Source organism: Helianthus annuus, chromosome 3 (assembly GCF_002127325.2).
Source record: "Helianthus annuus cultivar XRQ/B chromosome 3, HanXRQr2.0-SUNRISE, whole genome shotgun sequence".
NCBI classification, from domain to species: domain Eukaryota; kingdom Viridiplantae; phylum Streptophyta; class Magnoliopsida; order Asterales; family Asteraceae; genus Helianthus; species Helianthus annuus.
In genome coordinates, this window is record NC_035435.2 from 132,348,786 (window position 1) to 132,420,874 (window position 72,089).

General features: G+C 37.6%; 2 protein-coding genes across 4 annotated transcripts; both read right to left on the bottom strand.

Moving 5' to 3' along the window:
- Positions 1 to 34,916: 34,916 nt before the first annotated feature.
- On the bottom strand, positions 34,917 to 43,290 carry LOC110929653 (ubiquitin carboxyl-terminal hydrolase 14). Of its 2 annotated transcripts, none has more exons than XM_022172820.2 (20): positions 43,058 to 43,290; positions 42,086 to 42,257; positions 41,903 to 42,015; positions 41,472 to 41,808; positions 41,273 to 41,367; positions 39,483 to 39,616; positions 39,326 to 39,382; positions 39,164 to 39,241; positions 39,016 to 39,070; positions 38,897 to 38,926; positions 38,718 to 38,798; positions 38,426 to 38,624; positions 37,831 to 37,888; positions 37,619 to 37,741; positions 36,695 to 36,783; positions 36,525 to 36,614; positions 36,269 to 36,436; positions 36,039 to 36,154; positions 35,429 to 35,534; positions 34,917 to 35,353 (listed from the first exon to the last, which is right to left on the bottom strand). In XM_022172820.2, exons 1-20 carry the CDS (start codon positions 43,157 to 43,159, stop codon positions 35,175 to 35,177), a joined length of 2,382 nt encoding a protein of 793 aa, XP_022028512.1. In that variant the 5' UTR covers positions 43,160 to 43,290; the 3' UTR covers positions 34,917 to 35,174. The 2 variants fall into 2 exon arrangements, with proteins under 2 accessions (XP_022028512.1, XP_022028513.1); XM_022172821.2 differs by having other exon boundaries at positions 34,928 to 35,353; positions 36,269 to 36,433.
- Positions 43,291 to 44,139: 849 nt separating this feature from the next.
- LOC110929654 lies at positions 44,140 to 49,550 on the bottom strand. 2 transcript variants are annotated; one of them, XM_022172822.2, is made up of 7 exons: positions 49,242 to 49,550; positions 47,953 to 48,151; positions 47,333 to 47,429; positions 47,031 to 47,109; positions 46,880 to 46,925; positions 46,216 to 46,302; positions 44,140 to 44,693 (listed from the first exon to the last, which is right to left on the bottom strand). In XM_022172822.2, exons 2-6 carry the CDS (start codon positions 48,013 to 48,015, stop codon positions 46,240 to 46,242), a joined length of 348 nt encoding a protein of 115 aa, XP_022028514.1. In that variant the 5' UTR covers positions 48,016 to 48,151; positions 49,242 to 49,550; the 3' UTR covers positions 44,140 to 44,693; positions 46,216 to 46,239. The 2 variants fall into 2 exon arrangements, with proteins under 2 accessions (XP_022028514.1, XP_035844365.1); XM_035988472.1 differs by having other exon boundaries at positions 47,031 to 47,120; positions 49,242 to 49,544.
- Positions 49,551 to 72,089: the final 22,539 nt, after the last annotated feature.

Here is a 72,089-nt window from a genome sequence, read left to right on the forward strand (position 1 = left end):
CGAGGTAGGTGAAAAGGTGCTACTAAAAGTATCACCCTGGAAGGGGGTGATGCGCTTCGGTAAGAAGGGCAAACTGAGCCCGAGATACATAGGACCTTTCGAGGTTATCAAACGTGTCGGATCAGTTGCCTATAAGCTAAACTTACCAGAAGGGCTCAATGGAATTCACAATGTGTTCCACATCTGCAATCTAAAGAAGTGCTTCGCTGATGAATCATTGGTGATCTCACACACAGATGTGCATATAGATGAGAGCTTAAAATTTTTGGAAAAACCTTTGTCGATTGAAGATCGACGGGTGAAGAAGCTTCGAAGGAAGCATGTACCGATAGTAAAGGTCAAATGGGATGCCCGTAGAGGTCCCGAATTCACGTGGGAAGTTGAAGCCACGGTGAAAGGAAAAATACCCTTATTTGTTTGAGTAAATCTCGGGTCGAGATTTATTTTAAGGGGGTGAGGATGTAACACCTCGAAATTTTGGGTCCAATAATGTGTTAACACGTGTCATAAGTTTACACGTGGCATTAAATATTAAATAAAGGACTAAAGTTGACAAACCTTGAAAGTATGTAAATTCGAGGGTTATAGATGTCAACGAAGGGTAAATATACGGTATGGTAACCCTAAACGATGCTCGTACCTTCAAACGAATAAATCATGGATCGTACGGAAGCGAAACGCGGAAGAAAGTGAGAGATTACAAGCTACAGGGGTTAACCGTGTCAACATGTTTAATTATACCTCTGAGTGGCCCTTTAACGCTCCCGAGGCTTTGTAACAGTATTATACACTCACTAGAATATATTGTATAAATTCTGCGAAGTTCCGCTTTAAAACGAGAAATTACGATCGAATTCGTATGAGAAGGGTTAAAAGCGTCAATAATGAAAGTTAAGGCTTTCAGAATAATTAAATAAACTAACCAGGGACTTAACTAAGCGAGTAAATAACACGAGGCCCTTAGTTGTAAATAATCAAGGGCCAAATCGCAAAGTTACCCCTTCAAAACCCGAAAGGTCAAGTTAATGATTACTAAAGATTTCATTATTAATTACTAAAGATTTTGTTACCCCTTCAAAACCCGAAAGGTCAAGTTAATGATTACTAAAGATTTCATTATTAATTACTAAAGATTTTGTTACCCCTTCAAAACCCGAAAGGTCAAGTTAATGATTACTAAAGATTTCATTAATAATTACTAAAGATTTTGTTATTTATTACAAAGATTTAGTCATCATTACAAAAGATTTAAAATCTTTGAAAAATAACCCTCTCGCGGGCCGCGTTGCGTTTTGGGTTAAGTTGAGGCGGGCCGCGAGCCTCCTAAATTGTACGCGTCTGATGTTGAACTCAGGCGACCCGCGTACAAAGTGCATGGATCTTCCATGCGGGCCGCGTCAGGCGCCCAGATGCAGAAACATGCTCAAATTGGCTGTTCAGCCTTCTAAACGCCATGAGATCCATTTAAACCCTGCCAATTGGTCCCTAAACAACCCCTAAGCATTAGGAACTCATGTTGGAAGGTTGTGGATAGTTGGGGGACTTGTGTGTCAAAAAGTTGTGGTGAAAACTACTATAAAAGGCCATATTAAGTTCACAACTTAATCATAACTCAAAACAACTTCTCTGATCATTTCTGAAGCTCCCAAGACTTCTTCTAGCCATCTAAATCGTGCTCAAACTTCTGTAAGTTGTTTAGAACATTTGGAGTTTAGTTTTTGCTTAGTATATAGCTAAAAATTCAACCGTCGTAACTACGGTTTGGCTTCGATATAACTCCTAAATAGCTCAGTCATATCTCGAATCAAAAGTAGTTATAAGTTGGTATTTATGTGGGTAATAAACCTCTGAAAGGGTTCCCCACGATCACCACTCTAACTATGTCAAAAATCGAGTCAAACGAATGCATAAAAAGTCAACAGAATTCCATTTTAACGATTCTTGCATAATCTATGATATAAATGATATGAAACCTGTTTTGATAATCATAAAACATGATAATAAGTATATAAACTTGTTTGCGCTCGTTTGAATCGACCATTTGCTATATTGAACCGGTTCGGAGCCGAATGTCGCAAAAGTTTGACTTTTGTTTTGACTTCAGTTCTGACCCGTTTTAGTGAGGTATAGATATGCCTTAGGACTCTCTTAGGACCAGGTCACATATTGGAATGAACCTCTGTGATCGGTTCATGAGTTATCGCGCATTCCCGTCATTCGCCTAAAAGTTGACCGTAACGGCCTTTTGAAATTAAAACGAGTATTTCGGATACGTGAACGGACCAGAACCTTGCTTAATAAATTATAAGCATGTCCTTAAAGTTTCACGTCAATCCGAGGTCTAGAATGAGAGTTATGCTAATTAGCGCAATTAAAATAAACTTTTGTAATAAACGGCGCAATTAGCATAACGCCCATCTAAACCAAGATTTCGTCACCAAAACTTTTACCCACTGTTATAAATTAATATTTTGGGAATTTTAAAGATTTTTAATAATTTTTACCTTGCTCATAACCTGCGGTTATGGCTACGGTTCGGTAAATACCGAATATGCCCTTTTCGGCCAAAACATGAGTTCTACAAGGTCTTTTGACCCGATTCCAGTTGCCACTGATTTTAAATAATAATTAAAGTATTTTAGACTTTATAAACTGTTCGGGAAACTCATATTTCCTGTAGAACTCGAAAAGCCCTTTTAAAAGTCTTTAAAATGACCGAAACACCCCTACGGGGCATAATATTAACTTAAACTCGTTACGGGCATCACGGAAGGTATCCTACTGATACCACAACCTCTTTAAGGCATATTGACTTAGGAAATAAGCGTAAGACTCTCACGGTTACCCGTTGCGCCTATTGCGCGCACGGTTCGGCTTATGTAACTGGTTTACATAATTTAGCCGAAACGGGTCAAACTATATTGTTTTAACCCCACAATCCAGAGTATGATTGTTATACCCATATGAAACAAGTCTTCAAACTTGTTGGGTCAAAATCACACTCCATTCACGGTTTTCGCCTTTCACGCGATTAAACCGTAACAATTCTTTAAGACTAACCGGTCTAAGCTTAGGCTTAATTAAAGACCCGTTAGCATTCTAATTGGTTATTTATACCATCGTTCCAGACTAGAGCCTTCCGGTAAATTGTACCTACGCTTACTTAAGTGAATACGGCTGAGTTATTATTCTTGCTATTTTAAGACAGGAGCTAGCTCAGGTAAATACTCTTAACTTATTTCCCTATACGGGCTTGGGATACGGTATAATAATACCGCTTGGTCGGGTATTGAATATTTAATCGGATTGTGATTAAGTTATTGAGGTAACCCGGTTTGATCTGTATTGTTTGAAATAAAAGCCTTTAGGGGTTAATGACCATGTCCCGGATATCCTTGACATCATTGTATTATAAAATGGTCACGTCTTATGCACGGGGTGTAGGCATACACCTGACAGCTGCATAAGGGAAACGATATCTCACGCTCAGTGGGCCTATACTTGTGACGTGTCTGTTAATCTTGACTCGGTTTCTATATCGGGCCCTGAACGTACAATGAACATGTAAATCTGTATACAGGATCATAATTATGATTGTCTCAAGTTATAAAAGATTAATTTTGCCTCTGTGCATTTTAATCAAAGTGTCAAAATAATTTGTGCCTGGTGCATCTAAATCAATTTTCCTACACTCTTTTCAAATGAGTCAGTTGAGTGTATTTACCAGTGAAAACTGACGTATTTTCAAAAGTCTAAGTGACAGGTACAAGTACGTAATAGGCTGGAAGCTGCTCAGGGCATTAATAAGGAATCTTGCAAGTTCTAGGCGTCTAAAGTCTGTTGAACAATTTCTTTGATTTGATTCACCTGTGGATCCTTTACTTTCCGTCGTAACACTTGATGTTATTTCATATTCGGAACGTAATATATTTATCTTTTGCTTCCGCTGTGCATTCATATAATTGTGTGGTTTGACTATATTGTTGCCAACTACGTCACAGAAATCCCCCCACCGGGCCCACCGGTGATATACGTGGAAATCGGGGTGTGACAGGTTGGTATCAGAGCCAACATTGAGTGAATTGAACACTAGTCTTTTGTGTTTAATCTCAATGACACAATTGCACATACTTGAGTCTAGACTTAACATAGGAATGTTCTAAATTCTGATCTGGAAATTTTGCTTCCAAATTTTTATACGTCGCCAAGCGAAGGAGCTGTAATAGGAAGTCTCCACATCCGGAGTCTTGAACTGCTGAGCTTCGTACCGCGACCAGGATGAAACGTGCAACCAAGGAGAAAGCATTCAGGAAATGAATGAAGAAGAAACTCCTCTTGCTGAAGATCGTTTCCTTAATAAGTCTTTATAAGAACATATTTACCTTTCAGTCCCTTCGAGGACAACATTATTATTTTCGAGTCCCGCTTAGGGCAACCTTATATTTTTATTTTCATATAGTGGAATGATTAAATTTAAACTTTCATTCTAAACAAGAATATTAAATAAATGGAAAATAATATTTCCTATTGTAGGATCTACCATTATAATAAAATGGCAAAATCTAAAAAGGGCAAGACCTAGCCACGTGTCATTGTAAAGATCGGGCGAAGATGGTAGTTCCATAATTAGATTCAGATCCATATTTAACACCTCAATTTAAAATTGATCTACGATAATTATTAATTAAGAATCTTAAGTGTGAAACCTAGCCTTCGGGTCAATTATAAGACCGGGCCAAGATGGTAAGACCTGATTAAAAGATTCAGAATTCCAGTTAACCTCTGTGATCATGTTAACATCCATGGCAGATGTGATTCGTTAAAAATCGCACGCGTCATTCCTATAAGAGAATCCTTCTATGGATTCCAAAACCCAAATTAGTGATTTATAAATCATGGGTTAAATCGTCAATAAAGATGATCATTTTTAAAACATCCATTAGTGATGTAGTGCCTACGGGCCAAACTTATTAAACATCCATTAGTGATGTAGTGCCTACGGGCCAAACTTATTAAACATCCATTAGTGATGTAGTGCCTACGGGCCAAACTTATTAAACATCCATTAGTGATGTAGTGCCTACGGGCCAAACTTATTAAACATCCATTAGTGATGTAGTGCCTACGGGCCAAACTTATTAAACATCCATTAGTGATGTAGTGCCTACGGGCCAAACTTATTAGACATCCAATAGTGATGTAGTGCCTACGGGCCATACTAATTGTCATATAAGACAAAAGGCAGTGGTAGTCTATGACTCCCTGTCAGAAAAAGGTAATGAACTAGGTTCAAACCTCAAGGCTTTGATTCTCTGAAATCCTAGCTTATAAATTATAAATGTCCTAGTGACTAGGCCTATTGTGCCAGAATACCTTCATGCTGTGATTCTCTGAAATCATAGCTTATAAATTTTATATGTCCTTATGACTAAGCCTGTTGTGCTAATAGATTTAAGGGCCTTGATTCTCTGAAATCATGGCTTATGATTTAAAAATTTGTCCTTGTGACTAGGCCCTCTGCGCCACCTTAATATCCTTGATGTTTTATAACTAGGATAAATTATAATAAAGATGATAATTAAATATAACTAACAAATTAACCGATATGGTTTATATTACCATGGTTAATAAATCGTTTAAGACGATAAAACTGTAAGAGCTTCCATATAAACCTTGCCCTTGTTTGATTTTATGTAGCATATAAAGCTACATGGCTAGGTCAAAGGAAGAGAACAGTCACTCTCTGGAAAACCGCGATGATGAAAGGATTAATATAACCAGAGGAGAGCTTCGTACATTGATTGATTCAGCGGTATCTAAAGCTGTAGAGGAGCGATTTAGGGAATATAGTGAGACTAATAGTAAAGCCTCATCTATACCTCACTCTAAATCTGTCCCTAAAACTCATTCAGAGCCTCATAACGAGCCGCCCTCTAAGAATGAAGGACCAAAGAAGGATGACGATCGTCATTCATATGAACACAGTGTTCCATCCAAGAAGCAAGTGTTCGATAATGAACAACGTACCAAGTCTTGTACCTATAAATACTTTGCTTCCTGTAAACCCCGAGATTTCACGGGGGAAAAGGGAGCAGTAGATTGTATGACTTGGTTGGAAGAAATGGACACGGTGGTGGACATCAGCGGTTGTGCTGAAAGGGATGTAGTAAAGTATGTATCCCAATCGTTCAAAGGAGAGGCACTGGCATGGTGGAGGTCTCTCATTCAAGCTACTGGGAAGATCCCGCTCTATAACATGACATGGGAACAGTTTGTTACTCTCATTAGGGAGAACTACTGCCCTCAACATGAGGTCGAAAGAATCGAATCGGATTTCTTATCGTTGGTTATGACAAACTTAGATTGTCAAGCTTACCTTACCAATTTCAATACCCTGTCCAGACTGGTTCCTTACCTAGTAACACCAGAACCCAAGAGGATTGCTCGCTTCATTGGGGGTTTAGCCCCAGAAATCAAAGCCAGTGTTAAGGCTTCGAGACCTACTACATTCAGGTCAACAGCAGATCTGTCGCTATCTCTCACACTCGATGTGGTTAGAGACAAGGCTGCCAAGGCCTCTGTAGATGGAAAGAGAAAAAGGGAGGATGAGAATTCTCATCGCTCCGATAGGAAGAGTACCAGGTTTAAAGAGACAGCCAGCAGTCGGTTGAGAAGACCAAGTGCGAAACCTGTAGGAAATACCACCTCGGGAATGCAGATTTGAATCTCAGCCTCTACCGTGTGGATTTTGCAAGTCTCAGAAACATAAAACCTTGGAATGCAAGGAGTTGACGGATGCAACCTGCTACGGTTGCAACGAAAAGGGGCATATCAAGACCAACTGCCCTAGGAATCAGAAGAAGCCCGAAGAAGCCAAGAGAACAAACGCCTGAGTCGTCAGGATGAACTCCCGGGAGATGGTGCAGTATGATAAATATATACCAGGTACCTTCCTTATCAAGCAGTTATGCAGAAATTAGTTATTACTGGCACATATAATTCTATAATGAATCATAGTTGCTGAGAACTGTTGTCTCCGCCTGTTTAGGACTCCGATCATTTAATACGAGATGGAAATTCGTCGTTGATACTTAAGAAAACACTCCAACAAATCCTAGATTGATGTTGATATCTATTAGGAATCACTCTTTTCTGATATCCTTATGGCAAGCTTTCGAGCTATCCAAAATTCATCAATGTAATAAAGACAGAGGTGATGTTTTGATCCCCTGTCAAAAAGATGATGAACTAGGCCCAAACCTTAAATGCCATTGATGGTCTTTCGTGACCTAGGCTAAACATAATGAATATATTAAATAACATTCATTGAGAATGTTAGTACTATATTAGCCCATATGGTCTATAAATACCATGGTTAGTATATGTTAAGGCCATCAGGATAAAGAATAGCGGTTGTTGGATTGCAGCTAAGAAGTTATTTTTATTGGTGTTAGGGACCAATATCGAAAATGGCAAACTCAGATGAGACAGCCGTCGATCGTGTTATGAATGATGTGACACATGCAGATGATGTTACGATTGTGAGCCTTAGAATTTCCGAAGATGTTCTTCAAACAATGATAAACGCAGCAGTTGGGAAGGCTGTGAAGGAGGCTGTGAAAAAGTTCAAGGAGCCCCATACTACTCCCTCCAAATATTATCTAGGACCACATTTCCCTACTCATAAGGAGGACCTTGTTCATACCTCAAATGCCAAAGATAATCTAAAAAGAAAAAGGGAGGAAAATAACTCCCAGAGCTCTATAAAGAAGAACAACAAAAGTCCAACAAGAAACCGGTATGCAAGACCTGCAAGAAGTGCCACTATGGGAAGTGCAGGTTCGAACCAAAATCCCGATCACAACCAAGGGTATGTGGGATCTGCAAATCGGGGGAACATACAACGTTGGACTGCGGGGACATGGAGAATGCAGTCTGCTACGGCTGTAATGAGAAGGGCCACATCAAGACCACGTGCCCTAAATATGTCAAAGGAAAAGCGGCTAAAGAAGGAAAGCCTAAGAATGAAAGCGCCTAAATACCTGAGCTAGTTCATAAATAATGGTCTCAGGTACTTTCCCTATCTTTTTATCAGAAATATAAATGCTAAGAGTTTTATTTTGGATTGGATACCAATAAACCCTAAGCTTAGCAAACTTTATTATTATTCGCAAAGTATAACTTACCAAGGAAACCAAATTAACCGATTCTTCTAGTATCGGCAAGAAATCCTTCTGAAAAATCTAAAAGTACTTTTTCCTCGCATAGAATACAACAACATATGTTATTTTCATATATTTTTCTCATTTGTTTTTCTATCGCCTGCGAATGCCAAACTATGTTTGATAAAAGTACCATATGAGGATTGGCGTATCCTAATGTGTCCCATAGATTATTTCCATGCCTGATCAGTATGGAGGTTTAATACATGGAACACCTGAGATATCCCAATGGTCATATTGTACTAAAATCGACTAGTAGTATTCAAAGAAGATATCCAGAATGGAATTGGTCCAAATAAATGCTCCCGAATTTGGAATTCGTGGACTAATATGTGTCACTTGTTTGGCACAAACAATAATGAATGAACTGGAGCCTGAGATATGAAAAAAAAAAATCTCGGTAGTCTCCCTGTATCTAGATTATCTTCTCATAAGTTTTCCCTACTTACCTCCTGGAAGGCAGGTAGAATTAATATTAACATCCCGCTGTGGGCTGGAGTATTGCGAAAACTCCATACTGCTTATAGAACAATCAAAACCTTGATTAAGTAAGTTTTAAGACATAGGCTCATATAGCCTGATTCAATATCCTGAAGGTTTTATGTTATTAAATAAGAAAGACGGTTCATATTGCTTATATATTAATGACCGCAACCCTAATTAAGCAACAACTAAGAATTGCCATAAGATGCCCAGGATCTAAAGGCAAATTGTTGGTGGATAGGCCTGAAAAAGTCTGTAGCCGCTTATGTAGCCAAATGCTTGACTTGTACGCAAGTCAAAGCTGAGCATCAAAAGCCGTCTGGCATGCCTACAACAGCTTAAACTTCCTGAATGGAAGTGGAAATGTGTAACAATGGATTTTATTACCAAGTTACCCAAAACGAGGAAAGGAAATGACACGATATGGGTTATAGTCGACAGACTGACTAGGTCAGCTCATTTCTTACCCATCAAGGAGACTTATAGCTCCGACATATTAAGCCCAGTTATACGTTGATAAGATTGTAGCCTTGCATGGTATACCTGTGTCCATTATCTTTGATCGGGACACTAGAAACACGTCGTATTTCTGGAAGAGTTTCCAGCAAATCTTTGGGCTCATGTTTGAATTTTAGTACGGCTTACCATCCTCAGGCAGACGGTTAGAGAGAGCGTACTATTCAAACGTTAGAAGACATGCTACGTACATGTGCTATCGATTTGGATGGTAGTTGGGATAAGAACCTACCACTAATCGAATTCTCCTACGACAATAGCTACCATACCAGCATTAAGGCTGCGCCTTTCGAGGCATTATACGGTAGAAAGTGTAGAGCGCCCGTCTGTTGGGCGGAAGTCGGAAATGTCCAATTATCCGGACCAGAGATAGTGTTCGAAACAATGAACAAGATTGTTCAGATTCGTGACCATCTCAAAGTTCCCGAAATAGGCAGAAGAATTACGCAGACCCAAAAGCGTAAAGCTTTTCACTTCGAGGTAGGTGAAAAGGTGCTACTAAAAGTATCACCCTGGAAGGGGGTGATGCGCTTCGGTAAGAAGGGCAAACTGAGCCCGAGATACATAGGACCTTTCGAGGTTATCAAACGTGTCGGATCAGTTGCCTATAAGCTAAACTTACCAGAAGGGCTCAATGGAATTCACAATGTGTTCCACATCTGCAATCTAAAGAAGTGCTTCGCTGATGAATCATTGGTGATCTCACACACAGATGTGCATATAGATGAGAGCTTAAAATTTTTGGAAAAACCTTTGTCGATTGAAGATCGACGGGTGAAGAAGCTTCGAAGGAAGCATGTACCGATAGTAAAGGTCAAATGGGATGCCCGTAGAGGTCCCGAATTCACGTGGGAAGTTGAAGCCACGGTGAAAGGAAAAATACCCTTATTTGTTTGAGTAAATCTCGGGTCGAGATTTATTTTAAGGGGGTGAGGATGTAACACCTCGAAATTTTGGGTCCAATAATGTGTTAACACGTGTCATAAGTTTACACGTGGCATTAAATATTAAATAAAGGACTAAAGTTGACAAACCTTGAAAGTATGTAAATTCGAGGGTTATAGATGTCAACGAAGGGTAAATATACGGTATGGTAACCCTAAACGATGCTCGTACCTTCAAACGAATAAATCATGGATCGTACGGAAGCGAAACGCGGAAGAAAGTGAGAGATTACAAGCTACAGGGGTTAACCGTGTCAACATGTTTAATTATACCTCTGAGTGGCCCTTTAACGCTCCCGAGGCTTTGTAACAGTATTATACACTCACTAGAATATATTGTATAAATTCTGCGAAGTTCCGCTTTAAAACGAGAAATTACGATCGAATTCGTATGAGAAGGGTTAAAAGCGTCAATAATGAAAGTTAAGGCTTTCAGAATAATTAAATAAACTAACCAGGGACTTAACTAAGCGAGTAAATAACACGAGGCCCTTAGTTGTAAATAATCAAGGGCCAAATCGCAAAGTTACCCCTTCAAAACCCGAAAGGTCAAGTTAATGATTACTAAAGATTTCATTATTAATTACTAAAGATTTTGTTACCCCTTCAAAACCCGAAAGGTCAAGTTAATGATTACTAAAGATTTCATTATTAATTACTAAAGATTTTGTTACCCCTTCAAAACCCGAAAGGTCAAGTTAATGATTACTAAAGATTTCATTAATAATTACTAAAGATTTTGTTATTTATTACAAAGATTTAGTCATCATTACAAAAGATTTAAAATCTTTGAAAAATAACCCTCTCGCGGGCCGCGTTGCGTTTTGGGTTAAGTTGAGGCGGGCCGCGAGCCTCCTAAATTGTACGCGTCTGATGTTGAACTCAGGCGACCCGCGTACAAAGTGCATGGATCTTCCATGCGGGCCGCGTCAGGCGCCCAGATGCAGAAACATGCTCAAATTGGCTGTTCAGCCTTCTAAACGCCATGAGATCCATTTAAACCCTGCCAATTGGTCCCTAAACAACCCTAAGCATTAGGAACTCATGTTGGAAGGTTGTGGATAGTTGGGGGACTTGTGTGTCAAAAAGTTGTGGTGAAAACTACTATAAAAGGCCATATTAAGTTCACAACTTAATCATAACTCAAAACAACTTCTCTGATCATTTCTGAAGCTCCCAAGACTTCTTCTAGCCATCTAAATCGTGCTCAAACTTCTGTAAGTTGTTTAGAACATTTGGAGTTTAGTTTTTGCTTAGTATATAGCTAAAATTCAACCGTCGTAACTACGGTTTGGCTTCGATATAACTCCTAAATAGCTCAGTCATATCTCGAATCAAAAGTAGTTATAAGTTGGTATTTATGTGGGTAATAAACCTCTGAAAGGGTTCCCCACGATCACCACTCTAACTATGTCAAAAATCGAGTCAAACGAATGCATAAAAAGTCAACAGAATTCCATTTTAACGATTCTTGCATAATCTATGATATAAATGATATGAAACCTGTTTTGATAATCATAAAACATGATAATAAGTATATAAACTTGTTTGCGCTCGTTTGAATCGACCATTTGCTATATTGAACCGGTTCGGAGCCGAATGTCGCAAAAGTTTGACTTTTGTTTTGACTTCAGTTCTGACCCGTTTTAGTGAGGTATAGATATGCCTTAGGACTCTCTTAGGACCAGGTCACATATTGGAATGAACCTCTGTGATCGGTTCATGAGTTATCGCGCATTCCCGTCATTCGCCTAAAAGTTGACCGTAACGGCCTTTTGAAATTAAAACGAGTATTTCGGATACGTGAACGGACCAGAACCTTGCTTAATAAATTATAAGCATGTCCTTAAAGTTTCACGTCAATCCGAGGTCTAGAATGAGAGTTATGCTAATTAGCGCAATTAAAATAAACTTTTGTAATAAACGGCGCAATTAGCATAACGCCCATCTAAACCAAGATTTCGTCACCAAAACTTTTACCCACTGTTATAAATTAATATTTTGGGAATTTTAAAGATTTTTAATAATTTTTACCTTGCTCATAACCTGCGGTTATGGCTACGGTTCGGTAAATACCGAATATGCCCTTTTCGGCCAAAACATGAGTTCTACAAGGTCTTTTGACCCGATTCCAGTTGCCACTGATTTTAAATAATAATTAAAGTATTTTAGACTTTATAAACTGTTCGGGAAACTCATATTTCCTGTAGAACTCGAAAAGCCCTTTTAAAAGTCTTTAAAATGACCGAAACACCCCTACGGGGCATAATATTAACTTAAACTCGTTACGGGCATCACGGAAGGTATCCTACTGATACCACAACCTCTTTAAGGCATATTGACTTAGGAAATAAGCGTAAGACTCTCACGGTTACCCGTTGCGCCTATTGCGCGCACGGTTCGGCTTATGTAACTGGTTTACATAATTTAGCCGAAACGGGTCAAACTATATTGTTTTAACCCCACAATCCAGAGTATGATTGTTATACCCATATGAAACAAGTCTTCAAACTTGTTGGGTCAAAATCACACTCCATTCACGGTTTTCGCCTTTCACGCGATTAAACCGTAACAATTCTTTAAGACTAACCGGTCTAAGCTTAGGCTTAATTAAAGACCCGTTAGCATTCTAATTGGTTATTTATACCATCGTTCCAGACTAGAGCCTTCCGGTAAATTGTACCTACGCTTACTTAAGTGAATACGGCTGAGTTATTATTCTTGCTATTTTAAGACAGGAGCTAGCTCAGGTAAATACTCTTAACTTATTTCCCTATACGGGCTTGGGATACGGTATAATAATACCGCTTGGTCGGGTATTGAATATTTAATCGGATTGTGATTAAGTTATTGAGGTAACCCGGTTTGATCTGTATTGTTTGAAATAAAAGCCTTTAGGGGTTAATGACCATGTCCCGGATATCCTTGACATCATTGTATTATAAAATGGTCACGTCTTATGCACGGGGTGTAGGCATACACCTGACAGCTGCATAAGGGAAACGATATCTCACGCTCAGTGGGCCTATACTTGTGACGTGTCTGTTAATCTTGACTCGGTTTCTATATCGGGCCCTGAACGTACAATGAACATGTAAATCTGTATACAGGATCATAATTATGATTGTCTCAAGTTATAAAAGATTAATTTTGCCTCTGTGCATTTTAATCAAAGTGTCAAAATAATTTGTGCCTGGTGCATCTAAATCAATTTTCCTACACTCTTTTCAAATGAGTCAGTTGAGTGTATTTACCAGTGAAAACTGACGTATTTTCAAAAGTCTAAGTGACAGGTACAAGTACGTAATAGGCTGGAAGCTGCTCAGGGCATTAATAAGGAATCTTGCAAGTTCTAGGCGTCTAAAGTCTGTTGAACAATTTCTTTGATTTGATTCACCTGTGGATCCTTTACTTTCCGTCGTAACACTTGATGTTATTTCATATTCGGAACGTAATATATTTATCTTTTGCTTCCGCTGTGCATTCATATAATTGTGTGGTTTGACTATATTGTTGCCAACTACGTCACAGAAATCCCCCCACCGGGCCCACCGGTGATATACGTGGAAATCGGGGTGTGACAGGTTGGTATCAGAGCCAACATTGAGTGAATTGAACACTAGTCTTTTGTGTTTAATCTCAATGACACAATTGCACATACTTGAGTCTAGACTTAACATAGGAATGTTCTAAATTCTGATCTGGAAATTTTGCTTCCAAATTTTTATACGTCGCCAAGCGAAGGAGCTGTAATAGGAAGTCTCCACATCCGGAGTCTTGAACTGCTGAGCTTCGTACCGCGACCAGGATGAAACGTGCAACCAAGGAGAAAGCATTCAGGAAATGAATGAAGAAGAAACTCCTCTTGCTGAAGATCGTTTCCTTAATAAGTCTTTATAAGAACATATTTACCTTTCAGTCCCTTCGAGGACAACATTATTATTTTCGAGTCCCGCTTAGGGCAACCTTATATTTTTATTTTCATATAGTGGAATGATTAAATTTAAACTTTCATTCTAAACAAGAATATTAAATAAATGGAAAATAATATTTCCTATTGTAGGATCTACCATTATAATAAAATGGCAAAATCTAAAAAGGGCAAGACCTAGCCACGTGTCATTGTAAAGATCGGGCGAAGATGGTAGTTCCATAATTAGATTCAGATCCATATTTAACACCTCAATTTAAAATTGATCTACGATAATTATTAATTAAGAATCTTAAGTGTGAAACCTAGCCTTCGGGTCAATTATAAGACCGGGCCAAGATGGTAAGACCTGATTAAAAGATTCAGAATTCCAGTTAACCTCTGTGATCATGTTAACATCCATGGCAGATGTGATTCGTTAAAAATCGCACGCGTCATTCCTATAAGAGAATCCTTCTATGGATTCCAAAACCCAAATTAGTGATTTATAAATCATGGGTTAAATCGTCAATAAAGATGATCATTTTTAAAACATCCATTAGTGATGTAGTGCCTACGGGCCAAACTTATTAAACATCCATTAGTGATGTAGTGCCTACGGGCCAAACTTATTAAACATCCATTAGTGATGTAGTGCCTACGGGCCAAACTTATTAAACATCCATTAGTGATGTAGTGCCTACGGGCCAAACTTATTAAACATCCATTAGTGATGTAGTGCCTACGGGCCAAACTTATTAAACATCCATTAGTGATGTAGTGCCTACGGGCCAAACTTATTAGACATCCAATAGTGATGTAGTGCCTACGGGCCATACTAATTGTCATATAAGACAAAAGGCAGTGGTAGTCTATGACTCCCTGTCAGAAAAAGGTAATGAACTAGGTTCAAACCTCAAGGCTTTGATTCTCTGAAATCCTAGCTTATAAATTATAAATGTCCTAGTGACTAGGCCTATTGTGCCAGAATACCTTCATGCTGTGATTCTCTGAAATCATAGCTTATAAATTTTATATGTCCTTATGACTAAGCCTGTTGTGCTAATAGATTTAAGGGCCTTGATTCTCTGAAATCATGGCTTATGATTTAAAAATTTGTCCTTGTGACTAGGCCCTCTGCGCCACCTTAATATCCTTGATGTTTTATAACTAGGATAAATTATAATAAAGATGATAATTAAATATAACTAACAAATTAACCGATATGGTTTATATTACCATGGTTAATAAATCGTTTAAGACGATAAAACTGTAAGAGCTTCCATATAAACCTTGCCCTTGTTTGATTTTATGTAGCATATAAAGCTACATGGCTAGGTCAAAGGAAGAGAACAGTCACTCTCTGGAAAACCGCGATGATGAAAGGATTAATATAACCAGAGGAGAGCTTCGTACATTGATTGATTCAGCGGTATCTAAAGCTGTAGAGGAGCGATTTAGGGAATATAGTGAGACTAATAGTAAAGCCTCATCTATACCTCACTCTAAATCTGTCCCTAAAACTCATTCAGAGCCTCATAACGAGCCGCCCTCTAAGAATGAAGGACCAAAGAAGGATGACGATCGTCATTCATATGAACACAGTGTTCCATCCAAGAAGCAAGTGTTCGATAATGAACAACGTACCAAGTCTTGTACCTATAAATACTTTGCTTCCTGTAAACCCCGAGATTTCACGGGGGAAAAGGGAGCAGTAGATTGTATGACTTGGTTGGAAGAAATGGACACGGTGGTGGACATCAGCGGTTGTGCTGAAAGGGATGTAGTAAAGTATGTATCCCAATCGTTCAAAGGAGAGGCACTGGCATGGTGGAGGTCTCTCATTCAAGCTACTGGGAAGATCCCGCTCTATAACATGACATGGGAACAGTTTGTTACTCTCATTAGGGAGAACTACTGCCCTCAACATGAGGTCGAAAGAATCGAATCGGATTTCTTATCGTTGGTTATGACAAACTTAGATTGTCAAGCTTACCTTACCAATTTCAATACCCTGTCCAGACTGGTTCCTTACCTAGTAACACCAGAACCCAAGAGGATTGCTCGCTTCATTGGGGGTTTAGCCCCAGAAATCAAAGCCAGTGTTAAGGCTTCGAGACCTACTACATTCAGGTCAACAGCAGATCTGTCGCTATCTCTCACACTCGATGTGGTTAGAGACAAGGCTGCCAAGGCCTCTGTAGATGGAAAGAGAAAAAGGGAGGATGAGAATTCTCATCGCTCCGATAGGAAGAGTACCAGGTTTAAAAGAGACAGCCAGCAGTCGGTTGAGAAGACCAAGTGCGAAACCTGTAGGAAATACCACCTCGGGAAATGCAGATTTGAATCTCAGCCTCTACCGTGTGGATTTTGCAAGTCTCAGAAACATAAAACCTTGGAATGCAAGGAGTTGACGGATGCAACCTGCTACGGTTGCAACGAAAAGGGGCATATCAAGACCAACTGCCCTAGGAATCAGAAGAAGCCCGAAGAAGCCAAGAGAACAAACGCCTGAGTCGTCAGGATGAACTCCCGGGAGATGGTGCAGTATGATAAATATATACCAGGTACCTTCCTTATCAAGCAGTTATGCAGAAATTAGTTATTACTGGCACATATAATTCTATAATGAATCATAGTTGCTGAGAACTGTTGTCTCCGCCTGTTTAGGACTCCGATCATTTAATACGAGATGGAAATTCGTCGTTGATACTTAAGAAAACACTCCAACAAATCCTAGATTGATGTTGATATCTATTAGGAATCACTCTTTTCTGATATCCTTATGGCAAGCTTTCGAGCTATCCAAAATTCATCAATGTAATAAAGACAGAGGTGATGTTTTGATCCCCTGTCAAAAAGATGATGAACTAGGCCCAAACCTTAAATGCCATTGATGGTCTTTCGTGACCTAGGCTAAACATAATGAATATATTAAATAACATTCATTGAGAATGTTAGTACTATATTAGCCCATATGGTCTATAAATACCATGGTTAGTATATGTTAAGGCCATCAGGATAAAGAATAGCGGTTGTTGGATTGCAGCTAAGAAGTTATTTTTATTGGTGTTAGGGACCAATATCGAAAATGGCAAACTCAGATGAGACAGCCGTCGATCGTGTTATGAATGATGTGACACATGCAGATGATGTTACGATTGTGAGCCTTAGAATTTCCGAAGATGTTCTTCAAACAATGATAAACGCAGCAGTTGGGAAGGCTGTGAAGGAGGCTGTGAAAAAGTTCAAGGAGCCCCATACTACTCCCTCCAAATATTATCTAGGACCACATTTCCCTACTCATAAGGAGGACCTTGTTCATACCTCAAATGCCAAAGATAATCTAAAAAGAAAAAGGGAGGAAAATAACTCCCAGAGCTCTATAAAGAAGAACAAACAAAAGTCCAACAAGAAACCGGTATGCAAGACCTGCAAGAAGTGCCACTATGGGAAGTGCAGGTTCGAACCAAAATCCCGATCACAACCAAGGGTATGTGGGATCTGCAAATCGGGGGAACATACAACGTTGGACTGCGGGGACATGGAGAATGCAGTCTGCTACGGCTGTAATGAGAAGGGCCACATCAAGACCACGTGCCCTAAATATGTCAAAGGAAAAGCGGCTAAAGAAGGAAAGCCTAAGAATGAAAGCGCCTAAATACCTGAGCTAGTTCATAAATAATGGTCTCAGGTACTTTCCCTATCTTTTTATCAGAAATATAAATGCTAAGAGTTTTATTTTGGATTGGATACCAATAAACCCTAAGCTTAGCAAACTTTATTATTATTCGCAAAGTATAACTTACCAAGGAAACCAAATTAACCGATTCTTCTAGTATCGGCAAGAAATCCTTCTGAAAAATCTAAAAGTACTTTTTCCTCGCATAGAATACAACAACATATGTTATTTTCATATATTTTTTCTCATTTGTTTTTCTATCGCCTGCGAATGCCAAACTATGTTTGATAAAAGTACCATATGAGGATTGGCGTATCCTAATGTGTCCCATAGATTATTTCCATGCCTGATCAGTATGGAGGTTTAATACATGGAACACCTGAGATATCCCAATGGTCATATTGTACTAAAATCGACTAGTAGTATTCAAAGAAGATATCCAGAATGGAATTGTCCAAATAAATGCTCCCGAATTTGGAATTCGTGGACTAATATGTGTCACTTGTTTGGCACAAACAATAATGAATGAACTGGAGCCTGAGATATGAAAAAAAAAAATCTCGGTAGTCTCCCTGTATCTAGATTATCTTCTCATAAGTTTTCCCTACTTACCTCCTGGAAGGCAGGTAGAATTAATATTAACATCCCGCTGTGGGCTGGAGTATTGCGAAAACTCCATACTGCTTATAGAACAATCAAAACCTTGATTAAGTAAGTTTTAAGACATAGGCTCATATAGCCTGATTCAATATCCTGAAGGTTTTATGTTATTAAATAAGAAAGACGGTTCATATTGCTTATATATTAATGACCGCAACCCTAATTAAGCAACAACTAAGAATTGCCATAAGATGCCCAGGATCTAAAGGCAAATTGTTGGTGGATAGGCCTGAAAAAGTCTGTAGCCGCTTATGTAGCCAAATGCTTGACTTGTACGCAAGTCAAAGCTGAGCATCAAAAGCCGTCTGGCATGCTACAACAGCTTAAACTTCCTGAATGGAAGTGGAAATGTGTAACAATGGATTTTATTACCAAGTTACCCAAAACGAGGAAAGGAAATGACACGATATGGGTTATAGTCGACAGACTGACTAGGTCAGCTCATTTCTTACCCATCAAGGAGACTTATAGCTCCGACATATTAAGCCCAGTTATACGTTGATAAGATTGTAGCCTTGCATGGTATACCTGTGTCCATTATCTTTGATCGGGACACTAGAAACACGTCGTATTTCTGGAAGAGTTTCCAGCAAATCTTTGGGCTCATGTTTGAATTTTAGTACGGCTTACCATCCTCAGGCAGACGGTTAGAGAGAGCGTACTATTCAAACGTTAGAAGACATGCTACGTACATGTGCTATCGATTTGGATGGTAGTTGGGATAAGAACCTACCACTAATCGAATTCTCCTACGACAATAGCTACCATACCAGCATTAAGGCTGCGCCTTTCGAGGCATTATACGGTAGAAAGTGTAGAGCGCCCGTCTGTTGGGCGGAAGTCGGAAATGTCCAATTATCCGGACCAGAGATAGTGTTCGAAACAATGAACAAGATTGTTCAGATTCGTGACCATCTCAAAGTTCCCGAAATAGGCAGAAGAATTACGCAGACCCAAAAGCGTAAAGCTTTTCACTTCGAGGTAGGTGAAAAGGTGCTACTAAAAGTATCACCCTGGAAGGGGGTGATGCGCTTCGGTAAGAAGGGCAAACTGAGCCCGAGATACATAGGACCTTTCGAGGTTATCAAACGTGTCGGATCAGTTGCCTATAAGCTAAACTTACCAGAAGGGCTCAATGGAATTCACAATGTGTTCCACATCTGCAATCTAAAGAAGTGCTTCGCTGATGAATCATTGGTGATCTCACACACAGATGTGCATATAGATGAGAGCTTAAAATTTTTGGAAAAACCTTTGTCGATTGAAGATCGACGGGTGAAGAAGCTTCGAAGGAAGCATGTACCGATAGTAAAGGTCAAATGGGATGCCCGTAGAGGTCCCGAATTCACGTGGGAAGTTGAAGCCACGGTGAAAGGAAAAATACCCTTATTTGTTTGAGTAAATCTCGGGTCGAGATTTATTTTAAGGGGGTGAGGATGTAACACCTCGAAATTTTGGGTCCAATAATGTGTTAACACGTGTCATAAGTTTACACGTGGCATTAAATATTAAATAAAGGACTAAAGTTGACAAACCTTGAAAGTATGTAAATTCGAGGGTTATAGATGTCAACGAAGGGTAAATATACGGTATGGTAACCCTAAACGATGCTCGTACCTTCAAACGAATAAATCATGGATCGTACGGAAGCGAAACGCGGAAGAAAGTGAGAGATTACAAGCTACAGGGGTTAACCGTGTCAACATGTTTAATTATACCTCTGAGTGGCCCTTTAACGCTCCCGAGGCTTTGTAACAGTATTATACACTCACTAGAATATATTGTATAAATTCTGCGAAGTTCCGCTTTAAAACGAGAAATTACGATCGAATTCGTATGAGAAGGGTTAAAAGCGTCAATAATGAAAGTTAAGGCTTTCAGAATAATTAAATAAACTAACCAGGGACTTAACTAAGCGAGTAAATAACACGAGGCCCTTAGTTGTAAATAATCAAGGGCCAAATCGCAAAGTTACCCCTTCAAAACCCGAAAGGTCAAGTTAATGATTACTAAAGATTTCATTATTAATTACTAAAGATTTTGTTACCCCTTCAAAACCCGAAAGGTCAAGTTAATGATTACTAAAGATTTCATTATTAATTACTAAAGATTTTGTTACCCCTTCAAAACCCGAAAGGTCAAGTTAATGATTACTAAAGATTTCATTAATAATTACTAAAGATTTTGTTATTTATTACAAAGATTTAGTCATCATTACAAAAGATTTAAAATCTTTGAAAAATAACCCTCTCGCGGGCCGCGTTGCGTTTTGGGTTAAGTTGAGGCGGGCCGCGAGCCTCCTAAATTGTACGCGTCTGATGTTGAACTCAGGCGACCCGCGTACAAAGTGCATGGATCTTCCATGCGGGCCGCGTCAGGCGCCCAGATGCAGAAACATGCTCAAATTGGCTGTTCAGCCTTCTAAACGCCATGAGATCCATTTAAACCCTGCCAATTGGTCCCTAAACAACCCCTAAGCATTAGGAACTCATGTTGGAAGGTTGTGGATAGTTGGGGGACTTGTGTGTCAAAAAGTTGTGGTGAAAACTACTATAAAAGGCCATATTAAGTTCACAACTTAATCATAACTCAAAACAACTTCTCTGATCATTTCTGAAGCTCCCAAGACTTCTTCTAGCCATCTAAATCGTGCTCAAACTTCTGTAAGTTGTTTAGAACATTTGGAGTTTAGTTTTTGCTTAGTATATAGCTAAAAATTCAACCGTCGTAACTACGGTTTGGCTTCGATATAACTCCTAAATAGCTCAGTCATATCTCGAATCAAAAGTAGTTATAAGTTGGTATTTATGTGGGTAATAAACCTCTGAAAGGGTTCCCCACGATCACCACTCTAACTATGTCAAAAATCGAGTCAAACGAATGCATAAAAAGTCAACAGAATTCCATTTTAACGATTCTTGCATAATCTATGATATAAATGATATGAAACCTGTTTTGATAATCATAAAACATGATAATAAGTATATAAACTTGTTTGCGCTCGTTTGAATCGACCATTTGCTATATTGAACCGGTTCGGAGCCGAATGTCGCAAAAGTTTGACTTTTGTTTTGACTTCAGTTCTGACCCGTTTTAGTGAGGTATAGATATGCCTTAGGACTCTCTTAGGACCAGGTCACATATTGGAATGAACCTCTGTGATCGGTTCATGAGTTATCGCGCATTCCCGTCATTCGCCTAAAAGTTGACCGTAACGGCCTTTTGAAATTAAAACGAGTATTTCGGATACGTGAACGGACCAGAACCTTGCTTAATAAATTATAAGCATGTCCTTAAAGTTTCACGTCAATCCGAGGTCTAGAATGAGAGTTATGCTAATTAGCGCAATTAAAATAAACTTTTGTAATAAACGGCGCAATTAGCATAACGCCCATCTAAACCAAGATTTCGTCACCAAAACTTTTACCCACTGTTATAAATTAATATTTTGGGAATTTTAAAGATTTTTAATAATTTTTACCTTGCTCATCACCTGCGGTTATGGCTACGGTTCGGTAAATACCGAATATGCCCTTTTCGGCCAAAACATGAGTTCTACAAGGTCTTTTGACCCGATTCCAGTTGCCACTGATTTTAAATAATAATTAAAGTATTTTAGACTTTATAAACTGTTCGGGAAACTCAGATTTCCTGTAGAACTCGAAAAGCCCTTTTAAAAGTCTTTAAAATGACCGAAACACCCCTACGGGGCATAATATTAACTTAAACTCGTTACGGGCATCACGGAAGGTATCCTACTGATACCACAACCTCTTTAAGGCATATTGACTTAGGAAATAAGCGTAAGACTCTCACGGTTACCCGTTGCGCCTATTGCGCGCACGGTTCGGCTTATGTAACTGGTTTACATAATTTAGCCGAAACGGGTCAAACTATATTGTTTTAACCCCAAAATCCAGAGTATGATTGTTATACCCATATGAAACAAGTCTTCAAACTTGTTGGGTCAAAATCACACTCCATTCACGGTTTTCGCCTTTCACGCGATTAAACCGTAACAATTCTTTAAGACTAACCGGTCTAAGCTTAGGCTTAATTAAAGACCCGTTAGCATTCTAATTGGTTATTTATACCATCGTTCCAGACTAGAGCCTTCCGGTAAATTGTACCTACGCTTACTTAAGTGAATACGGCTGAGTTATTATTCTTGCTATTTTAAGACAGGAGCTAGCTCAGGTAAATACTCTTAACTTATTTCCCTATACGGGCTTGGGATACGGTATAATAATACCGCTTGGTCGGGTATTGAATATTTAATCGGATTGTGATTAAGTTATTGAGGTAACCCGGTTTGATCTGTATTGTTTGAAATAAAAGCCTTTAGGGGTTAATGACCATGTCCCGGATATCCTTGACATCATTGTATTATAAAATGGTCACGTCTTATGCACGGGGTGTAGGCATACACCTGACAGCTGCATAAGGGAAACGGTATCTCACGCTCAGTGGGCCTATACTTGTGACGTCTCTGTTAATCTTGACTCGGTTTCTATATCGGGCCCTGAACGTACAACGAACATGTAAATCTGTATACAGGATCATAATTATGATTGTCTCAAGTTATAAAAGATTAATTTTGCCTCTGTGCATTTTAATCAAAGTGTCAAAATAATTTGTGCCTGGTGCATCTAAATCAATTTTCCTACACTCTTTTCAAATGAGTCAGTTGAGTGTATTTACCAGTGAAAACTGACGTATTTTCAAAAGTCTAAGTGACAGGTACAAGTACGTAATAGGCTGGAAGCTGCTCAGGGCATTAATAAGGAATCTTGCAAGTTCTAGGCGTCTAAAGTCTGTTGAACAATTTCTTTGATTTGATTCACCTGTGGATCCTTTACTTTCCGTCGTAACACTTGATGTTATTTCATATTCGGAACGTAATATATTTATCTTTTGCTTCCGCTGTGCATTCATATAATTGTGTGGTTTGACTATATTGTTGCCAACTACGTCACAGAAATCCCCCCACCGGGCCCACCGGTGATATACGTGGAAATCGGGGTGTGACATTTATGATGATGAGGGTTATGACTGGAGTGAACTGTTACCGGAGGAAGATGCGGTTGGTTACGCTTTCATGGCAAAGAATGAACCTGTTCCGTGGAAAGACAACAGAACTGAAGAACAGAAGTATAATTACAGAAGGTTGTTGGCCACAAACAGAATTATCAGAATATCTGGTATCTTTTCGGAAGCAAAAAGAGCAAATAGATGGGATCCAGACAGGGAGTATTATCTTGATCCATATGGAAACATTGCTATTGACCATAACACTCTTGATTTAGAGGCCATAATCAAAGAGTTAAAAGATGATGATGATTATTGGCAGAATAAAAGGTGGGGAACTGGAGACGAGAAAGAGAAAGAAGAGAAAGAGAAAAAGGAGAAAGAAGAGAAAAAGAAGTCAAAGAAAGTTGATACTGGAATCATTGACACTACTCAGGAGTTGACTGCTGAAAATCTTGGAAAAATGGCTGACAAGGTGCTGGCAGCTAAGGCGATTGAGGTAGATTCTAAATCCGTCTCTGAGTCTAAAAGCCAGGTCAGTTCAAACACGTCAATGACTGAATTAGGTAAGAAGGTCAATGGAGATGTTGATTGCAAAAATTGCATCAAAGAATGCAAATTTTGTAATACGGTCACGTATCTCAACGGTAAGAAGGTTGATGATCTGACAGCGAAGGTCAGAAGCGTTGAGGATCAAATTCTTGATCGTGACAAGATGGTTAAAGCTTCAACTGAACGGATAAAAGAATTAACTAATAAAATTGAAAATGATAAAACTGATCATGAAAGGATTAGACAAGAAAATGAAAAGTTAGTTCTTGAAAACCGTCAGATCACTGAAAAATTTGAGAAGCTTAAAAGCACAATGAAAGATAATGATGATCGAAATGGTAAAACTTATAAAGAAAATATTCAACTAAAAACTGTGCTTAGATTAAAAGAAGAATCAATCAACCAACAACTGGATGAAATCGCTAAATTGAAACTTAAAGTTCAAGAGGCTGAAATTGAAAATGAGCGAATCCAGTTGAAGCTTAACAGTTACAACTCCGCAAGCTTTGTTTTGCAACACATTGTTCCAAAACCCATCGGGAAAAACAAAGCAGGCGAAGATGTGTACTCAGATGGAACTGGGGTGGGTTTTCATCAAGTTCCACCGCCAACTCTTGAAAATTATACGAAAAAGCAATCTGGGTTGGTTGAAATCGAGGAAGAAAATGAAGTTAAACTTCCAGAGAACATTGATGTTACTTTTTCTTCATCATCCGATGATAGTGTTCAGACAGAGATTATTAAGAGCATAGCTGAAAGTGTTTTGATGTCTGATTCAGCTGAAGATGATGGATGTTTCTTGGATAAATACATTCCGAAACAAAAGTCCAAAAACAACTTAAATGATGAACCTACTCTTGTCATGTACAAGATGTTGGGATCTGATAAGTTGTTTTCGGATTCAGAGTTTCCAATTGAGAATGTGAATGTGAAAAAGTTATCAAATGTTTTCAAGTTGGTCGAAGTTGAATTGTCAGAAGTGAACAGTTTGAGTCAAACAAAGAGACAAATAAATTTTGAAAAAGATAAATCATACTACAAGAAACCTGTTGTTCTACCGCGTTTTTATAATAACAACAATCGAAACAATTGGTCGGGTGGTTATCAGGGTGGTAAGAGTTATCAAAAGAGAAATGTTCAAAACAGGAGGACTGTTGAAAAGAAAAAGTTTGTGAACAGTTCGAGTTCACTTGCTGATGAAGAGAAAGAGATTTTTTCAAAATCGAATGAAGAGTTCTTTGAGAAGAGAGCTTCACAGTCTCAGTCTGAAGGCACAAGTCGGGTAGTTGATACTCGAACATGCTTCAGATGTAATCAAGTTGGTCACATTGCACGAAAGTGTACCAACGTGAAGCCTAAGACTGAAACTGTGAAGATTCACCAGAAGACAGTTGAGGTGAAGGGTAAGGCAGCAATGTTGTTGAGAAAAAGAGTGTGAAAAATGACAACACCAAAGTGAAAAATGAACCCGTAAAGAAAGTGGTAACTAAAAATGACAAGTTTTACAAACGGGTTGCATTATCTCAACAAGTTTGGAAACCTAAAACTGAGAAAAAGATTTCACCTTCTGAGGATTCAATTCCAATTGATTATGATGCAAATTTTCCACCTCTGAAGGCTGAAAACTTTAAAATTCAAGTTGCGAGAGTTAAAAGTACCAAGGTTACACCCAAGACTGATGAGGCTTGGGTGGACACAATGTTTGACTAAACAGTTTGAAATGTAGGAGCTTCCTTGATCGCGAAGCATGAATCGGCATCCTTATTGAAGTGTTTGAATCATGTTGTGTTATGTGCAGGATCTTCTGAGATTAGTTTCACGCTGGATTATGGACAGTGGAGCGTCTCGACATATGACAGGGAAGACTGCATTGTTGTATGATGTGAAGAATATCAATGGAGGATATGTTGGTTTCGTGGGTAATCAAGGAGGAAGGATTATTGGTGAAGGAACGTTATCCAACGGGATTGTGACGTTTGAGAGAGTTAACTACATTGCTGAGCTGGAGAACAATCTGCTGGGTATCTCGCAGATCTGTGACAGGATGTATACCACTCACTTCACTGATAAAGAATGTTTGATCTTCAAGCCAGGATTTGTTATCCCTGAGGAATGGATTATCATGAGGGCACCAAGAGTTAATGATCTGTACGTGTTGGATATGAGCGTAGCTACTACAACCATGGGTCAGGCTCATTGTTTCGTGTCCAGAGCAACTGAAAAAAAATCGAGATTGTGGCACCGAAAGATGGGACATATGCATCTTAGAAAAATGAATCATTTGGTGCACAATGATTTGGTTACAGGAGTTCATGTCAAAGGTTTTCATCTGGAAGGGGAGTGCACTAGATGTGTTAAAGGAAAGCAAAAGAAAAAGTCACACCCTACAAAGCAAGTCAATTCAGTCTCAAGACCCCTGGAGAGACTTCACATGGATTTGTTTGGTCCGGTGAATGTCAAGAGTATTACGGGAGACAAATATTGTCTTGTGGTTACTGATGATTATTCCAGATTTTCGTGGGTTTCTTTCTTGAAGACGAAAGACGAAACGTTTGACAGTTTGATGGCGTTGTTCAAACGAATTGAGAATTTGTACCAAAGGCGTATCAAAAGAATTCGAAGTGATAATGGTACTGAATTCAAGAACAGCAAGATGGAAGAATTTTGTGATGAAAGAGGTATTTTGCATGAGTTTAGTGCTCCGTACACTCCGCAGCAGAATGGAGTCGCAGAACGCAAAAACCGGACACTAATCGAGACGGCTAGAACTATGCTCGAGATTCAAAGTTACCAATAAATTTTTGGGCTGAAGTTGTTTCCGCCGCATGCTATACGCTCAACAGAGTTGTCACTGTCAAAAAGTTCAACAAAACATGCTTTGAGTTAATCAATAATTGCAAACCTAATTTGAAGTATCTTGAATCGTTCGGGTCACCCTGTACTGTTCTAGAGCCTTATGGAAAGTTTGGTCCGAAGTGCATTGAAAGTATATTTGTTGGATATTCAAGTCCTTCGCGACGTGTCTTCGTTCCAAATAAGAAGCGGATTATTGAAGCAGCAAATGTTGAATGTCAAGGTTATACTATGCCGCCACAAAATCCAGGAGATTCATGGAGATTCAGATTCTGAGGGGGAGCAGATTCAGGAGTAATGCTGATGAACACGATGATGTCCAACAAGATGAAGTTGCTCAAGATAATCAGTCGGCAGAGGATGATAATCAAGAAGCTGAAAACATGCCGATCTTTGATCATGGAGATTCAGATTCTGAGGGGGAGCAGATTCAGGATTTAAGTCAAACAAACCAAATTGGTGAACAAGGTGCAAATCAAAATGTTACTAATCTGGAAGGCGATGTGGATGTTCCAAGCGAAGCAATGCCGCGAACTCTTTCATACCATCCAGAGGAGTTGATCATAGGAGAATTGCAATCAGGCGTTCGCACGAGACGTCAAATTGACCAGGGCCTTACATGTTTTTACTCTACAGTTGCACCTTTACAAACTGAATTTTCATTAAGTTGTTTTTATCTCGCAGATCGAACCGAGAACTTACAAAGAGGCGCTTACTGAAGACTCTTGGGTCATTGCGATGCAAGAATAGTTGAGTCAGTTTGAAAAGTTGGGAGTATGGAAGCTAGTGGATTTGCCAGATGGTCATAGGAAAATCAATACAAAATGGGTATTTAAGTGTAAGAGAGACGACAGAGGAGTTGTTGTAAGGAACAAAGCTCGACTCGTTGTTCAGGGCTTTAGTCAACAGGAGGGGATTGATTTTACTGAAGTATATGCTCCTGTGGCACGACTAGAAGCAATCAGAATTTTCCTTGCATTTGCATCTTGGAAGAACTTTAAAGTATATCAGTTAGATGTAAAATCGGCGTTTCATTATGGGAAGGTTAAAGAGGAGGTTTATGTTGGTCAGCCGTCGGGCTTTATCGACCCAATCCACAAAAACAAGGTCTACTTATTGGACAAAGCGCTGTATGGTTTACACCAGGCCCCGAAAGCTTGGTACGAGACTTTGTCTCAACACCTACTAGCCAACAGCTTCATACGTGGAAAAGTGGATGCCACTCTCTACACTAAAGAGGTCGACGGTCATCTTCTGATAGTTCAGATTTATGTGGACGATATAATCTTTGGGTCGACGAATGAGAATCTGTGCAAAGATTTCGAACAGGTGATGAAGCAAAAATTCGAAATGTCATCAATGGGGGAGATGAAATTCTTTCTGGGTCTACAAGTTGAACAACTACCTGAGGGAATTTTCATTCACCAGACAAAGTACGTTCATGATATTCTAGAGAAATTTGGGATGTCAAGTTCTACTCCAGCTGCTACCCCACTTGCAACAAATCATGTGATTCACCCAGATCTCACCGGACACAGGGCTGATGAAACGTTTTATCGATCCATGATAGGTTCTATGATGTACCTAACTGCTTCACGACCTGATATCCTATACCCAACGTGCCTCGCAGCAAGATATCAATCTAACCCGAGAGCTTCGCATATGATTATTGTGAAGAGGATATGACGCTACCTGAAAGGAACTCCTTCATTGGGGTTGTGGTATCCTAGAACAGGCGACTTTACGCTCGAAGGGTATTCCGATTCGGATTTCGGATGTTGCAAAGTCAATTCAAAATCAACAACTGCAGGATGCCAGTTCTTTGGACCTAGATTGGTTACCTGGCAGTGTAAGAAACAAACGGCGCTATCTACATAAGCGGAGTTCGTTTCTGCTAGCAGTTGCTGCTCTCAGATCCTGTGGATACAGCAACAGATGCGCGACTACGGTTTGCAGTTTCTTAACACACCTCTTTTTGTTGATAATGAGGCCGTAATAAATATAACAAAGAATCCAGTACATCACGCTAAAACTAAACATATAGAAATTCGTCATCACTTTATTCGCGATTGTTTCGAGAAAAAGTTGATAATGAGGATCATATAACAATAGAAGATCATTGAGGTTTGAACCAAATTTCCGTATTGAAGGAAATTCTCAATTTTTTTTCAAATTTCTAATTTAATTTCCCTCCTTTCATTTAAATCATTCTTTTTTATAACAAAGAAGACAAATGTTGAGAATTGGTTTAACAATAGAAGCTCATTGAGGTTTGAACCAAGTTTTAGCATTGAATATTGACGGAAGTTCTTAAAAAAAAAATTGTTCAAATTTCTAATTTTAATTTCCTTCCTTTTTGTTTAATCTTTTTTTACAATAAATTTGCAATTTTAGCATTTAATATATATTTTATTTGTTCGACATATGTAATACACGGGGTTATAACCTAGTAACATTCATAAGGAAAAAATTAAACTGATTTATTAAAGTATCTTAATAACATTAAAATGCAAAAAACACAACTCAAATCTAAAAAAACCCCTAAAATCGAAGTAAAGAACAACTGACGGAAATCAGAATTTATTACCTATTTAGACGAAATCCAGAAACAAAGATTAAGTGTAGCCCGTTCATATGCAACAATATGCAAAATAAACAATGATAAAGCATTATTATGTATTATATCAAATGTAAGAACTAATTTGAAGTAAAGTTACACTTGAAAGTGAATATGAATCTATAATCAATAAAAGGACAACATACCTGGACGTAATCGGGATGAATGTATGACATGCAAAACAACAAAAAATGAAAAAAATTAAGGATGAACACGATAATCAAAGGGAAAAAGGAATAAAATCTAGGAATAACGCTTAACATACCTTATTTTGATCAGATGTTAATCGAAAAAGAACACGAAAGTCGGCTATGAAAATTTTGAAGAGAGAAGTAGAAAGAATCGAGAGAGAAGTAGAGAGACAAAGGGTTTAAAAGGTTTTGAAAAGGTAAAGTATGTATTTTAATAGGTTATAAAGGATCCAAATAACAAAGGTGGATTGGATAGTATTTATGGGGCTTCACTAATGAAAAAACCTGAAATTTTTCCCTTGTAAACCACATCTAGGAAGCTCCAATCTTCTGCCACATAGCCCAAGTTATTTTCATTTATTATAGAGTAAACTGCCATTTTGGTCCCTGAGGTTTGGTTATTTTTGCCACTTTAGTCCAAAACGCAAACATTTTGCATCTGGGTCCCTGTGGTTTCAGTTTTATTGTCATTTTGGTCCAAAAATAAAATCAGGTCATATTTATCTTATAAAATTCTGCAATTTTGTCCTTTTCCTCATGGGCAAATCAGGTCATATTTGTCTTATAAAATCTGGTATTTATTTATAAAAAAGAAATGACCATTTTGCCCCTACGGAAAAGGACAAAATAGCAGGATTTTATAAGACAAATATGACTTGATTTCATTTTTGGACCAAAATGGCAATAAAACTGAAACCACAGGGACCCAGATGCAAAAGGTTTGAGTTTTGGACTAAAATGGCAAAAGTGAACAAACTACAGGGACCAAAATGGCAGTACTCTTTATTATATATAACAGATGATAAAAAGTTATCATATATTATGCTTTTTCCCTAATAATAAAAGCTTTTAATTGTCATTTGATGTTTTTAACAACATTTTTTAATAGCTAATGCTATAATTGTAAGGATTTAAACTCATCATTTTTTAGAAAACAAACATCATACCGCTAACCCATAACCTAATAGTCTAATGGTATGGTGTCCTCTTGGTTCAAATGCAAGATAAAGTTGCAATTAAGATGTTAAAAGACTTTTTTGTTAAAATAACAATATGCCACTAGACTTTCAGATCATAGATAACTATGAGTTCATATATTATGCTTTTTTCAACCTAACTTATGACTTATTGAATCAAAAAGCTAAAAAATAGTTTTAGTGTTTGGCAAACCTAAAAGTCCTTTTCTAAATAACTTTTTGAGAAGAGAAAAAGTCATCAAAAAGTCATTTTTGAGAAGTGTTGTGACTTTTTGAACCAACTTATTGACTTATTAGTTTTTAGGCTTTTTGAACCAACTTATTGACTTATTAGTTTTTAGTCATTTTACATCAATAAGCTAAGCCAAACACTTTTTAAAAAACAACTTATTGACTTATTGGCTTTTTCCACCCTATAAGACCGCCCGTAGTGGGGCGTGATTTGTAAAAAAATTTCAAAAAAAAACGCTCTAAAACGCCCCGGCCACCATTACATGGGGCGTGACCGGGCGTTATTTTTCAAAAAAAAACAAGGTGGCGTTTTAATTAAAACGCTGAAAATTTGAAGGGGATCGAAATTAGACCGTTGGCAAACGGTCAAAATTGTTATTTTTTTTTTTAATTTAAAAATTTACCCCACTATATATATCCACCCACTTTATCATATTATTTATACAAAAACACCCACTTTCTCCTACTTTTTTATACAATCATGCATCCATTCCGACCCCCTTTTGGTGTCCCCGCAAGACCCACGAACCCGAACACAACCCAACCGCTAAACCCGTATAACCTTCAAGACATGGACCCGAACTTTTTACCGTACGCGGCTTACTTGACTGGCGCCACTCCGTTTGTACCTCCCACATTCGGCTATGGTCAGGCCGGCGGGTCGCAACCTTCACAACCACAACCCGAATCCGAATCCGAATCCGAACCCGATGTCGATGTCGTGCCGGAAACGCAACCTGAACCGGTGCAAGACAAATCAAAACGCGGCAGAAGGTCACATAAGAAGAAGGATAAGGACGAACCTCGACGTACAAAAACTATCATTAAATGGACGAAGGAGGAGGAATTCACGCTGACTCGGGCGTGGCTCGACGTTTCGGAGGACGAAGAAACGGGTAACTCTTTTATTATTTTTTTTTTTACTTATTTTTTACTTTTATTTTTAACATACAACTTATTTTTTTACTTTTTTTTAATTTGTAGCAAACTTTCAAACGGGTCCCGTTTTTTGGGATAGGGTTCGTGCACTCTTTTTTAGCACATGGGGTCAAGGCGAACATCGGGACAAAGATTCCATTTCTAGCAAATGGACCGACATCAACAACAAGTCTCACGCGTTCCAAGAAGTTTACCAACGTAACTACGATACTCGCCCGAGCGGTGAAAGTGACGTCGGGGTTTTAACGAGAACTTTGGAGGAGTTCGAGAGGACGAAATGCCCTTTCACGTACTATAAGTGTTGGGAGCTACTACGAAAAAGTCCAAAGTGGGCGCTAGTTAATCCAATGACGTCTGGTAGTAGACGTCGAGCTAAAAGGTCAAAAACATCATCCTCCGTTGACCCGTCAACTCCGACATCGGATGCCCGCAATGTTGATTTAAATGAGTCGGTGGACGTTGACGAGGGAATTCAAGAAGAGTTGGTCCGACCCACCGGTAGAAGAAAGGGAACCGGGTAAAAAACGGTCGAGTCGTCTTCCGATCTCGAGTTAAAGGAAGATTTCGAGGAGATGAACCGTCGTCTCCAAGACATTCGCGACCTCGGCCACCAACGTTATGAGATTATGAAAGAACGAGTGGCCGAAACCAAAAAGTTTAACGAGATGCAAGAGGCGAGGCAAATGGAAAAGGACATTGAGTTTTTGTCCAAACCTATCGACCACCTACAAGGCGATGCGTTGATCCTTGCGCAAATGCGTCGCCAAAAAATTAGAGAAAAATATGGACTCTAGATCATGTTCTTTTTTTTTAACTTTATTTTATTTTTTCGTTTTTTTTTTCTGTTTTTTTTTTTTTTTAATTTCAAGTAGTGTAATTTTTTTTTTTTTAAATTAATGAAGTTTTTTATGTTTTAAATTAAAAAAAATAATTGTGAAATGATTGAATGGGGTTATTGGCATAATGTCCCACTACGCCACTTTTGCTATAATGCCCAAGTGTGATTAGGATGCCACGTGTCGAATAATGCCCCATGGTGGAGGCATTATAACAACTTACCACTACACATGGTCTAAGCTAATCCAAACACTTTTTTAAAAACTTCTTTTTCAAAAAGTAATAAGTCAATAAGTATTTTTTCACAAAAGTTCTTTTTAGGTAAAATAAACTTAGCCAAACATGCCCTAAATGTACTAATTGCTTTTTAAATGGTTGTCTTTTTAAAATATCAAGTGTTCCTCATCATTGATCATCAACCCTCTTCATCCATCCTTTCGCAATCTTAATCGATCCCTAGCCATCCCTATACCCTATCTACTTCACATTAGCACCACATCAGATTTTCTCCATTCCTTACCTGACCCCATCCCTAAACCCTTTCAATGCATTTTTCTCGTCACTAAACCATTTTGTTAATAAGATGCAAGATGAGAAGCGTGATATAATAATATCAATAAAGAAACTGTTCGAAGTGACTTTCGAGAGTGATTCACCGCACGGGTGGCTTTTGGGCAGTATTACATCATGCGGGCCAATGTTCTCCCCAGTCCCGACCCCTCATTCATCCCGCCCCACTTCATACTTCATCTCCCCCTAATGAAATCGATTTCTTCAAGCACGAATCATGACCCACAAATCCGTTGAGTATACATCTTTACTAAATTTTTACGTACTTCTATAACCCAAGGAAATTATTCCATATATAAATTATCAAGTTTTTTGTGCATTAAGAGTTGTACACTAAGCTTTGGAAGTTTCCCAAAAAAATAACTTTATATTTCACTTTTAACCTTTAGGTTTTATCTTTTACATTTTAACCCTCAAAATTTTTACTTATAACTCAAAGTTTTTCATATTTTGTAATTTAACACAACACTTTATTATTTACAACTTTGGCCCCCCATAGTTTTATTCTTTCGCAAGTTTTTCGTTTTACATTTCGTTCTAAATTTTGCGAGTTAACATGTCGTAGCGTGCATGTGAGGTTTAACGTTTTTTGCTCTATTTTTCATATTTGACAGACCCGTCGCAACGCGTCCATTTTTTCCCTTTTGAAAAGTTCGCCGCAACGGTCGGGTCCTAAGTTATTATTTTCGACGTTTTACGTTTCTGGTTAATGTCTTCGCATTAACACACTGTAACGGGTGTGCGTTGTTCAACGATTTTAGTCTGCTTTTCGTTCAGTGTAATTTTTACCATTTTATCTATTTTATTTTTACGATGTTGAGAGTCGATGTCGTTGTGGAATTGGTGCTACTTGGCACGGTTTTACGAACGTTTTTAACCTATTAAATTTTTTTTTACTAATATTTTGTTTCGGTTTACCCCTATACTCCTTTTACTTAAAATTTATTTTTTACGTGCATATTTTATGTATGGTTATATATAAATATGATTTGTTCTACATTCCGACGTAAACTTTTTTTTTATAGACGAGTCATGTCAAATATAATACGTTTTCTTTTAAAGAAACCATTTTTACGTGCATATTTTTATGTACGTTTTGGTATAAATTCAAATTGTTCTACGTTTCGACGTAAACTTTTTTGTGAAATGATTCAGGTCAAATATAATATGTTTCCGTGCTTATTTTATGTATGTTTCGTAAAGTTTGTTTCGAACCGACTGGAGTCAAATTATGGTTTCTTTTTCTCCCTTTTTTTACGAAAGCTTTAATTAATCCCTTTCGATTACATGTGCATATTTTCCTTCATACCCGTTACGTTTTCAATGTATGAGTTGGGTCACATATAATACGTTATGATTGTTCGATATGAATTTGATTTACTTTACGTTTGATCCAACCACACTGCTGATATAGGTTACATTGAGTTCAACTAGATATGTCGAAGTGTGTGTTTTCATATGTTTAATGCATCATATAACGTTTGGACTAATCCATTCAATATTTACGATGTACCCGCGCCGCAACGCGGGCGGGTCTTAACCCTAGTTGAAAATATAAAACTAAAAAAACGAGTATATCACCTAATACCATACCATAGTGGAATATTTTAAAACCATTCACATACCCGAATGCTTTGGATTTGTTTGCCATCCTAGAAATTTCCACCACTTAAAAGGCTAAAACCGGCACTTGGGATCAGTAAATTTCCAGAATAAGAAGGTAATACTCTTTTATAGAAGAAATATCAAGATTGGCATATCAACGACCAAATGAGTTTTAAATTTCTACCCTCTTTTCACCACATGACAAGAAAAACATTCAGTATTCCAACAACGTTTTTAGCACTTGATCAATTTCCAACAACTTTTAACTATCAACCGTTTTTAGCGCCAACCCTCTCTTTTCCTTTTCCCCTCTTCTGAATACAAACCGAATTCCCAAGTCAAACGGGAAGGAAATACTCAACTCTGAATCCTCTCGTAAAAGTAGAGGTATGCCATGTCTTTTGGAGGATTTTTAGATACGCCCACTTTATTATCGTTAAAAATCACCCACCTTCCTTCTTTGTACACGTGCGCTACATAGTGCCCGCACTGAGTCGAGGTACCCATGTGACTCACCAGTCCAATCAGTCGGTATTCTGCAAGACAACAACATTAATATTCTTTGTCCATATACACTGAAAGCATAAAAAAAAAAAGTATGAGAGACTAACTTCCATCCCCATCGGATAATGTGGCATCCACACTACTTGATGTAGCAGCGTCCGCCGCAGCACTCGGGTTAAATATCCAATCTGTTGCCTTCTCAATGTCACCACCCTGTAGTAAACAAACAGATATATACGAATTCAAAAAATTTCGAGTAAAGTGCCATTTTCGTCCATGAGGTTTGGCCAGTTTTGCGACTTTCATCCAAAGGTTTGTTTTTCCGCATCTGGATCCAAAAGGTTTGAAATCTCGCCATTTTTATCCGGCTAGTTAACTCCATCCATATTTCTCCGGAAGGTCAGCGATATTTCCGTCTTTTTCGTTAACTTAAAGGGGAATTCGGTCTTTTTCACACATCTCCAGCGAGTTTACATAAACTGAAAAAGACCGAATTGCCCTTTAAGTTAGCAAAAAGGACAGAAATACCCCTGACTTAACGGAGAAATATGGATGGAGTTAACAAGCCGGATGAAAATGGCAAGATTTCAAACCTTTTGGATCCAGATGCGGAAAAACAAACCTTTGGACGAAAGTCGCAAAACTGACCAAACTCAGGGACGAAAATAGCGTTTTACTCAAATTTAAAAATAAAAAGAAAAAACAAAGAATCTTTACCGAAGCCTTCAGTGCCTTGCGAGCTATTTCTTCATCAAATCCAAAAGAGACCAGTGTAGCAACTTTTGATGGATCAACCTCGTTTTTTGCCTCTTTACGAATAGGAGCATCAATGTCTACACGGTTTAAAGTTTAAACAAGTGGAAGAAATTCCCATCAAAATATTGTTTAATCTTTAAATAAATACGTACAACAAACAAATTTCGTAAATAAATAAATAAATAAATAACCTGGGTCATCCATGTGGGAAAGCAACCAGTTCATTGCCTCTTCCACCCCGGCATTTGAAGTATTGATTGCAGCTTTTTGACAATGAAGATGATTGAATCCCATTGAAGCAAGTTGAGAAACAATATCTTCATTAGGCAAAAGCTTTGTTGACTCTTCCTCACCTCCTGCTACAACGAAATCACGAACACTAAAAATTAACTAAATTAAACTAACACTATATGATTATATTATATTATATATAGTAGCGTGAAATACCATCTTCAGGTAACAATTCTTCGCCTGGCTGAAGACCTTTGCTTCGCATGTGACTAATGTCTATGACATCATCGACGTCTATGTAGACATCTAAAACCGTAACCAAAAATGTCAACATTATTTTACAATAACTAAAAAAACTGTATAGAGATAGGCGTGTATGTATGTACCAAGCTTCTTTGGCACCCAACCAGTCTCCATAACAAATTTCCTCATATGCAGCACCAAATAATCGGGAAATGAAGTCAAACCGGCAGTTCTATTGGGAGGCCAAAAGCGGTAACAAATACAATAAGTCAAAAGGTCAAAAACAAGTTAAGAATTTAAAACAAGAAACATGCACATGAAGAATATCCACCTACAAAGGTGGGTTGGGTCCTTGGGTTGACGTGAAACACATATTGTTCAAAACTAGTATTTTCACCCGACGGGCGTCGAAACTTAAAGTAACTCGAACTTATACCGTCATATATTTGACCCGACTCAATTTCGAACAAAAATTTACGTCAAAACGTAGAACAACTGAAAACGCACATGAAAATAAGCACGAAAACGTATTATATTTGACCTGACTCGTTACCGAGAAAATTTGCGTCGAAACGTAAACGGTAAACCAACTTGGAATTAGAACGAAACGTACTTAAAAATAAGCACGTAAGAAAATAGTTTTTTTACGTTAAAATATGGTACCATGCATTGCGGCGGAGTCAAAACGTAAAGTAACTTGAATTTATACCGCCTAGTGGAAACGTATTATATTTAAACCCATTCATTTCCAAACAAAACGTAGACCAACAAAAAATGTACATAATAATAACTAATAAGCACGAAAATGTATTATATTTGACCCACGTACATAAAAATTTCAACTTGTTTATAAATAATTAGTGTACAGATTATAAAATACGACTACAAAAACAATATTATTTAATTGATAGTCAAACTTGTTGAATAAAATAGCTTGGATTGAAATACACTTTTGGTGACTTCCAACGCATATGACACATTCCCTTTGTAGCTAAATTTGTATAGTGGTCAAATCCGTAAAACTGATAATGAATACTGAAAATGTAGCAGAAAACAGAAAAGATTACTTGATAGCAGTTGTTCTAGCTTTTAATGCAGTGCTATAGAAACCTTGCACCTCCTCTGGGTGAGAAAAGCTATCTAAGCAATCACTTAATGGCACCCTCGGGCGTACGATTTCATCTGAAGATCTGTTACGATAAAAAGAACATATTTCATGAATTGTGTGTTTTTTAAAAATATAAAAAGCCAGTAAAAAACGAAGGTATATCTGGCTCACATGTCCTTTCCCTCTGCCTCTTTCTGCGCCTTCAGTTTGTGAAACTCTTCTAGCTCCTCTGAAATTAATAGAACCAGTAAGATAAATTAAAGATGGTTTCTGGTGAGTAAAAACTTAAATATCAAAGAAGATTTAGAGTAAAGTGTCATTTTCGTCCTTGAGGTTTGGCCAGTTTTGCGACTTTCATCCAAAGGTTCGTTTTTCTGCATCTGGATCCAAAAGGTTTGATATCTTGCCAATTTCATCTGGTTCGTTAAATCCATTTATTTTTCTCGTTAAGTCGGGTATTTTCATCTTTTTGTTAACCTAAAGTTAGGAGACTTAACTTTTATTTAGTAAGGGTGTTTTAAATGTTTGTACATAAAGTGAAAAAGACCGAATTGCCCTTTAAGTTAACAAAAAAACAGAAATACCCCTGCCTTAACGGAAAAAATAGATGGAGTTAACGAGCCGGATGAAAATGGCAAAATATCAACCCTTTTGGATCCAGATGCGGAAAAATAAACTTTTGGACGAAAGTCGCAAAACTGGCCAAACCTCAGGGACAAAAATGGCATTTTACTCAAATTTAAATATTAAAAGAGATAAAACTCACTTTTGTTGGTAGCCTTCTCTAGTGGAATATTCAAGGAAAGAGTGTAGTCGTTTCTTTTATTGTAAGCAACCTTCCCAGAAGGGCACTGAAGGCGCTCTTCAATACCGAACTTGAAACTCCTTGCGGGATCTGCTTCGGGATTGCTGGCGTTAACCCGCTCAACTTGGTCAATTAAATGTAGAAAAAACTCGAGTGCATCCTATATATAATTCATTTTCAGTCATCTACATTAGAAATATAGTAACAAAAGATATGATAGGAAGAAAACGATGTTCGGAATATTTTGTAATACCTGTTGACGCATGGTTGAAAATTCGGGATGACTGGCTGCAATTACCGCCTTGAACATTCTGGGACGAATGCCTTCTTGTTTCTAACATAGCAACAGAAAAGATACCATGTTAGTAGATAGATATTTACAAAAAAAAAAAGTTAGAATAGTATGAAAAAATAAATAAGGGTCAGACTTACAGCACTTGAAGATGAGTCCACGTCATCATTCTGGAGAATAAACAAGTGATGGTGAAGTCGCAATAAAAGAAAAAAATGCAATTTAATTCCGAAACTATTAATTACTATCATCAACATACATGCACTGCTGGAATAGAATATTGACCAGAAAGAAGACCATGAGCAAGTTTAGTTCTGCCAAACAAAGTAAAGAGAAAAACTTTAGAAAGTGATGCAAATTGCTCATAAATGGTAGTCAATTAAACGATTAATATGATAACAGCTTACAATTGCATATTCAGGTCTACAGTTGGATCAGCAGGAGCTATATCAAAAGCCGTTTTCAAACTTTGGTTCTTGTAGTATCTGGCAAAGGTAAAGACAAGATGACATGAAACATGAAGAAAACAAACAAGTAGAGAGATCATCAAAATGCAATAGTTTACAGACCGTGAGCAAAACGAATTAGTTGAGAAGATAACTTGCATAGTTGCAGCCAAATAGCAACTGCAGCAACAAAAAAAAAAAAAAAGATGGAACCATGAGACATTAGCAAAAATGGCTATAGTTTTTAAAGAATATTTCATTAAAAAAAATATTTTTTTACCTGTTACCAAGATTAGTGAGTCCTGTATACCCGGGTCCAAAAAGTGGTTCAACTTCCTGCCCACTTTCTTGAATCCGATTCCAGTCAAAATTCGTATTCTGGTCAAGTTCCTTTTCAGCTGTTGTCATTTCTGTCTGAAAATTACATGAAGTCAGATATCAATGTCCTTATTTAACCATCCAAACAATGTTTATCAAGATTAGGGCTGCAAATGAACCGAACTTTCAACGAGCAGTTCGTGAACCATTCAGCGGGAAGTTTGTTTGTGTTAGTTCGTTAAATAAATGAACGATCGCGAACAAGAAATTTCGTTCTTTTAGTTAAAGAACGAACATGAATAGAGGAAGCGTTCGTTCATTTATGTTCGTTTGTGTTCTATGTAGTTAATATCCAGATATATCACCCAATATATCAGTGATATATCGGTTATCAGTCCCCTGCCGAGATATCGGTACAAAATATCAGTCAGAATATCGGTACCGATTATATCGGTGATATTGACCGATATTTTAACGATATTGGACCAATATTTGACTGATATATCACCGATTTTCCCGATATCAAGCGTTCGTTTATTTATGTTTGTTTGTGTTCTATGTAGTTAATATCCCGATATATCAGTGATATATCGGTTATCAGTCCCCTGCCGAGATATCGGTACAAAATATCAGTCAGAATATCGGTACCGATAATATCGGTGATATTGACCGATATTTGAACGATATTGGACCAATATTTAACTGATATATCACCGATTTTCCCGATATCAGTATCTTTCTTCTTACTTCTACCATTTGCCTTTCTTCTTATTGTTTTATTAGTGTTTTAAGTCTTAATTGTTAGGTGTTAGTGTTTTAAGTCTTAGTGAGTTCCTACTTGCTACAATTGTTAGTGTTTTGCAAGTTACAAAAGGTTAAATTGTTAATAGCAGGAGAGTATACTGAATTGTTAGTGTTAAATTTTTATATATATAAATTTAGCACGATTTTAAAATTACCAATATCCTACCGATATCCCACCGCAATAACCGATATCTCAAATATCAGTACTTGACCGATATCCGATATTTTACCGCATTAACTACTTAGTTTGTGTTCGATAGTTCATTAGTGTTTTCAGATTTTATATATTATTTAAATACTTCAAAATTCTGACAAATAAAATATTTGGCAAGTATCAGTGTTTTATATATTTTGTTCATGAACACTTGTTTGTGTTCGTTTGTTTCCATATGTGTTTATGAACATTAGGTTGTCTTCATGTTCGTTTGTTTGTTTTGTTACCTAAAATTAACAAACAAAAACAAACGAACATGAACATGTTCATTTACTTAATGAACAAACACGAACATAAAATCTTGTTCGGTAAGTGTTCATGAACAATTCGTGAACACATATATTTCGTTAACAAACGAACATGAACAAGGTCTTGTTCGTGTTTGCTCGGTTCGTTTGCAGCCCTAATCAAGATACCACTATCAAAAACTCAAACAGTCAAATTCGCCACTAGAAATTGTCAAAACTTTAAAAGCAAAATGATTCACAAAAGTATTAAATAGCATACAAATGCTATTCTAGCTTTTAGAAAACTGGAATACCAATAAAACATAACCATGCATATAAATTGTAATCAATGCCTCTTATTATTTGAAATGTTAGGGGATTTCCTCAAGAGACTATAATACACAACCAGACTCAATTTCTAACAACAAAAACATATGATCTACGTAAATCAGTTCATGAGATACAATCTGCACAGATACAAAAAGCAAAAAGAATTATTATACTTACCTTCTGCAAGGAGGAAAAATCGATACCAAAAAACGCCAGATGCTCAGCCAGAAGAGGATCAGTCACACTGTCATCCTCCGGATAAGAAAAAACATCTGAGCTGCCATAATATAGAACTCAAAATTATATTTGAAAAAACATATAACGCTTGCACTAATCATATGTGATGTAGAATCACCAATGGGCATGATGACATTACCTGCTCCTTCCAGATCAGAAGTTATTGTTCCAAGCTTAACAGCAAGCGGATAATGAGTTTCATTGTAATGTTCAACAGCATGGTTATTACCACCACTGCCATCCCAAAGTTTCCGCCCACAAAGAATCATTCCATCCGTTAAATTCAACCACAGATTCTCAGTTTTGTCACACTTGGCACATTTCCATCCAGATGGAGGAATTCTGACACCATTATCTATCTGTTTTAAAGTCAATGCATGTTGACTAACTTGCTTTTTATCAGCTGTCCATGATGCAATTTGCTCCTTACGTTCAGCACCCTCCGCAATTAAAATTGCATCAACTGCCAACCTTACCTGTTACGAAAACATGAATTAACCTTTTGTAGACAACACACAAAAGGAAAATAAAATTATTTCAAGTGATGAACTAAAAGTGTTAAAGAAAAACCTTTTCGGGCAATGCCACTGACGGAAAAGGCAACGTTGCGTAATCTGGTAATATTACTATGCTGTAAGTTTCATCGTATTCGGGTTCTTGGTTATCAAATCCTCCATCAATACCTACAAAAGTAAGCCGTATATATAGAATCAAAATCAACAAGTGCAAGTTGAATTTTGACACATGCAATACCTATAGCCAAGAGCGTAGGTTTCTTCAAAGGTCTATCTTCAGGAATCGGTTTTTTGGTTTGCTCTATGTGCAGATAAACTGGGTTACCCGTTTTCTCGAAATTCCAACCAACATAGTCCTTCCCAAAGGCAAGAAACGTGTTCATATCCACAAACAATCCACCTTCTGAACTCTGAAGAAAGAGAAACACAAATATAAGAATTCAAATATTACTTTCCAGTTTAAGATAAAATAAATACGAATCTAGTATTTAAGAAACTGTTAAAACCAATGATTTGCTGACATTACGGTTCAAAGCAAGAATATAATATTACTCCAATCTAAAAAACTCGGATATTACTTTCCTATTTAAGAGTTGCACAGATTTTTTTTTACTCTTCAAGAAGACAAGAACCGATTTCTAACCGCGCGAACTAAGCTTCATACCAAATTACAACAAAATACATATGTTCGGCATCATAAGTATGATCCGTACCTTCCGAAATTAAACTCACAACACATCATTATGCACATATGCAAAACAATTATATCATCACACCAAACCCTCCAGTTACAATCTAGTCAAAAAATTAACCTCCACATAACTAAAACCTACAAACATTCCTAATTATCTACTTTCATAAGCCATATTTCAGTATTTCACACATCATAACACTCTTGCATCCAAAAACAGTTGCAATTAACATCTAAAATCATAAAATAGCACAGTTTCACAACAAATCATAAACAAACATGCATACAATTGTTATAAACCCTAACAGTTTCACTACAAATCATAAACAAAACATGCATACAGTTATTAAAAACCCTACATGTTACACAATTTCACTACGAAACATGCATACAATTATTATAAACCCTAATTTCACCCAAACAGACACCGCACAAAACCCTATTTAATCCAAAAGTTCATAAACCTAGTTTAGAAAACCTAAAAAACGAAATAAACGAAAAGCTAAAGTGAAAACTCACCGGAGTGTGGAAACTGATGCAGCATTCCTGTTTGTAAATGCGATTTGTAGGTTCGGGAATACGAACTTTTGACAGATTCGATCGGAGAAGTTCCAGTTCCATCAGATTTGCTTTGAGTGATGAATTGATTGAAGGATTGTATGAATGTGTGTTCGAATTTGCGCCCAAAAGGAGAATTCGACCTCTGTGTGTTTGTGTGTGTTTTCTTGGAAAGCAGGGCTTCTTGTTCAATTTCTACACGCCAAAATAAAAGTATCGGCTTTTGTTTTCTTCACTTTAGGCCCTTGTAATTTGAAGACTTCTGCAATAAGCATCCTTTAGAAGATTTAGTAATTTAAGAGATATGTGGATATTATTGACTATGTTAGTTTGTTAAAAGGTATTCATGTAAGTTTTTTTTTTTCTTATCATTCTGATTTTTATATGATTTTATGTTTTTAGATTGGAACATCTATCTATATATACTATACTAGGTTATCACCCGGGTGGCGACCCGGGTAGGAAAATACAAATTACATTAATTATAAGTGTATCAATAAAAGTAATGCAAATAAAGTGTTATTAGGTATGAATTTTTCTTTATAAGCCGTGTACAAAAACATCAAGAAAAAGACAAATAATTTTACATTTACAAATTACTAAAAGTAACATGAGATTAGTCCACTCTTAATTATCGATCTTCGCAATGGGCGTATTTGAAGCTGTAATAAAATTTAAAAATGACTTTAATAATATAGTAATCATATAAACAAAAATGAAATTAGCTTACAACCAAGAAAAACAATGAGAAATTTTGTTTTTTTAGTTTTGGTAATGATAAGCAAAAAATAACAGTAACACAATCAGCTACCTCTAGGTGTTTGTCCAACATAATGACGTATGTTGTCGTATAGGCTATCACTTGGCAATTGTGATTTGTGGTTGACAAATTGTTAACTTGTTACAATTTTGGGTTTGCAAAAGCCTTTTAATCAATGTATCAAAAACCCATAAGCCCAATCAATTTATCATTCACTTGCAATATGTAGTATCTTTTCACTTACAATAGTGGAAATGCACACGCGTTGCCGTGGGTAATTATGTTTTCTAGACGCACGTTGCTTGACGGCTTTCACATAATTTATTTCTAATATCAATTTGGTAAGACAACTAATATATCATTTCACACAAAAAAACAAGGCAAATTGGAAAATAATAATCCCACCATTGTGAAATTGGCCAATAATAATCCCAAGTCAGGAATTAGCCACTAATAATCCCACCTCGTTCATTTTCGGAAAATAATAATCCACCGACACTAAACGACAAAAGTGCCACGTCAGCATTTGGAGTATTATTTTCCAAAAATGGACGAGGTGGGATTATTGGTGGCTAATTCCTGACTTGGGATTATTATTGGCCAATTTCACAATGGTGGGATTATTATTTTCCAATTTGCCAAAAAACAATTGACTATAAACCAAAGAATTTTTAGAAATGTAATTTGGATCAGGTAGTAACATTTTGGAAATAAAACATCCCAAGTTGAATAGTGGACCGCGAACGGTATTTGATTTTGGAGCTCTATAACTGCGTAGCTTTGAACCAACACTCTTAACCTCACATGCCCTTTGAAGGCTCGCAACTTTCTTCGTGCCTAATAACAACCAAAATCTTTGTATTAGCGTATTTAAAATGAAATGATATAACAGTTTTAAGCGGAGTTTACTCAGAAAATATTAGCAAGAAACGCCAAAAAGTTGCCTGAACCTTAATGGCGGTGACTTCTTTAGATTAACCTTAGAAACATCTAAAAGTTGTTGCTGCTGCTACACTTGAGGTATAACCAGGTTTGCTCGGTTCATTCATTCTCTGGTTTTGTGGGCTTCTTCTGCTCAACCTCTGGTTTCGTATTCAGTGTCACATAGGGGCAACATAGATCATATCAAAGATTAGGTAAAGTATCAATATTACCAAAACAGTTAAATGACTATCCTATCATACTACAAAGAAGAAGTATCAAGGAAAGTTCAAAATAAACCCAAGATGAGCATGCGTATGAGAAGAGAAAAATAACCTACTTAAAGATATGAAATAACCATCTGCATGTGGCTTAGCTGATAGGCTTTTCCTAACTTGACCTGCATCCATGTGCATCAAAACCTTTAAATGAACATGATACTTGAATTCAAACAACTACATAAAATAAAACTTGTTAGATCTCAAGAAATGTATTATGTATAACGTTCAAAAAGTAATAATAAATTTTATACAATTAAAGTTTGGGATATTGTTATGTAGGCCCACCCAAGTATAGATTTGGTTTCAGTTATGATGATTCTGGCATCGAAAAAACTTGTCGAAAAATTGTAAAATGACAAATGCCCCTAAATTTAAAGATTCTTTCACATCTAAATTTGTATAATGACTAAAAATGTCCCCTGAATCTACTCAAATATTATGACAATCCATCATTGTGCATAAGTTTTAAACTTTTACATGTTGGATCTAATATACTCTCTTTCGTTATGGGATATCATTTTAACATATACGTAATTGGTCATTGCTTTCAACTTTTAGATCATTAGGGTGAACGGAGTGGGGGCGGCAAACCCACTCGGTACCGACCCCACTCCACTGCCAACCTGTTTACCGATCAACATTTACTGAAATGGGGGGGGGGGGGAGGGGGGAATTCGGTGAAGGTTCTCCGACGCGGTGAAGGGAGGGAAAGGGGGAGAGAGAGGGTGTGTGGTGGGGTCCATTGCTTCTCAACCAATCACACATTTTTCTTTCTTTTAAATAGTTTACCTAAACCCCATTAGGTAAACACCGCCAATGTTTTTTAGCATTAGGTAAACAATTGACATGACGCTATACGATTGGATGATTTGGGAGTTTACCTATTCCAAGTGTTCAATCACTCCCTTCACCCTTATAAAGGAAAGACAAACCTTATTGTTTTACTTTATGTTAGAGAAGTTGTTGGAGTTGAGGCGATGGCAGTCTGGTTGCATCATTGGCTGTGGCTGCAACTTTGGGAAAATTGACCTCTTACTAATATATTAAAAAAAACTTTGTTTTCTAGCCAATTACTCCTCAAGCAATAAATTTTCTTTAAATATAAACAATAAAATTTTTACATAAAATTTTTAAATATAAACAATAAAAAAAATTACCTCAGTTTCATAGCCAATTACTCCTCATACAGCTGCAACATTGACCATTAATATTTGTTGTGGGTCGTACAAGAGAATTGCAAAATCCTACGAAAGAGAAGTAATAGAAATTTAAACTTCAATGAACATAAACCTAAAAAGCTAACTGTGATTTTCTATGTCCAAAATTAATCAAATGCCTGATTTTAAAAAGACTCTTTTAATTGCAACTTTACAATTTCAAGAGAACCCATTTACATTCTCAAAAATTGATTATCCAAGTAATCATATTCCAACATATTACATACCTAATCCAATTTGATAAATTGAAAAGGCTACTCTTTGCTTATTGATGTAGTTATTTCGCTAAAATTGAATTAAGCCATCACCGGAAACCCAATAAAGAACAAATCACAGGTAAAAAAAAGTTATATTTAAAGAATGGAAAAATACAAATTCAAGTTTTGATTGACACCTCAATAGAACGATTGAATGAACATGCTTATGTTATTTTTAATGAAGTCGTGAACTACAAACCAATTCTACATTCATAATCAAGAATCGAAAGAAGAGTGGCGATTCAGAAACACACAACACATGGGCCGCATATAAATAAACCCTTCATATAAGTAAAAAACTAAAACAAAAACAATGAATGGCACTCGTAAACCACAAAACAACGCACCTCATTCGGATTGACAGGTTCAGAGAAAATGGCATGAGTGTCCTTCCTGCATAACAGTTTAGATAACCATAAATAAAACTCTATGAATCAAGAGAGAATACAGCAATTAAGATGTATTCTATCCATAAAAGCAAAAGCAATAAAGACTCACTTTTGAAGGCTATCAAGAATGAACACCAATAAATTTCTATCTGGCAAGGGTATTGTGGGTCTAGAATCCAATGGTGACCCTGTACAGAAACTATAATCAAACATTAGTAAACAAAATACCCCATAAAATTGCCTCATATCCAAGGATATAATAAAAGGGCTTATGATTAAGACCATGTTCAAAAAAACCCCACAAAACACCAATTAATCTCTCTTCGTATCCAGTTGTGTGTTTTCTTTGTGAATTCATGTTCACAGATTGTAAAAAAAAACCCCAATAAAAATAACAAACTTAAATGGTACCAGAACTGGGAACATCTTCAGCCCTTCTCTGGAATGTGGATTCTACAATTTCTATTTCAACAGAAGCTCTATCCCATTTGCACATTTCGTCGAACACCTGTAAAGCATTTCGTGGAACATTAAAGGGTTTCAATTTCAGTCCTTTAATGCTACGAAAATCAAGTGTAATAACCTTTTGGTGATTCAAACTAATATACATAAAATACCAACTAACTTATATAAGAAAGCTTAAAACACATTCACAAGTTCATATCAACTTCCTTATATTATACCTTTATACACTTTTTTTATATCCAAAAATGCCATCTAGAATGTCATTTGCCTTGCCAATTTCCCATGTCCACTCGAAAATATAAAACCATCAACCAAATAATCAAACTCACCACTGCAAATTAAAAAATGTCTTTATTCGAAATATAAATTACGTTTCATGATGTGTGAATTTAAGAGCATGTGACCAACTACCAATGAATCAACATCCATGACACGAAGACATAAATCGATTAAAAATAGAGAAAACCTACAAATAACCTACAACTTAGAGCTCTTGAAGTTGAGTGTATCAAAGACAAAACCTACAACCTAATTATCGATAAAAAATAAAAAATCCAGAAGCATACCTTAATCGAATTCGAAATCGCAGAACTATGAAGAAGGGAACCGGCGGCGGGGTAGCAATTCATATAATGATAGTTGGGCAATTACATAAGTCAGAAGTAGCTTAAAACTGAAACATGATATGTCTTCTACCCCAAAGTTCTCACCTAGGACAAATACAACCTTGGGCTTCTTTTAAGCAAGAGTACTTTCAATTGCTTGCTGCAATTAGAAATGCATAATGCTTTTAGTTACAAGTATTAGTTTTTTGTGATTCGTAGAATGAACACAAGTATGATGTTGTGTTTCACTTCTTGAAGCTCGATGGCAGAGGTGAAAAAAAGTGGCCCGTGCAGGTTGGATAACGGGTCAAAATGAGTATGGTTGGGCTTGACCTGAAAATTTTTTTCCAAAAGTTTTTACATTTATGAATATTTTGGAGTTTCATATAAAGTCACACCATATGATTTCTACAATAATTAACTCTTGAGTAAAACGACCTAGAAAAGTTTAAGCGCTAAAAAATACACTCTGAACAACTTTTGACCCGTTTGAATAAAGTCCTTTTTAAGTTTTTTTCCCTTACCCAATTGACCAATTTGAAATAAAAACAAAAAAAGACAAAATCGGAATCGACACATTCACATATATATGATCAAAATATGCCACCTTTACTTAAATCCGTAATTACTATAATGTTATAATAATGAACAGGAGAAGACAGTCTCATGTGTGCAATTCTTAGGTCAGTATGCATTTGTTATACAAAACTTATAACAAATCAAGATAAAGGAAACTACACTATAAACTTACATCAGTTTTACAACCACTGGTAATCATTAATAGTGAAAAATTGTTCTAATATACCATATTGTCACAAGCATAAATTACTTTCTGTATAAGGAATTTGTTATTGCAATAATAAGTCAATTTCTAATAAAAATTGACTTTGATAGTCCCCTAATGATGTTCAGTGTTCTACGAAACAACCACAACCTAATATTTATCATTCCATTGAACTCATGCTTAGCTTTTCAACAACCAAAAAACTAATAATCGGAAATAGACGGTGGTTAAATACAATCGAAAACATTAGAATCTATTATATGATGAAAACATGAGGATCTTCACTTGAAACCGTTGATGATATTTTTAACCCTAAATTACAAAGAAAATCAAGATAAATTAATCAACTAATTAAATCCTAAATCAGAAAGAAAATCTAAACATCATTAACAGAAACGGGAAAAACTATCAAAGATGGAACAAATTAACAATCAAAATAACAAATACCAAAATGATTAATACATACCGATCAATTGTAGACTTTCAATCGTAGAACAACGGAGAAGAATGAGGATCACAGTGGCTAATAGCTAGGGTTTGAGTTGAATCGTAAGGAAGAAGAATGAGGAACACGGTGGCTGATACCTAGGTTTCCAGAGAAGTGAGTCTGTGAAGTATTGTGGTTTGTTAAAGACAATATATAGGATCCATATTTAAGAGATGGGTGACCCGAATTTTAAATGGATCCCGCTTCCATCTTAGCCAATATTATTTCCCGCCCAAATTCCCTTGAGATTGCACCACAAGCTGACACATCAGCCCATATTTTTCATGTTTATTATATACTAGATTACAACCCCGTGTATTACACGGGTTTAAGTTAATAAAATATTAAATTATTAAATAAGAAAAAAATTAGAAACATTGGAAAAAGAAATAGTAAATAAATGAAATATTCTATTAATAAAGAATAATAAATAGCTAAGAAACAATAAACGGAAATAATTTCATTTAGTTACTATCAACATTTCTTATTTTAAAATCTTTACCTTAATATTCGACCTTTAAATATATATGTTAAACTAATCAATATTTTTTGTTAGATTAGGTCTCTTAAACCTTCTCACAAAATCAACCCATACCTCAAATATATTTTTATTTATAACTTATAATGTTATTTTTTTGTTTAAAGCTTACCAAAAATAGATTTTACGAAAGCGTTTTTATATTAGATTTCTAATGATGACCATTATTTCATATATAAGCTAATTTTTAGCCTTTAATGACGGAAATTTATTTAAATTCAGTCCAGGACTATTTAAACATGATTATTTGTTGTTATTTAAAAAAATATAAATAAACAGTTTTCATTATTGAAATCATTGGATCCATATAATACACAAGACTATAACATAATATTTAATAAAATGACAAAAAAAAAATAATAAAAACCTAACTATATATACAATTTCTTAAAATGAACTAACAAACTATAAGTAAAAAACCTTAATTTAATTATGCCCTCTAGTCATACCGTCCTGTGCGATAGTATTAATTAATAATAATATCATTTATTTTTTTTTGAACGGAAAGAATGCTATTTAATTATGCCCTCTAGTCATACCTTAATGATTTTTTCTACTTAAATCGATAGACAACATATAATTTATGTTATTTAAATATCTAGCAATATGGCTTATTTAGGGGAATAGAATAACAATAAGATGATTATGATTATTATTTTTTTATTTATTTATATCGATACACAACATAAAATTTATGTTATTTAAATATCTAGGAATATGGCTTATTTTTAGGAATAGAATAACAATAAGATGATTATGATTATTTTATTTTTTTATTTATTTATTTTTTAGGTGAGAAACATAAATTAAGAGTGATTGAGAGATTGACATGTGTCCTCAATCAGATTTCTTTTATTATATGTATAGATATATATAATAGATAATAAAAGAAATCAATAGAGGGACACATGTCATTCATTGGAGCCATCTAATTTTTCTCTCCTACTTAAATATAGATAATTAATATTAATTAAAAGATAATTATAAAATTAAATTTAATATTTAAATTTAAAAAATTCGTATAGGAGATAATATAATATTAATATTAATTAAAAGATAATTATAAAATTAAATTTAATATAAATTTAAACAATTCGTATAGAAGATAATATAATATTTTAAAATATTTATTAGATTTCAAATTATTTATCCTGAAATTAAAAAAAAAAAAAAAGAGGTACACTAAATATAAATTAATATAATGTGAATGATTTATTTATTTTATTAAACTAAAGTAGGTAAGAGTAGAACTTATTTCAAAATGTTTATAAAAGGTAAACAAAAACATTAATCAATGTTTATTGGTTCTATACTTTTATTTACGTGTTCAACTCTGTGCTCAAATACGATATTCACTATGTTTACGTGGCATTTATAAGAACCATCACCGCAATCACCCCATCCATCATATATCGAGTATATTCGTTCGTTTTTTTTAAGATATCATTTTTTATTAGATTCATTCAATAAAAGAGGTTTTTTAAAGATATAATATTTTTATTATTTACTATACAAAATTGCATTTATGCAGCTCGTGTAATACACCAGGTTTTTAAAAATATAACTTTTTTCATTATGTGGTATATAAAATTATATTTATTCAATCCGTATACATAGGGTTTATAAAGATATTAAAAGATATAACTTTTGATTGATTGATATAGAAAATTACACATGTGCTCAACCCATACAATACATGAGGTTCTTAAAAATGTAACTTTTCATTATTTAATATATAAAATTAAATTTATTCAACCCGTACAATACATGGGGTTCTTAAAGATATAACTTTTTTATTATTTAATATATAAAATTACATTTATTCAACCCATGTAATAAACGAGGTTTTAAAAGATATATTGTTTTATTATTTGGTATATAAAATTACATTTATTCAACCCGTGTAATAAATGAGGTTTTTAAAGATATATTTTTTATTATTTGGTATATAAAATTACATTTATTCAACCCGTGTATTACACGGGGTTCTAACCTAGTATTAATATATATGATAAATCGGATATATTCATCATCGTGGTCATCATATAATGTTTGAAATATCTATAAGACTTTGTGTTGTGGCTCAAGCTAGCACCCGAATTCATCTTCTAATATTGCTTCACATGGCGCTGACTGGGCATTGGATAAAGTCCCTGCTGAAGTCACTTGACCCTCTTGTGGCTCAGGTGAGCAGTGGCGAAGCTTGAGATTTTCGATGGGGGGTCGAAAACGTATATACCAAAAAATTTCTATAGAACTGGGGGGTTGAAACGTATATACCAAATTTCTATACGAAAACTACATACTCTTCACTACCGAGTGAAAAGTTCGGGGGTGGCCGCCCCTCCCAACCAACTCATGGAAAAGGTTTCCGTGTATCTCAAGGTTCTTGACATTATGTATGTTTTAGAGTTTTTGTTAATCAATGATTGTCGATTCACCGCGTGTGACATCACCTTGATAGTTTTGGTCATCTGGAATCATGTTATGCAGAATTAGACAAGTGTATACGACATCCAACATTTTCTATTTCTTGTTGATTCTTGTTTCTTTATAAAGTACTTTCATTGGTCATCAATTGTAGACGAAAAAAGCTTGAAAAAGTGTCAACCACTCATTGTAAATACCATCAACCAGCTAGTAGTCATACTTGAAATGTTCCCCGTTTGCATAAAACGATTGTGCAGGCTCAATCTCGTTAATAATGTCATCGAATATTACGTATTGATCGATAACATTTAGGTCGTTATTTGACCCAGTAACTCCACAAAACGCATGCCAAAACCAAAGATCATATGAGGCCACCGTTTCAAGTATAATTTTCGGGCCAGAGTGATCACCTCGGTAGAACTGACCTCGCCAAGGCGTAGGTCACATAACCCATCCAACATGGGTACAGTCAAGGCTACCGAGCATTCCGGGAAAACTATTTTTTCACCGTGAACCTCGTATATAGGTTGGATATCAAACAATGTTGGTTTACGCAGGTATCTTCGTGAGTAAATGGATATGATCCCTACGTAAAGATATATAAGCTAAACATGTGTTGTCAAATTTAAACTTAAAATTTAAAAAAAATATATATAAATGAAGTAAAGATATATATTCATCCATTGCGTCTGACGAAATCCTATACGCTAGTTGTCATAGAGCGGCAATACATTTTTGTATAGAGGTGAACCCGAGTCTACGCCTAGCATCTTCCCTTGGTTGACAAAAGGATATCATTCACTAAACACATATATAATTGTCTACTCATTCGAAAACGTCGCCTAAAATGTTCCTTGTCGTGAACGGGACCGAGGCTAAAATAGTGACGTATCAATGTTTCGTTAGCTTGCTCTCGATCACGATCAAGCTGGGGTTGTCTCGTTAGCCCTCATCGCCTTTTAGACCGCTCAACCAAGTACTTAACTGTTATCCTACCTGCTTCAATAATCAGATCGTCTTCTTCGGAAGAATTGGATGAAGAAAATGCATTCCATAATCGGATCGCCTTTTAGACCGCTCAACCAAGTAGTTAACCATTCGAAAACGTCGCCTAAAATCCCACAACGATCATCTGCGGCCGCGAGGCTTGTCACGCTCGCGCCCCCGGTGGTTGGACATCGTTGTGGTGTTCGCGAGCCATGATGGCTGGCGCCCGCCGCTCACGACACCACAACAGGTAGTCTAATGTATGTGAGTTCATTATGATATAAACTCCAAAAGATAAATTCATATTTTATAGCATACAAAATATAAATTTTATCATTTAATACACATCTTCAAATAAAAATTTATATCCAACACAATAAATCTTCGAATGAAGTATTAGTAGACAAAATCAACGGATAGAAATAAGGTTTCGGATAATCTGTGAATTTTTCTTGTATCAATCACATACTTAATATTAATTCTAGATATTTTGGGTTTTGGATATTCCTATTGGGTTTCTTTGTAAGTTATAGTTTTTTTGTGATATTATAAATTGGATATTGATTAAATGACTCAGGTTAACGACTCACCCACCATAAGTCATCTTGTAAAATGCATTAATTCCAACCAAATTGCAGCTAGAAGGCATAAATAAGTCTTTAAAGTGAAATGAGGTTGCATTTTGTAAATAAGTAAACGTAAAGGGTTTAAAGTACACATTACACAAAGGCAGTTGGGGCCGGTGAATTGGATTCACCTAGGCCCAACAAACAATCAGATAAATACATAAAATACGCTGTCGTCTTTTCAAGATTTATAAATTCAAATGTTATTTAAATTTAAGATTTTTAAATCTATATTTTTAAACGTTCAACTTTTATTTTTTTAACGATAAAGATTCTATTATTATAGAAAAAACGCCACCTAAATAAATATCAGCTTGACTTAAAATCATACACCATAACCAATACCACTTGATCACAGGTAAACATCTACTAATTATTAATTTAAGGGATGGATCATGAGAAAACTAGTTTAAATGAGAAAACCAAAAAACTAACTAAAAAAACCTAAAAAAAGACCAAAATTTTTTTTTTACAATGTTTTAAAGAAAAATCGCTACTTTTTACGTATGGAAAAAAATTTTCAAAAAAAAAAAAAAAATTGTTGTACTACACATGTGCACTAATACGGAAAGCCTAAACCACTTAACCCACCCCCCACCGACACCCCACAAAAACCTAAACCCCCCCACCCCACAAAAACCTAAATTCACCCTCCCACCAAAAGCCTAACCCCCCTACCCCCCAAAAACCTAAACCCCCCACCCCCCGCCCCCTAAAAACCTAAAACTAAACCCTAAACATAAACCCGAAAAAAACATAAACCCCCCACCCCACCCCACCCCACCCCCCCCCCCCCCCAAAAAAAAAAAAACCTAAACCCCCCTCCCCCCACACCCAAAAACCTAATCCTAATCCTAAACCTCCAAAAAAACTAACCCTAAAAGCTAAACTAGACTCAAAAAGCTAATTTTAAGCATGTAATGCAATTGTAGTACATGTTATATTGCACATGTGCACTACTATAATAATAGTGTTGAAAACAAAACGACACCATAAATCTTTTTTTATGTCATAAAAAATATGCTCGAATATACTTGAATGAAAGATAAGAAAATTTGTGATCTTATGGTTCCATTTTGTAACACCCTAACATGCTTTAACTGAAAAGACGCAACGGAATTACGTACCATAAAATTTCTTTCATTAAAAACGTTTTATCTTACTTGAAACTTCATTATAAAATAACCTTTTTACAATATACGCATCCTTCGTACTCCTTTACAAAATGAAAGTTTAACTTATGTCTAACATTTTACATACTCCAGGATCCCCGTACAATCTATCTTGCAACTCGGACCTTGGTCGCTACACCTCATGATGATAATTTGTCATTCGTACAACCTGCACCCACCACATACATTCACATCATTAGTATACATCATATACAAACAAGATTCTTAAATCATGTAGTCTTGCTACATTCTATCCACATATACTTTTCGTCCCATTTTCTTTCTAGATCTAGTCATTCCATCCGGGCGTCTAATCCTTGACAAACTTCAATATAGTACCTGCACCATATTTCATTCTCGAGGCACACTGTTAATAACGTCAATACTTAAATGTAATGAAACTACGCATACATTACATACCTGACTGTGTACATACATCCCTACCCTCATACATGCCTACATACATACATAACTACATACAACCATAAATACATGCATACTTAACTACATACAAACATACATACATAATATGGATCATAACTACACATGTGCATACCTTCGCTCACACGTACATGTACTTACATAATTACATAAATACACTCGTACATACATACTACCTCATATTCACGATTACTTATTAGCTTAAGCGTATTGGGAAGAAGTTAAATCTGTACATACTGACCCACATACTTAAATTCGCTTTCCACACACACACGCTTACCCTTTCCATTCTTACTCACGCTTCCTAAACACCTTTTAAGTGACTTTCGGGTACATTTCAGATCTTAAGATGAGTTCCACACTTAACCGTAGCTTACCAAGCCATTTGGTAGGGTTAAAGTGCATTATAAAAGCTTGTCGGGGCTTGGGATGAATTCACGAGGCCCGAAATTAAGGGAAAACAAAGAAAAGCATAACTACAATTTGCACCTGACCTCCACCGTAAGCTACGGTGGCTACCGTAGCTTACGGTGGCCCCCAAAGTCCTACGGCAGTCCTATACTGCCTTACGGCAGAAATCAAATCCCCAGCACCCACCGTAGCTTACGGTGGGCACCGTAAGCTACGGTGAAGCCCAGATCAGCCTTCCTTTTTCGCACTAAAACTCGCATAACTCGTTTGTTTTGCGTCCGAATCACTTGGAACTTGTTTCTAATTGTCCGTAAAACATTTCCCTACATCTTATACTAAGAATCCTTACCCCGGGTCCTTAATCTTTACAAACTTCATCATTGCTACCTTACTTATACACGATTATTCGACCCGTTTAAAACTATCAAATTTCCTTTGTTATAACAATTCCTTCGTTATACTAAAATAACACTTAACTTAAAACTCACAATCATTACATATCTCTTGCATGATTCTTATCCCCACATATAAATATTAAAATTCTACATTTACACTAAGAAGTGAGTCGGGATCACTTACCTTTTTGCGTCCGTATTCGCGTTCGCTTTCTTGTGTCCTTTTTGACCCTTGAGCCTTCCGTGCTTACGTCACTTTGACTAAATGCTTATCCATACATGTCACCACATTTACATTCTTGTTAGCATACGAGATATTACATATCAACGATCATAACAAATGCATATCTCACATTTGACCTTCATTAGTCAATTCTAACAAACATAAGGCATATATTCAAAATCACATCCTTTTAAGCTCATATAATTCATCATGTCATTCTATATAGCAAGTATTGATATAACATAGACCATATGACTTTCTAAAATCTTACAATTATGGCGACAAGTCTAGTTATGCCTCTTATGCATAGTTGACTTTCAGAAGTCAATGGTTTACATATGAACTTTCGACTTAACCTCCTATATTTGTGTCATCATGTTAGGCTTATACTAATGACACTATATACATTTCATACTTATTATGCAATATGTTTTCAACCACGTGATCATCAAGTTACATCTTGCACATATACAACTAAATCAATACAAGCTAAAGCTCTCACGATCCTACAATTGACATTCACATTCAAGACTAGTAATTTAACATAATCTCAACATCGTTCTTTACTAGTAAGTCCACAAACCACCCATTTAGTGTATATCCATATCCAAATTACCATTTAGTCACTAATCCGACACATGGTATGCACCTCATCATTCAAATATAGAGTGCAACTCCTAATGCATAATTCAACCCCAATCATACCATCAACTATCCCATCTTATGAAATCCTTCTTCAATATATCTTCTCATGTTTGTTTATCATCAATCATGTTACTATCAAACTCTACACATGTTCATCCATTATTTAACATTTAACTTCACATGCTTGCTTATACTAGGCATTTCATCAAACACTTGGTGTGCGTACACCTTTTAATGCACAATGTACAACTAATTTATACATATCCTTCTAATCTCATACATAATTCATCAAAACCAATTACTAATCATCATGTATCATACCAAATGAACATTAAACATAACATCATCATATTCCTATACTTTCATCTAACAATAATCCATCATACCCACACAATACATCATTCTTTCAACAAGAATTAAACATAAATGGTGATTCAAGTCATCATCCTCACCATAACAAACGGGTTTCACATCTAAACTTCAAATTAACACAAACCTTACATAACCCATGTCCTATATGATGTTTCTAACCCTTATACATAATCAATTTCATATTATCTCACGGATTAGAGCATAACCCACTTCACCCATGATCACCAATCTTAGATTTAAAACATACCTTATGATCTCCTCGTGTTGGTGATCATTAATCCATGCTTGGTTATGGATTTAAGCATCATTTAGCCTTTCAATTTGGATGATCTTTCATGTTTAGGGTTTGGAGTTCTTGAGAGCTCCTGAAGCTTCACGAACACGCACGTATATGTGTTTGTGTGTGTGTGTTGATCTTTTAATTAGTAAACAACTTTCATTTGTTCCACTTTAGCCCCTTGGGTTTTCCTTTAAGACATAACTGACACTACCTTTCATCACTTAATACTTTTGACCATACCCTTAACTAGGTTAATAGCCCAGTTATTTATTTCATGACGTGTCATAAAGGAACATCCGACAAATATTAACATTCAGATTTTGGGGCGTTACACATTTTTGTTTTAAAATGATAACGTATGGAGAAATGAGAAATGTTTGAAAAGTTATATATATTTTTTTCCAATTTTACCCCTCCTTCATTAAAAGTCCCCCTCCTTCATTAAAAGTCTCCCTCCCCCTCCTTTTTAGTGGATTTTAGTTGGTTTTCTAGTTTTCTCATTTATATCTAGTTTTCTCATGATCCTCTCCCTATTCATTTATTCTATATATATATATATATATATATATATATATATATATATATATATATATATATATATATATATGCGATTAATCTTAAGGGTGGAGGGTATGGTTCAATCAATTTAGGGTGTTTGAGTTATTCTCTAACCAATAATATAAGCCATGTCAAGGCCCTATTCCACTCCCCATTTTGCACTCAGTCACTGACAATGGTTCAAACACCTAGAGAGTGGTAAAAAATTAAAAAAAATTGTGATTGGTTGAACAGGATTGGGACCTACCATTAAACCCCCTTCTCTCCTCCTTCCCTCCTCTTCCTGCATCAGTGAGTAGTCACCGAAACCACCACTCCCCACTCACCGATTTGAAACCGGCAATCATTCACCGCTCGGCAAACATACTCCCCGAAGCCTCTCACCGAACCATACCATCCACCCTAACCACATTATTATTAAAGTCAAAGTTATTTGTCAGTTTATCCTTTAAGATTTTAGTTAGTTATTGGATTTTGTTCTACGATATTATAAAACCGTATCTGAAGGGGTATGGTCCCAGATCTCGCGTCAGCATCGACCGCGAGTGACCATTACCCTTATCAAAACCCCCACTAGCTAACAACCTACCTGTGTCCGTGCGGGAACGCACCGACACAGTGGTTGAATCCAATCTGCCCAATGATGGAGGAGGACTTACCTGGAATATGAGAACGGTATAGTGATGCGGCATGGCACCGCATCTGGTGTATGAAAACGGAAGCGTCCACAGTGATGCGGCCTAGCACCGCATCCAGTGAACACTTCTATCAATACAAGGGAGCTGGATAACAGCAACAGTCACCACGGACGACGATGCGGCTTGGCACAGCATCTCGCGTATTTCTTGATCAAAGAGTGAGAAGCCGGAACGTCTACAGTTACCGCAAACAGCGATGCGGCCCGCACCGCATCCTGTACACTCAGTAAGTGGGACTGACACCACAGAGCAAGTAGCACCAATGGCAGCCGACTGTCAGGTCTACGTAAGCGACAGACTAACGTGGCGTCACCTCCACAACCGACATACCTGACACACCTGCAAAGGTGCAGCATGCCGTCAGTCTATCCATCCACCTCCTCCTTCACTTCTCGGCTATAAATACCAACCCCAAACCAGGTTTGAGGTATCTCTTCACGACTCTCTCACTACTACTACTATCATACCTTGCTTCCCAAGCAGACTACTGATTCTCACGCCGGAGAGTGGTAACAAGGAGCACCCCCCACCCCATCCTCCTTGTTACGGGTCACCGTTTGTTTCCTTGTGCAGGAGATCAACCGGCAGGCGATCCAGCCAGCGATCCTCGAGAAGAAGGGATTAACCTTCTTGACGAGACCAGTGTGTTAACCCTGCCCGGTTAACCATTGTTTCATCATTGGCGCCCACCGCTACTCTTAAAACACTTTTTTGTACCATCCCTCTCCCTCTCAAAAGATCATGTCAGATCGCATACATAACACTACCGGGAATAACCTAAACCCCACCAACCCAGGGAATGCGGGGAACACTCCCCCAGACCTAAACCCTGGCCACATCGGCACATAAACACAAAGGGGTCCATCCCTAACGTTCGTACACGACCTATCACAGTACGCATCTGTGATCCCTCCGGACATGGACCCTCACACCTGTTATGACCAGCAGGCGGCCCTGCTGGCCGCAACATACAACCGAGCTTGCGCTGAAACGCAGATACAAGCCGGACCTACCCCGGCACCACATACACCTGCGGGTCGTATTTTACAATACGTCGGCAGGGCACCCTCACGTCTAGCCTCCAGAAGCAGGCGTGAAGACCGCGGATCCTCTTACTGTGAGGTCCGCACAATAAATGAGGACGATTCCTCATATGGGTCTCGCACCAGAGGCCCAATACAAAGCCGCCTGCGCCCCCAAGGCGATAACAGGCGGCAATCCACAGTCCACCGCGGTTCCGACATCCAAAGCCGGCTGAGACCGCTGCCCCAACACGAAGGGTATGGCCACACCGACCCGGACGACCATACATATTGCGAGGATTCTCATGACACCAGCAGCAGACCGGGAGGACGCAACTATTCTCCTCCCACTCATCCCCGCAACACATATCTCCGCGCTGCAAAGCGCCCCGAGAACCAACCCTACAGGCCAAGAGCCGCGGCCGAAAACTCTAAATTTGCCCCAAGAATCGCACACGCCCATGTCACCACCACAAAATTCCCATTCAGCATTGGAAAATACAACGGTTCGTCCGACCTGGACGATCACATGAATATTTTCATGGGCGCAGGTTGCAACGGCAGGTGGGACGAGCCCACCTGGTGTCATTTTTTCCCGCAGACCATCCCGGGTCTGGCCAGGGCTTGGTTCGATTCTTTGCCAGTTGGATCACTGGCCTCATTTGAGGAACTACATGCAAAGTTCCTCGCACATTTCAGCCAGCAGCGACGTCACGTACGTGATACGATGGACGTCATGAATATCTGGCGAAAGGACGACGAATCTCTCGAAGCATTCGTCGTCCGCTACAATAAAGAATGCCTGGAGATAGGCGACGTGGCTGACCAAATGGCACGTAACCACTTCATCCATGCCGTCAGGGATGAACAGATGGTTATGACTATCTCCGGCAAAGACGGCTTGCCGAATAAATGGGAGGATGTCATGACTGCGGTCAAGACATACGCCCAGACTCAGCGGTCTCTTAAACCTCACCTCACAAAGGCACAACCGTATGCGGAAGGTCAAACCTCCCGCTACGAGCCCAAGCGCAACAATAAGCGCAACCGGGATGCAGGGAACCGCGGCAGCGATTACAAACCTTATTTCCCGCGCACCAACCAGTTGACGCAAGGGCAACAATTAACGCCCAACGGGATAACCGGGCGTCAAAGAAAGAGTCTCGGGACCGCAACTGAACTGAGATCACCAAGTCGCCGAGCGAAGTCCTCCTTACGGACGTGCAGACCTTGCGACCGGCCCAACCAATGAAGTCCAAGAAAAATCAGAATCTCACTCTCTATTGTGAGTACCACAAGTACTCGGGCCACACAACAAATAACTGCATCAGTCTCCGGCTGGAGATTGAGTGAGCCTTAAAGGAGGGGAAGCTGCAACACTTGTTGCCTGGTGGGCAAAAAGCCACCAGACGCATCACCCCCCCCCCATGGCGAGGGCACTTCCTCAGGGAAGAGGACCATGTATGTGGCCTCAACCCATATGATCAACGGAGGCAAAAGAAGGCTGCGCAAGGCGGCGAGAAGATCGGACAATGACTAGAAAGACGAGCAAGTCGTCTTCCCAAAAGTCCAAGGCGGTCCGCGCGACAGACGCGCCGTCGTCATCACCGGCCAACTAGCTCACTACTGCACCGAGCGATTATTCATCGACCCGGGCAGTACTTCTGATATCATATATGAGAAATGCTTCAACCAATTCGATCAAGAAGACAAAGATCGGTTGCAAGCAGTGGATTACCCGTTCACCGGGTTCGCAGGGGAAACTGTCTTTCCCCTTGGCCAAATTACGTTTCCTGTGCGCCTCACCAGCGGGAGACACACACGAACAGAAGAGGTAAACTTCATGGTTTTACCTCATACTTCCAAATATGATGTGCTCCTTGTGAGAGAATCCCAATGTGATTTCAACATAATTACGTCCGTACCCCATTCTGCAATCGGTTTCCCAACCGAAACAGGGGTCGCGATAATCTATGCACGCCGGGAAGTTATAACGTCGGACGAACTGCGTCCGACCAAGGTAGCAAGGCCGACCCCCAACAACCAACCAGAAAAATGAGTTCTTAACACAAGATACCCAGAACAAAAGGTAACGTTGGGCCACGCCTTGTCCCCCAACACCAGGGCGCACCTGAAGCAGCTTCTCTTCAGGAACCAAGATATTTTTGCATGGGCACCCGCAGACATGACTGGGGTCCCACGCGAAATCGCGTAACATTTCTTGAATACCTTACCAGGTATCAAGCCGGTGATCCAAGCCAAACGCCACCTTGGATCCACAAAAAACAGGCGATGCGTGAGTAGGTCGAAGAACTGCTCTCCGTAGGCATCCTGCGGGAAGTCAAGTACCAGACATGGTTGTCTAACCCAGTCATGGTAGAGAAACCATCCGGGGTTGGCGCATGTGCGTCGATTATAAAGACCTCAACAAAGCCTGTCCCAAGGATTGTTACGCGCTTCCGGAAATCGATGAAAAGGTCGATAACCTCGCACCATTTCGATGAAAGTGCTTCCTCTATTGTTACAAAGGCTACCACCAGGTACAGATGGCAATCGAGGACGAAGACAAAACGGCATTCCGCACCCCTACCGGAAATTACTGCTATACAAAAATGTCGTTCGGGTTGCGCAACGCGGGCGCAACCTATCAAAAACTGATGAACAACACTTTCCGCGGGCAAATCAGCAAAAGTGTCGAAATCTACATGGACGACCTGGTCGTCATGAGCATGGAAGAAGATACCATGCTCGCTGATATCGAAAGAACATTCCAAACTCTGCGAAGCATCAATATGAAGCTTAATCTAGGGAAATGCTCGTTTGGAATGGAATAAGGCAAATTCCTTGGATTCATCGTAACCAAAGATGGATTCAAGGTAAACCTGGAAAAAGTTTAGGCGATCGACCGCATGCCATCGCCTTCAACGATGAAAGAGATGCAACGACTTGCCGGCAGGCTAGCCGCACTAAATCGATTCTTAGCCAACCATGCAGCTAAATCTTATCCTTTCATCAAAACCCTGCGGAACTGTCTTAAGAAAGAACAATTCCAATGGACCGCAGAGGCTGAAGATGCCTTCCGGGAAATGAAGGAGTGTTTGATACAACTCCCAACCCTAACCGCGCCATGCAAAGACGAACCACTTATATTATACCTATCCGCCGCAGACAATGCGTTAGGTGCGGTACTGATAGTGGAGCGGGAAGGAGTTCCAACACCCATCTACTACATCAGCAAGATGCTCAACGACCCAGAAACAAGATATTCAATAATGAAAAAGTTGGTACTAGCACTAGTACACGCATCAAGACGGTTGCGACGCTACTTCGCAAATCACGTCATCACAATGTTAACCAACTATAGGATCAGCCCGATCCTATCCAAACCTGACATCTCTGGGAGGTTAGCAAAATGGGCAATCGAGCTGGGCGCACTCACGCTAAACTACAAGCCGCGCCCCGCAATCAAGGGCCAGGTCCTGGCAGATTTCGTTGCCGAGGTACCGGCAAATCGCATCCAAGAATGCGAGGAAGAACAAAACCCTGCACCGCCACCATCTTCTTCAGAAATATGGGCACTTTTTACCGATGGTGCATCCAACGAAGAAGGTGCAGGCGCAGGTCTGCGACTCGTCAGCCCCGATAGCCAAGAGCTCACCTATGCAATCCGCCTTGATTTCAAAAGCACAAATAACGAGGCAGAGTATGAGGCTCTACTGGCAGGGCTACGTCTAGCAGTCAAGCTCGGCGTACAACATCTGGAAGCACACGTCGACTCCTTGTTAGTTGCAGGACAGATGCGCGGTGACTACACCGCAAAAGGGGATATCATGATCCTCTACCTCGAGCAAGCCTTGCAACTAAAATCAAAATTCACTTCCTTCAATATCTGTCATATCAACAGAAGTGAAAACAAATCCGCGGATGCACTATCAAAACTCGCGTCCACCAGCTTCCAACACTTGGCAAAGGAGATACGCATTGAAATTCTGCAGAATCCATCAGTACCCCTGCGCCAAGTCAATGTCATCCAGTACGGTACAACATCCTGGATGACACCAATCATTGCATACTTGCAATCAGGTGTGACTCCCGAAAGCAAGTCAGAGGCACGCAAATTGCAATACAAAGCGTGCCATTATCAAATGGGAGACGGTATCCTATACCGTAAATCATACCTAGGCCCACTCATACGATGCGTCGACCCCCAAGATGCCACATACCTCATCAGAGAGATACACGAGGGAATATGCGGCATACATGCAGGGCCACGCATGGTAGTGGCTAAAATTATGAATGCTGGGTATTACTGGCCCGGCATGCACCTGGATGCGGTCAAAGAACTGTGCAAATGTATTAATTGTCATCGACACGCTCCCAAGACTTTGCGCCCCAAGAACAACTTGATCCCGGTTTCCACCGCATGGCCCTTTCAAAAATGGGCAATTGACGTGGTCGGACCATTCCCAGACGCACCAGGTGCAGTCAAATTTATCATAGTAGCGGTCGATTACTTCACAAAATAGGTAGAGGCAAAACCACTTGCCTCAACCACTGCTATGATAACAAGGAAATTCATTTGGGAACACATCATCTGCCGTTTCGGTCTACCAATGTGCATCGTTACCGATAACGGCACCAACTTTGCGGCTGGCGAATTTCAAAAGTGGCTAGAAGAACTACATATTGAACACATATTCTCCTCCGTGGCACACCCGCAAGGGAATGGCCAAGTTGAGAGTATCAACAAAAGTTTAGTCGAAGGTATCAAAGCAAGGTTGGGAACAGCCAGGCGTGGCTGGGTCGATGAACTCCCAAGCATCTTATGGGCTCACCGAACAAGCCCAAAAACAAGCAACGGGGAGACACCCTTCAGCCTGGTCTCTGGTTCCGAAGCGGTAATCCCCGCAGAAGTAGGTCTTCCTTCACCTCGAATGTTGGCTATCAACAAAATAGCCAACAATGAAGCACGCAGACTTGACTTGGACCTCCTAGAAGAAAGGCGCGAAAACGCTGCCATCAACGAGGCCAAGTACAAAACCAAGCTTGAAAAATACTACAATTCACGCGTGCGGGTTTGTACATTTAACCCGGGAGACTACGTCCTTCGCGATAATGAAGCATCTAACGCAGAGCGCTCAGGGAAACTCGCCCCCAAGTGGGAAGGACCCTACCTCATCAAAGAGATCTTGGGCAAAGGCGCGTACAAACTAGAAACGTTAGAAGGCGAAACTATCGCACACACATGGAACGCACAACAACTTAGACGCTGCTACATGTAAGCCATGTTTTTTATACTTCCATGTAACCGATCGGGCCGCAGGCCATTTGCAAATAAATAAACGAGCAATTCAATGCAATATTGTTTGTTACTACTATTACAAATGCGTGTTTCACTTTGCGGTATCCGCAAAAACAAATTGGCAAAATCTTCATTCGCGATACCCACACAAAGTGCTAACCACACACAACTATTGTAATAGGCCAGCAAAGGCAAAACATTAAGTGTCTATCCGGCCGGATACACACACGGTTTTTTCCAAAACTTACACAATTCCTAAACCCTAACAGGGCAAACGATGGAATTGACTAACTCATACGACAAACGTAAAGAGTTACTCAACCCCGTTCACAACGGGTAGAGTTCCGCATACACACGTTCAAACATGCAAGAAGTAAAAACACTTGTACAAATTAAGCAACAGTTAAACTTTATATTCAAAAAATTCATGCACCCACCTGGTGCACAACGGATTTACATAAAGTTTCTAACATATACAAAGAGGAAAACAAAACAGGGCATGCAGGCCAACCTAGTCCTATTTTGTACCACTGGTACCCGCGCCATCTTGGCCGCCACCAGCAGTATTTTCCTCCTCCGCGTCGGCATATAGCATCCGCAACCGGTCTACATAATCCGCGACCTCTAAGCATCCATCAAGCTTCTCCACACAAGAGAGAGACATGTCATAAAAGGATGCAACGGCCGCATCAAGAAGCGCTTCGGTGTCCACGTCACAAAACCCGGACCGTTCATCAGTATAGCCGCCTTTATACAAAATGTTTATATGGCCGATGCAGTGGCTGTAACCAGCTTTAAAATCAGCATCACGGGCACGCTGCTTGATCAAGTCTATGCCAGTTGCGGTCTCAAGCGCATCCATGATAGCTTGAACAATCTGCAACAAAAGAACGATAAGATTCACATGCTAATCTGAATAAATACAAAGGCATCAGATACTTACATGTGCAATACCGTGACACCGCATCCACTCACGGTCAGCCTCAAGCTGGTTAAACGACGAGGTCAGGGCGTCCCTAGCCTCGACAGCCTCGTTAGCCATGTCTTCAGCTACAGTCACGCGGGCAGTAATGTCTGCAAGCTTGGCCTCGCGAGTCTGCACCTCAACCTTTCAAAAGCAAGAAGCAGTTTTGCACAAAGTTAGTAAACATTCTCGAAAGGCAGAAGGAAAGATAAAACAGGAAAAACAAATCATACCTGAAGGCTGCCAACAACCTGATTCAAACGGTGCGCTCAGCATTCGCCTCTTCAAGAGCCTTAGAAGCACGGCTCTCCCTCTCTTTGGCCTCTTCAAGGGCCTTTGCAGCACGGCCCCTGCCTCTTTAGCCTCTTCAAGAGCCTTCACAGCCCGGGCCTCCGCCTGTTGGGCTTTAACAACAATCACCTCAGCCGCAACTTTCTCCTTGCCCAAAACAGCATTCGCTGCCTTGACATTAGCCAACTCCTAGCGAGCACGAAACAAATTTTCATTCTGTTTAGCCCAAGATTCTTTCCATGTCTTGCGCTCATTGGAAAGTGTTTCTTTCCAACTCTTACGCTCCTCAGAAAGTAACTTGGCAAGGGTATACACCTGTTTAAGCTCGGCGGTCGCAGCCCACTCCTCAGTTTGCTTCTGCTTTTCAAAAGTAGCCTTATCTTTTTCAAGCTGCTCCGCACCTGCGCGAGCAGCTCTAACCAACTTCTCCGCCTCAGCCCGCATCCGTGCAGCTTCTTCCTCCCTCCGACTCAACAACTTATAGTCCTCCATAATGGCGTTCGCCACTATGGAACTTCCCACAAGCATGGTGGAAAGTTGGTTGATGCGAAGTTCAGGGGATGTGGCACGAGCGCTGTCAACTTCAAACGGGGTGCCCAGGCCACCCAAAATTTCCCTACAAGCAGAAGGATCGTTGGAAATATCATCCCCTGCATAACAGTCCAGGGGGGTCGGTGATAACTTGTACTTCGATCCTGTGTGTAAGTGCGGTAATAGTATTCTAATTCAGACTCTCCAGGCTGAATCGGAGGTCTATCATAACCCGCACCGCCAGAAGAAGAACCAGTAACCTTCTCACCAGCAGGAGATTTCTGCGGCTCAGCACCAGATTTTTGCTTCCCAGCATCAGAAAACCGTAGATCCAAATTATCAGCATCATTTGGAGAGATCAAGTTGTTAGAAGAATCAATGGTATCAAAAATCTGAGTCGCAACCTTCTCCGCAGTCTTCTCCGCCTGCACAGTCGGATCGGGCACCACTTTGGCAAAAGGTGCCGCAGTTTCCTTCGTAACACCCGCATCCGTAGCCGTGGTATGCAGGGGAGACGAGGGAGCATCAAAGAAAGAAAAATCTTTACCTTGCGGTTCTACAAAGCAAAGAACGCAACAACTATCAGCAAACAAGTTGTGCATACAAAACACTTACGAAAGTTATACACTTACCAGCAGTAACCGCAGGTTTCTTTTGTGTCGGACCAGCCCTCTTGGACTGCAACTTCCGACGTTTCAGTTCACCAGCACCAGCAGCTGTCTGCTCCGGTTTCCTCTTCTCACCAGCAAGGGTGACACCTGCAGCAGTCCCACCTACAGCTAGGGGTGTGCACGGTTCGGTTCGGTTTTTGGGTAAAATCAAAACCGAAATGTCGGTTTTTGGGTTTTAGAAACCGTTTGGTTTCGGTTTTTTCGGTTTCGGTTTTTCGGTTTTTACGTCGGTTCGGTTCGGTTTTTCGGTTATTTCGATTTTTGGAACAAAATTATGTAAGATTCAAAAAATAAAAAGTATAATTTATATTAAAACAATCTTTTTATATGTTTACATTTAAGTTATTATAGTTAACATCTTTAGTTAATGTTGTTTACATACACCTAACCTTCTAATCTATTTTTATGTTTCTTCAAAGTTTTTATTATATTTAATTTTTATATTAAATTTTGTTATATCTTATAGGTAATAATAAATCATTTCAATTATTGTTATGAATTATTGTATATTTATTGTGTGACTATCCACTTGTGTTATGACTCTCCATATACTTAACTTCCATCTCTCCATATACTTAACTCCCATCTTGTAAGCCTATAAATAGAGGCATATGTAATCCCTTTTAGATATCAATAAGAATAAGTTCTTCAATTCTTCTTTCTATCTTTCTCTCTATGATCTTCTACAATTCTTGTTTACATACATCATATATTGGTTGCTATTAGGCCATTGTTTTGTAACACATTATCAGCACGAGTTGCTTTTGATGATGGATCACATTATCATAAGGTATGTCATTAATTTGTTATTGTTATCATCTTAAATCTCTCAAAGAATCCATATTATAATTCATACAATTTTGGATAGATTGAGATTTATATAACTAATATTGTTGTGTTTTCGAATCTAAGTAAACGAGCTTAAAGAAATGCTACAAAATTTTAGAATGTAGAAACTGCTTCATATGCGTCCAATTGATTTGTCACGTTCAGTTTTTCGTTGGTTTACTTCAATGGGTCGATGCCAATCTTATGTTTGTTTTTGTTGTTGAGATATCATAATCAAATAATCCGTTAAAAAGTGTTTAATTTCATCTCATATTGTAGTTCATAACTTTTGGGTATACCACTTTGCATTGTCTTTATTATTGTGTTATTTTGACCAGTTTGATATGATGTGGGTTTCTTTACAACCATGAATATTTATTGTTTGATCGGTTTAAAACCTACTCGAATTTCTTTTAAGTTTTCTCATTGGAAAAATGAAAAAGTTTCCATTAGTATTATTAAATTAGAAGATGATAAGTTTCCATTAGTGTTATTAAATTAGAAGATGAAAAGTTACCATTGGTATTATTAAATTGGATTTATCACAACATATAAATGAATATTCATTATCTTAGTTTTTTTAATTGTAGTATTAATATGAAAAGTTTCAATGAATGGTTTCAATTATTTAATTTTATTATATTATTTAATGAATCTTGCTTTATGTCTATATAATTAAGTTATTTGTGTATGACATATAACTCAGTATTTTTGTTCTCAAGATATACTTTATCTTACTTAAGCTTAATTACTTTATACTTTTAATTATGGGATAAGAACTCGCTATCAAGCTAAGCATCGTATTTATTTATTGTATACAAAATTAAATCAGTATATTATTTTAAAGGTCTTTGCTATTAGATAAACATGGAGTTGTATTCTCACACATATATTAGTTTCTATCTTATGTTTAGACAAAATATGTAACTTTAGAAAATTACTGTTAATCTATTTGTCTTGTTTGTACATTAATAACACATGCCTTAAATGATAAGAATGATCAAACCATATAAACATATTCTAAGTCGATATTAGCTTTTATTACACGTAAAGCGCATTTTTTCAAATTGTTGATTCATGAACCAAAACTATTTTGTAACATGTGTTAACTGAATTGCATAATATTTCAATATCAACTAAATCAACTAAGAAGTTTATAATTGTGCATGATATTATCACATATTATTTGGTGTAACTAGTATGTTTCTTTATTTCGTATTGAATATACTTTATAGATGTTTCTATTTTTTTAATGTGAGAGCAACAAATATTATTATAAGATATGCATGTGATTGGTTATGCCATGATAGGTTAATACATAATTTATATATTTTGCTTGAATGTGATGACATATTATTATTTCATAAGGTTTTATTATAACCTTGTTTTATTTGATGACATGTTATAATGTTATGTATTACTTGATTTAACTTTGTAATATATGTTATATATTGTTAGTATGTAGATATTTTTTTTGGATAAATTAAGCAAATGAAAAACCAAAATTTGTGATTTATCATTACTCTCAAAAAATATTATAAATATGTTCACGTATGACATTCAACGTGTGTCATACTCTCTGAAAGGTCGTCGTCATATGTTGACCAATAAATCTTATACAAGTCGGTAATGTAAGTTTTTCTCAAATTATATATTAATGAGAAAAGAAGATTGTTTTTAAGGAAAAACAAGATAAAGTTTTCCATTGGTCACACCTTAGATATACTCTTTAAGTAGCAATATCAAATGAAAAGTTTGCAATGATTTCATATAATGAAAAGCTATGAAACATTTTTTTTGGCTTTCCTTCGTTCTTCGAAGTGAGTGTGACTACATATTGATTATTGTGATCATGGATGTAACTGAAAATGGTATGATGATCAGATTAATAATGAAATCGATTATAAAACGTGTAATGATGGTCATGCTAATAATAAGATAGACCACCAAAAGAGGCGAATAAAGAGAGTGATCATATGGGAATAAAGTGTTGAAAGTTTGAGTTGCTAATACGATGTTGTCTCATATTTTATATGTTTAGTATACAAACAATGTGCACATAAAACATAGTGCAAGTAATACATATATGATCATATGCTCATAAAGTAGCAATATTATTAAAGAATATTCATGGTTATTACCAGAATAAAAGTTGTGTGGAGCTATCCATTCCCTAAAGTGAATGTAATGATATAACGATCAGTGAAAGGTCATAGTCATGTAATAACTAAGGAAATTGTAATAATGCCACCATGAATGTTCTATGATTATTCCTTGAATAAAATGTGATGATATAATAATTAGTGCAAAGATCGTGATCATGGTAATTGAGGAATGATGCTCATGTAATGAGATCAACCATGTTTATATTGCGATGACTATAAATTGATCGTTATAAAGGTCATGATCATGGTAAATGAGGAAACTGTAATGAACCTCAACCATGTTTATATCGACCACAAGAAGTGGCAATATAAGGGAGTGATTATACAAGAATAAAATATGGAAAACATGTTATAATATGAATGATTGAAATAATAATTGTTATTCTCTTGTATTTTTATTTGTGTATTGAACAAACACGAGTGCAACTAAAAGCATATATGATGATCACAAACCCGAAGTTTATGGTTCATAATCATTTAATGATTGGCATGACCGGTTAGACCATACCGAGTCTAGATGATGTGAAAAATATCAAAGAACTAGAAGATTCTTCATGGTACTTACACATGCAATATTTGCTCTCAAGGGAAGTTAATGATATACCAACTAAAGTATGGTTTAGATCCCTAAATATTTTGGAAATAATAAGGGAATATGTGTATCCTGACATGATACCATTTAGTATTCTGAAATCGATGCATCGTCTAAATGGTTATCAAATCCACAACCTGAAGCTTGTGTGATTGTGGCTTAGCTAATGTGATAGCAAGCATATTAATCCAGATTAGTATATTTATTTGATAATAGTGAATTTGATTCCCAAGTTATTAACGATCATGAATAAGTGTTATTGTTGAGATGATCACTAAACGTCTACTATTGGTTACAAAGCCAATAATCATGAGAGGAGCAAAAGTTCATTTAGGTAGATGTAATTTTATATATAGTACCATCAATTCACATCAAGCCAATAAGTTATAGTTCTCCCCATACAGTTGGTTTTTGGTCAGGAACCAAAGATGTCTCATCAAAGATTTTGGTTGTGCGATACATATTGAAACTCATCCACCACACCGCACAAAGATGGGACTTATAAAAAGTTTGAGAATATGTTGGGTATAAATAATCGTCTATGATTAAATACTTAAAGCCATTAGTGAGAAAAATTCGTTTATGGCTCATTGGTTTTCACTTTAATAATTGAATGTTCCCAACATTAGGGGGAGATAACAAGCAGTTGGAAAGTGAAAAGTGAAATGAATTATCATGTCATCTT

Coding starts and splice junctions, on each gene's coding strand:
- LOC110929654 (XM_022172822.2), bottom strand. CDS start 48,015: ATGAATTGCTACCCCGCCGCCGGTTCCCTTCTTCATAGTTCTGCGATT. Junction 47,430..47,952: donor CGATTTCGAATTCGATTAAG/GTATGCTTCTGG, acceptor AATGCTTTACAG/GTGTTCGACGAAATGTGCAA. Junction 46,303..46,879: donor AACCTGTCAATCCGAATGAG/GTGCGTTGTTTT, acceptor TCTCTTTCGTAG/GATTTTGCAATTCTCTTGTA.
- LOC110929653 (XM_022172820.2), bottom strand. CDS start 43,159: ATGGAACTGGAACTTCTCCGATCGAATCTGTCAAAAGTTCGTATTCCC. Junction 39,242..39,325: donor ACTAATTCGTTTTGCTCACG/GTCTGTAAACTA, acceptor TACCTTTGCCAG/ATACTACAAGAACCAAAGTT. Junction 37,889..38,425: donor AGAGAAGGCTACCAACAAAA/GTGAGTTTTATC, acceptor TATTAATTTCAG/AGGAGCTAGAAGAGTTTCAC.